At 44.7% G+C, this 71,904-nt stretch overlaps 1 protein-coding gene and 1 long non-coding RNA gene across 4 annotated transcripts; one reads left to right on the top strand and one right to left on the bottom strand.

The window, feature by feature from the left end:
* Positions 1–19,275: 19,275 nt before the first annotated feature.
* LOC109145283 lies at positions 19,276–58,049 on the bottom strand. Of its 2 annotated transcripts, XR_002046579.2 has the most exons (6): positions 57,896–58,049; positions 57,318–57,531; positions 53,129–53,293; positions 22,399–22,651; positions 21,579–21,907; positions 19,276–20,314 (listed from the first exon to the last, which is right to left on the bottom strand). It is a non-coding gene; the product is annotated as an uncharacterized LOC109145283 (long non-coding RNA). The 2 variants fall into 2 exon arrangements; XR_005603665.1 differs by lacking the exons at positions 19,276–20,314; positions 21,579–21,907; positions 22,399–22,651 and adding an exon at positions 51,168–52,370.
* Positions 38,476–64,901, top strand: NGF (nerve growth factor). Of its 2 annotated transcripts, XM_039565446.1 has the most exons (3): positions 38,480–38,880; positions 60,956–61,083; positions 64,039–64,901. In XM_039565446.1, exon 3 carries the CDS (start codon positions 64,050–64,052, stop codon positions 64,764–64,766), a length of 717 nt encoding a protein of 238 aa, XP_039421380.1. In that variant the 5' UTR covers positions 38,480–38,880; positions 60,956–61,083; positions 64,039–64,049; the 3' UTR covers positions 64,767–64,901. The 2 variants fall into 2 exon arrangements, with proteins under 2 accessions (XP_039421381.1, XP_039421380.1); XM_039565447.1 differs by lacking the exon at positions 60,956–61,083 and having other exon boundaries at positions 38,476–38,880.
* The last annotated feature ends 7,003 nt before the right edge of the window (positions 64,902–71,904 follow it).

The raw sequence follows: 71,904 nt of genomic DNA, 5'->3' as shown, positions 1-71,904 counted from the left end.
GGATCTCCTCTGCAGAGATTCTCTTCTTTCCATTTCTAATGGATATCAGCACTAAGGCTGTGCAGGACGAGTGCCAGATGGACATCTCTTTAATTAAATCAAAAGCACAGTCTGAAAAATGTAATTAAATTAAAAATACACACTCCTAGGTGAAAGCCAAGTTACTTCAGCCTTTACCTTGAAGAGACAAGGCACAGTAATTTCTAAGATCTTCTCAGTGTTAGGAGATTCTTGTTTGTCATTACAAAGCAGCTTCTCCTTTTGCTGCTGACACGAAGTTGTGGAGGAAGAAGTGAAGACCTTGGAGGGTTTGTGTCACACTGCACTGACTTTGGAGTTGTCCACTAACTCTCTATAAATATTTCTTCCACCACACTGCCTGTCTCACAGGGTTACTGTGACAGCACTTCTGCCCAGATTTTGTGAGAAATCTGTGCTATAAAAATCACAAGTTAGTGCAGAGAGGAAATACATTAAATAAGCTCTAAATAACACACAGACTAAACAGAAAATAAAAGAGATTTTCTAACAGAGGTGAGTGGCCATCCCAGGGATGTGTCAGACAATGCATTTTGAATTTGCTGTCAGTTGTAGATGAGGCTCTGCATCTCTTCCTTTGTGTTTGATTTGAGCTTGGTGGGGTTTTGATGTTTTACATGGTGTGGGTTTTTAAAATATGTTTCTTGCTTGCACCATCTTGGATGCTTAGGAAATTTACCATAAACATTTTGGTCTTCTTGTAATACAACCCCTTTTCTTCTCCTTAAGAAATAATGAGCATAAGGAAATCATCACCAGTGGGTTGGGCTGAGTGAACTCAGACCCACTGCATCCACACCCTCTCCAAAAAGCTACTCCTGCTCAGAAATCCACCTCTTATTCCATCAGAGGTTCTTCCTTCCCTCTCTGTCCGTGTTTGTCCCTGATGACACAGCTCGGAGCAGTCCAGCCCCGCCGGCCCTCCCCAGCACACAGGGCTCTCCCTTCCCTGCAGGACCACAAATGTGCACTGGTCCATACCGGGAAGGATCAGAAAGGGCAGAAGAAAAGCTGAGGAGGATCAAATGGGCCACCCAGGCTGACCCGAGGCTGCTGCAGCCACTGCTGGGTGGTCTCAGCCTCCCCTTTCCCAAGCACCTTCAGGCTGGGTCATTCTCAGTGGGTGGGCAGGAGAAATCCTGGTCACAAAGAGGAACGTGTTTGCCACAGCCCTTATCCAAGGAAAAACTCACCCCAGGCTCCATCAAGGTTCAGTTTTGAGTGCTTTGTGCTCCCTGACCTAAAGGGGATCCAATAAACTGTAGTGTGTATTGAGTTACTGGAATGTGGCTGCTGAAGGAGGAAGGGCAATATCAGGAGATAGGAAAGGCTCTTCTGGCCTGAAATGCCAATTCCTCAAGTTTTCTTTCAAAATCATTGAGATTTTTACAATTTCAAAGCTTTCTGTGGGTCCCTGTGGGTGAGTAACCACCACAAACCCTTGAGCTGCTACCCAGCCCCATTTCAGGCTCATGTGTTTGTGCTCTCACTCTTACCTGGCTCTGCAGTGTATGGAACCACAGAAACCAGGGAATCCTGGAATGGTTTGGGTTGGAAAGGACCTCAAAGCTCATCCAGTTCCACCCCCTGCCATGGCAGAGACCCTTTCACCATCCCAGGCTGCTCCAAGCCCTGTCCAGCCTGGCCTTGGACACTGCCAGGGATCCAGGGGCAGCCCCAGCTGCTCTGGGCACCCTGTGCCAGGGCCTCACCACCCTCACAGGGAAGGATTCCTTCCCAATATCCCATCTAAACCTCTACTCCTTTAGTTTAAAACCATTCCCCATCATCCCATCACTCTCTGCCCATGAGGATGTATTTCCTCATGGCTTTCTCCAACACCACAGCAATTTCCTGGGAAGTCTGAGTGCGTGGAATGACACCATCAAAACCATGCCCTGAATCAAGATCACAGAGAGATGAACCCTGGACAGTGAGGGAAGACGATTACGAACCTTTCTTAAGGGTTAGAGTTCCAGAGTTGTGTCTTTCAGGAGTTCATCATTTACTCTAGCAAATCCCAAAATGCTAAACATGGGCTGTGAATCCCACATGGAATACTGTGATCACTAAACCACAGGCCCTCAATCAGAGCAGTATCTCAGCCAGAAACTCCTGGCAAAGCCATCAACCCTAAGCAATGACCACTAAAACTGGGTGAAAACCTGAAAATGCTGGGAGCAGTTGCTTTACAACTACTTTGGGGTGATTTTTTTGGGGGGTGACAAGGCAGAATAGTAGATTCTGGCTGCAAAATGGTATTTTCTGGAAGTCTTTTACACTACTAACATGTTTAACATGTTCACAATTCCAAAAACCTCCTCTCCTGAATTAAGGCATTGAATGGTGCTTCCTGTGATGAGCCTCAGGAAAAAGGGGGCCAAAACAGTCTTGAATGCCACGTGAGGTAATATTAAACCAAATCAAAGGTTACTTTAGCATTCAGAATGAGCAGACTGGGTGTCAAAAGCAGGACAGTGACTGTCTGAGAGCTCTTGCTGGTGTTCTGGGGCAGAACTGGGATGCTCCAACATCTCAGGGAGAGAAGATATCCCAGTGAATATTCCCAAATGTGCTATGGAGAGAAAGCTGATAAGAACAACCAGAGGAGGAAAAACCCAACCAACACAACAGCTTTTATGGCCGTGTGGCTGGCACTTTCAAAATGAAGCTGAAATGAAAATATCGGAGCCTTTATCTCTGCAGTCGGTGATATCCCAAATTCAACCCCATAAAGAACGAGTGAGGATTTTTGCTGGGTCACTGGTTTATGATCTGTGCAATGCTGGCTTGGGGGAGTCGGACAGAGCTCCCAAATTGCCACAGACACAAACCCCACATTGTGATAAATGTGAAGATAAAGCCGAGCTGTGACCCAAGAACACATCTGATGAAAGACAAAGAATTCGGGCAGACCCAGTGGTTTTCTGATGGTCCTTTCCCTCCAAACAATTCCTTCATTTTTCACCAAGCAGCACCATCCAGCCTCAACAGCTAAACTCGACAGGCATTTTTGCCTGCTGGGGTTTTGCAGGGGTTACTTTGACTACTGATAAAGCCTGTAGTGTTATGAAATTAAGTCACATTAAATGGATTGAACAGAGAGCATTAATCTGAGCAAATTACTCCCAACCATTAGAAGACCACGGCTGTGGCGAAGTCAGACAATGGTTTCAATTAGAGAATAGAAAATTAATGCCATATATAACCTCCTTTCTCCTAGACCCTACAGCTCAAGGAAGCTTTTTGTTCTACTGTGATACAATTTAGAAAATATTTCCTAGATCTCTGGTAGTGCAGATGATTCTTGTTCCCTGTTCAACTACTGTGAGGGGCTGGGATGATGGGTGAGAACACTTTTCTTCAGGAGAGCCCTGAATTCCAGCTGAGGGGAGAAGGTGTGGGAAGAAAAGAGAAGCGTAGCATTCTTTTATTTGTTTAGAAGTGTCACTGGAAGTTGAACCAAGCTGGTCCCAGTCCTGCTGTGCATTTCCAAGCTCTCTTTTGGCAGAGACTGTGCCATCTGCAGCCACATCTGGGCAGGACAGAGGCATGGAAGAAATGATTCATTCTGCAATTAGGCTGGAGATAATCAGGAAATAGGAGAAGTTTCCACAGGTCTAAAGCTCCTCCTGTGCCCTGTCCTCCCTCTTTTGAGATTTTTCTCCCATATATCAGCCATCTCATAATCTGTTTCTAGCCAACCACTGCCCAAACACTGTTTTTCCATCTATTCCCATGTTCTCATCATTTAGGGATCCTGACACCTGCTGTGCTAAGGATGCCTCTGCTGCCCCCAGTGCTTCCCTCCTCTTTTCATGGAAAAGAATCTTTGTATTCTGCTAGAAACAGTTCCCTCATCTTATAAAAATACATCAGACACACACAAAACCATTGCTGAGACAGCCCTTATTTCTTCTTACAGTGACCCTTCATTTAGTGGATTTATAAGTGAGTTTTCATTTCAATTATTTATCATCAAAAGGTTCTTTTTTTCCCCCAGACTGAAAGTTTAAAAAAAAGCCTCTTATCACTGTGTTTATTATCTCTATGTCTCATATTCACAGGAAATGAAACATCTCAGCACATCAATGTAGACTGGAAACAGTCCCCCATGTTATTTATCTTATTATCAGGAATTGCTTTTGAGACAAATTAAGAGGAAAATCCCATCTGAGGAGCCCCTTGAGTAAATGTTTCTCTCCCTGAGTTTCTCTGAGTCACCAAGGACAGAGCTGAGCAGTTAACTGCACTTTGTATGCAATACAGCAGACTCGAGCATCCAAAAGGACACAGAAAAGTCCTCAAGTCTTCCACAGAATATCAGAATAATCTTTGTAAAGATTATAAATAATCATTGTAAATAACATTTATAGAGCATTCTTGGTGGGACACACATGGAGGAGGAATCTGATGGCTTTATCCAAGTGCTTTCCATATGTCAGCTCCATCCCCAGTCAGCAATATTCCTGTGCTGGCAGCCTGAGGAGAAAACTCAGCATTTTTCGTTCTGATCATCCAAAACTTTGTGCTGAATGTTGAAGACCAAGACAAAGCCTTCATTGAGGGAAGCAGGGAGAGTGCCTCATTCGTGAGGGCAGAGGGAAGGAGGCAGGAAGAGAAGATGACATTTTGCAGACCTGTGGACAGCCCTGAATGGCAGCACGGGAGCGCTTTGGAGCACGGGATCCACGTGGAATTGCCTGCCTGAGTCTGTTCACAGCTGGCTTTGCACTGCCAGGCTGGAGCAGCCCTGATCCCAGTGGCCACTGCACACTGGTGACATCCCCAGAGCACTGCCTGCGCTCGAGGGTCTGTCACACAAACCCACTCCGGCCTCACAGGAGCCATTTGGTTCCAAAGGTTGGCACGGACGGGTTCAGCTCAGTCTGTGCTCAGGAGTTTCTCCTGCAGAGCTCCAGAGCTGTCTGAGAGCAGAGCAGGAGCAGCATTCCCTGCTGGAGCACCGGGATCAACTCATCCCAGGGCTGGAGCCCCTCTGCTCTGGAGCCAGGCTGGGAGAGCTGGGGGTGTTCAGCTTGGAGAGGAGAAGGATCCAGAGAGACCTCAGAGCCCCTTCCAGTGCCTAAAGAGGCTCCGGGAGAGCTGGAGAGGGACTGGGGACAAGGGATAGAGGGACAGGACAAGGGGGAATGGCTTCCCAGTGCCAGAGGGCAGGGCTGGATGGGATATGGGGAAAGAATTGTTCCCTGGGAGGGCGGGCAGGCCCTGGCACAGGGTGCCCAGAGCAGCTGTGGCTGCCCCTGGATCCCTGGCAGTGTCCAAGGCCAGGCTGGACGGGGCTTGGAGCAACCTGGGATAATGGAAGGTGTCCCTGCCCATGGCAGGGGGTGGGATGAGATGACCTTTAAGGTTCCTTCCAACCCAAACCAGTCTGGGATTCCATGATTCCATGATTCTGGAGAGTGGGGAAATGGATCACATCAAAAAGAAAATGGTTCTGTGTCTTGAAAAGCTCTTTGCTTGCAGGACCTGTAAGTGCAGCAAGTGCCAAACATGTTTAGGGAATTCCCTTTTTGTTAAAGTTACCCACAGAATCTGAGGAAAAATGGACAAACAGGGAATGTTGTCTGGAAATTTATGAGGAATGAAAATTTAATACATTTACTAGATTAATTGTTTCCAAATAAGAGCAGCAGTCAGTGCAGCCTTCTCACTGCACGTTGACCAGATGCCACTAAAGTAGCTCCTACACAGAGAACAGATAAATTAATGCTCATTTGGCTCAGTCAAACACAGCAAGTGAATTATTTTCTAAATAAAAATAAACATAGTCAATAAACATAAGCATAGAATGTTGTAATCTAAGGCATGATACAATTTGGAATGTTGTTTTCTGTCATTCTTGAAGTTGTTGGTGTGTTTAAGGTCCCTTCCAGCCCAAACCAGTCTGTGATTCTATTCTGTGATTCTTTGTAATATTTTTAAGTCCATGACTTCTGTGTGCTCAAAACCAGCTGGGACAGGGCCCTCAGAGGGCAGAACCCACCTTAAAAAGTTCCCTGGAGTGTTGTTCTGTCAGACCAAGTCCTCAGACTGGCGATTCCTGAGGAACATCAACTCCACCTTCCCATACATCAGTCCTACTGCTTGATCCAAATTATCCTCTTCCCTCTGCACAGGTTGAGCTGGATGTCCCAGAACACAGAATTTACTCTGTCCTGTGGTTTCAGGAGGCTGATTCCCTGCTGGAAATCAATGGATGACTCAAAGCCAAGACAAAAGGCAGCCTTGTGTGGCAGCCTGGGGAATGCTGTGGGATGCCCTGCTGCCCAATGCACTCACACACAGCACTGCAGCAACTCCAGTTAACTTGAAAGGGTGCAAAGGATATTTTCATCTTTATTTTGCTCTGTAGGAGCAAGTGGCACCGCGTATGTTTAAATAAAGCATTTACTCTCTCAAAAAGGAGTTTGGCATCCACACAGATAAATTAAAGTGGCTGTAACTGAGCAGATGGAATTGTGCATTCCTCTCCTGGGATGCTGCTGTTGCAAACAGCTGGAAAGAAGAATTTAGGTACCCTCAGCTCCAGGAAGCTCCTCTGGTGCTGGGGGCACTTGCATATTTCTGGGGCAGAGGGGCTGCTCTTTGTGTTCTTCCCTCCTCTGAAAATCCCACACACGGTGGGTAGATGAATTTATAGAGCACAAAAATATCTCACTGCTTTGTCTCCTTCCATCTGTGACAAATCCACTTCAGAACACACACTGATAAAATTTTCCTCAGCGAGCTGGTGGCTCCTGTGGTACAGAGCAATGAGTTCAGTCTCTATTTCAAAGACCTTTCTGAATGCAACCTGAGATTTAAAATGTGCTCTGTAAAAGTGCCTGAGAGGGGGTGACTTTTTGTTTCTTTTCCCAAGTCTCAGGCATAAAGACAATACAATCATTTTCTTCTCTCATTGCTTACTGAGATGAACAGTTGGGAGATCTGTGTCCAAAATTATTTCTCTGTGTGAAAAATGTTTCTCACCTGGGAACGAGCTGTTCCTGTTTGCTGCACTGATCAAGCAGACAGTGGTGAGATTTTACCTCACTGAGAACCCTGCACTGGGCTATAAATGTGCTACTAAAGCCTGCAAGAGCAGGACCTCCCCTGTGCAACTGGGTCACGGTGCAAGGAACTTCAGTTCTTATTCCCAACCTGTTTTCAAATACACACATGCACAGGAGTAGGGATCCTCATTGCTAAGCCCTGCAATAAACCTTGCTGAATTTTATAGGAGATACAAGAAATTTCCTCTACAAAGTCCCTATAATAAATAAGCTTCCCTTTGGTTTCAATTTTCAAATCCAATATGTTTGTAGGAGCTGTTTAAATCCCCCCATTATTGTGCCAATAACTCCACGCAGTTTTTTGAGCTGTTGCATAAAAAAAACCAACCAAAAAACCCCCAACAACCCCAAATCTCTTGTCTCTTGCTGTAAATTATGACATTATGCTAAACGGGCACTGATGAGAACCAGGATCACAGGTACTGAATACATTTGGTGCATGAGATTTGGCTCTGACATGTTTATGAAACACTGCAGCTAAACTACTTCATGTAGTTTTTATTTCAGCCAGTGCTAGAAGTACAGAAAGCAATGGGATTTGGGGAACTTGGTGTGTGTTACTGGGAGTGTGCACTGGTAAACTGGTCTGTGTCCTTTGTTAACTGCACCTGTAAACTTGTATTCATTCAGAATTTCCTACAGGGAATGATGACAAAAGGGAAATGTCACTGGCAGAATAAAGCTTGAGCACTGCCATGCAAACACTGCTCTTTGCATTGCAAGTTTCTGTCCAAAGTTGGTGGAAAATACACATTTAAATTGTATCTAGCTCAGAATACAAAGATCAGCATGATGGTTAATCCCAAATTATTGATCAACTTTAAACACACTGGGGGTTTTGAGGAGGTCAGCCTGGCTGCAGCACGCCAGAGCAGCAGACAGCAAACACAAAGCTAAATTGCTTTTTCCACTCAACTGATCCGAACACAGCCCATGGACCCAGCAAGTGCACAGCTTGTTAAAAGTGGGTGTTTGTAAAGCTGTGGCCACCAGCTCAGAGTAAAAGGCACAAGCTGGGTCAGGTGGGAAAGTATTTAGGAGCACAGTGAAAAGACAGCTTAATTAGCCCTGAATTGTGATGAATTTACAGTCTGTTATTCACACAATGAACACAAAATACCACAAGAGCATCAGCACAGCCTCTGGAAAAACTCATCTCTCACGGTGACCTGCTTTGATAGTTATTTTTGGCAAGTTGTATCCAATCCATAGACTGACAATAGTGAATTGACTCATGGATTATAACCAGAAATGGGGTTTGGCTGCAGCCCTGCATAAGCAGGTTTTTGTGTTTAAAGCTTGGTAAAGACTTATTTAATATCAACTTCTTTAACTAAGATTCCTGTAGGATCCACAGTGGATAAGGAGCTTGCCAGGTTTTATTTTCCAGCCTGGCAGTAGCCCCTGGCACAATCTGTCACCGTGTGGGGATCAATACAAACTCCTGCCCCCGGCTGCCGATTCCATTTGCTGGTCCACGCTCCGAGCAAGGGACAAAGCCATGGAGAGGCTGGAGGAGCACCCGTGGGATGGCTGGAAGAGGGGAAATGAACAGAGCAAGAGGAGCAACCTTCCTGCTGAATATAAATCCGTGTTTGTGTCCCTTGATCCGGCCAGAGCTCAGCAGAGGGATGGACACCTTCCTGTGAGGAAAGGCTGGGACAGCTGGGGGTGCTCCCCTGGAGAAGAGAAGGCTCCAGGGAGAACTTAGAGCCCCTTCCGTAGCCTAAAGGGGCTCCAGGAGAGCTGGAGAGGGACTGGGGACAAGGGATGGAGAGACAGGACAAGGGGGAATGGCTTCCCAGTGCCAGAGGGCAGGGGTGGATGGGATATTGGGAAAGAATTGTTCCCTGTGAGGGTGGTGAGGCCCTGGCACAGGGTGCCCAGAGCAGCTGGGGCTGCCCCTGGATCCCTGGCAGTGCCCAAGGCCAGGCTGGATGGGGCTTGGAGCAGCCTGGGACAGTGGAAGGTGTCCCTGCCCTTGGCACTGGAGGAGCTTTAAGGTCCCTTCCCGCCCAAATCATTCTGGGATTCCAGGACATCACAGATGTTAAACACCCCTCTCCTTTGACCACAGTCCCACAAATCCCAGCTCCTCCATGCTCCCTGTTCCCTGCACTCATAGCCAGTGCCCAGCCATGTTCTCCCAAGCCCAGAATTCTCCTCACCACACATTCCTCATAATTCACCCACCACCTTCTCTAGCTACTGATGGAGCTCTTACAGCTGTTCTCCACAGTTCAACCTCCCAGACACACATTCCAGCAGGAAGGCCAACTCCTGTCTCCCACAAAGCCAGTTTTCCAAGCCAAAACCAGCATGGATCTGGGAGGACAGCAGCATTTTAAGAACACTCTTCAAACAAACCCACGTTCCAGAGTCTTTCCTCAGCAGAGGAGCACGAGATCTACTGGCCACAGTCTGTACCCAAGTCCTCATGATGTTAACAAGGTCAAAAATAAAACCCAGGAAACTTAAATACTAAATAGTTTAATATTAAAAAACTCACCCTTGCCATCAATGACCTTTCAAAGTCCCTGCTTGGAATCAGTGCCCCTTCCAGGGCTGTCTAAGTGCAGACCCACCACCCAGAGCAACCTGCTATCCTGACTGTGCCTTAAATGACTTTTCCAGCCCCCTTTCCAAGAGCAGAGCCTCCAGCAGTGCCTGCTCCTTCCAGGTGCAGCTGTGAGAGGCAACCAAAGCCATTCAGCACCTATTGGCAAGGGGTTTTGAGCATATGGCTTAAATATTATCTCATTCGTATAGGCAGGTTAAGTGGAAATGCCAGCATGGTGTAGACATGTAAATACATAAATATATAAATATATATATATAAATATATTTCATGTGTAATAATAATAGATGTTAAATATATATACACACACATATACATACATATGTATACACACACAAACACACACATACACACCCCAGCCTCAAGGGCTTCAAAAACCTGTTAAAAGCCATGACAGACCTTAGAATACACAGTAAAAGTGCTCAGGAAAGGAGCAGTGACAGGATCAGTGCCAAAGCTGGGTCAGGGATGTCCAAAGGGAAGGAGCTGCTGCTGTTCCAAGAGTCCTTTTCCTTTAAGTGCTGGTCCCAGCCTGGCCCGAGTCAGCAGGGCAGAATTCTCTGTGCCTTATATGGCTCGTTCTGAAATGGTTTTTTTTAAATGACTCCACGGATTTTTTTCATCCTATAATCACACAAAAACTTTTTCACATAATTGTCTTCATTAAGTGAAATCATCAGGGCACATGAGAAACATCCTTGGCCCAACGTCACCGTGAAATTCCTCCCATGGAATCCTCACCAAGTGAATTTATCCTTTATTTTAATTGCCAGTTCGTATCCCAGTGGCTTTCAGAAGGCAGAAGGCCTTGCAAAGCACCTCACATTGTCCTGAGCCTGGTACTCGAATAAAGTGGGTCCCAATGACGAGGCTACTGCTTTGGGGCTGCTTTGGGACTTTTTTGGGGCTTTTGGGGGGCTGCTTTGGGACTTTTTGTGGGCTGCTTTGGGGCTGCTTTGGGGCTGGTTTTACACCCCCCTGGAGAAACCCAAACGGGTTAACCCCAGCGCTGTGAGGGGCCCAGGCCCTGCCAGGCTGCACCGAGTCCCCTCCCACCACCTTGTTCAGAGTTCCGAGTGCTGAAAAGAAACTCCCAAGGTCTTCCGCTTGTTTGGCAACCGACAGAGAAATATTTCTGTTTGCACTTAGCAACACCCTCAATCAGAATTTTTAATACAAAATCAGTTTACGGAGCCTTTCCTGTTACTCCACGCTCTTCCCAACAGCTTTACCCTGGCTTCTTGCCTTTTAGAAATCTGCAGGGCTGAGAAATTTTTCAGGGGACTCCACTCAGGGAAAGATGTCCAGAGCTTCCCTTTTGCTCTTTCAGAGTGTCTTGATTGGTTTTTTAAAAATAAATTTGTAGGAAAGTCAGGATAGCACTAAAAATACCTCCCAATTAACATGGGAACATGGAAATAGCAGTATATTAAATTACTGTACTATGTTGGGGTTTTTTTGCTTTATGACAGAAAACAGAGTTGTGCTGTCTGCACACAAAAATAGGAACTTTACTATTTTCTGTCTCAAATATGAGATATACAGTAAATGTTTAATACTGTATATTACATACTAAAATTAGAACATATATAAATTATTGACTCTAAATATTGAATATAAAACATTAAGTACCCCCGTCTAATATATTATGTTGTACTGTTTTATATCATATCATATAATATCATATATCAGATTAGAAATATTTTTAAATGATGAGCTCAATTAATACACTCATTAAAATGAATAATGTAGAAATGGGTGAAGTTTGTACCTTCTCCAAGCAAAGTTGCCCTCTGAGCTGCCATCTGAATTTGCACTTTTTCTCATCTACTTTAGCTTAGAAATAGAGCAAGGAATTTAAGATCTGATCTTGCTACAGTTCAATAGAAAAACATTAAATGTGGACCCCAATCCTGAATATTGTCTGTAACTATCTGAAAACTTCTTGCCTTATTAAAAACCAAAGCAGGGCAAAAGGGAAAACTGGTAAAACAGTTTCAAGGCGGCTGCCTGGAATTTTTCATGGTAATTAGCTCAGTTTATAGACTTCAAAACTATAAAGAAGACTCATTAAATACAGCAGAACGACATTTTCTACATTCACAAAACTACAGATCAGCATTTGTGAGCCCTCAGGAAGGCATTTAGCCCTCATCCTAATTACATATAGTGGTTTAAAAACTAAAAGAAACGGCGAGGTAGATATCTATTGTTGTTTTATCAATGATAGGATCTTTAATTAGACTAAAATGGTGCACACAGGCTTTGAAATACAGGATCCAGTGCTGGTCTCTGTAGTTGTGCCAACAACAAACTCAGTTCCATGTTCTGGTGCTGCACTTGAGTGCCTGTCTCCTCAGATTAAGGATGCGGCCTGAGGCCACAGCCATGATAGAGAACTATAAATAATCCTGGCAATAAACTGACTCTGGAATTCTCCCAGGACCTGGGAGAAGACAGTTCTAGATCTGTAAATGGATTAAACTGCAGGGGTGAGTCTTGTGCTGCACCTTTGGTAGGAACTTCAGCAGAGATCTGAAACCTGGAGCAAAAGTTCACAATCAAAACATGGAATTACAGAATCCCAGAATTACAGAGTCCCAGAATCCCAGACTGGGTTGGGTTGGGAGGGACCTCAAAGCCCATCCCATCCCCCCCCTGCCATGGCAGGGACACCTCCCACTGTCCCAGGCTGCTCCAAGCCCCAATGTCCAACCTGGCCTTGGGCACTTCCAGGGATCCAGGGGCAGCCCCAGCTGCTCTGGGCACCCTGTGCCAGGGCCTCCCCTCCTCACAAAAGTACATTTTCTGGAATGTGGCTCTGTGTTTTCTGTGGGAAATACCAAATACCTGTGAGGAAATATTTTTTTTTTTGCATCTAGAAGTGGAACTGGGGAGCAGGAGCCATCAGACCACAGGTTTCCCTTCTCCTCAAGACAGAAACTCAGCAGCTCTCAGAGAGGAGCTGGGGATCCCTTGGCTCTGTGTGTAGCAGCAACACTTCCCTGAACTGCAGAGTTCAGGGAGGGAAACTGCTGTGCCCTGCTACTGCAGGGCAGGGAACACAAACTGGAAGATATTTACACAATATTTGTCATTTAAAAATAAAAGATGACTGCAGAGGGAGCTCTGAGAGGTCCAACACTGTCAAAAGATTAGAAGCCAAATACATTTTGATTAGAAATTCTGGACTTTGATGAGCCTTGTGAGTCCCTTCCAATTTAGGATTTTCTATGATTCGATGCCTTAACTGTTTCATTTACCACAATCTTGCAGAAATGGCCAACACCAGAGCAGGGGTTTGGTACAGCTGAGGTGATCTTAAATCCTGTGCTCTGATGAAGATATTGATCTATTGAGATATTGATCTATTGAGGAATTGTGTGGGCACACCTTGTCACAGGTGTGGGCAGCTCAGACCCAAGGCTGTGCTTGTACTGATGGTTCTTAGTTTGGCAAAACTGGAGCAAAAGGAGGGGAAAGCCACAATACTTGTTTAGAAATAACAGTTTATAAGAGGGGAAACCATAAACAGTTAAACAACTCAAGGTATTGAAGGGAAATCAAAGCTAAAATCACAGAATCACAGAACATCCTGAGCTGGAAGGGACCCACATGGATGATCCAGTCCAGCTCCTGGTCCTGCACAGGACAACCCCAAAATCCCACCCTGTGCCTGGGAGTGTTTTCCAACATGATGATCTTTCAAAGGATGAGATGGACACAGGTTGTTCACCAAAACCTCAGCAGCATGACATGAAAATTAATTCAATATTGGTATTGGAGTTGAAAGGATGACCTGGCAGGTCTGATTTCTCTCTGCTAATGCACATCTAATTTCTCTCTCTCCTCAGTTTCAGTTGTATTAGGATGACATTCCAAACCTCAGTGCTCTGCATGAATTCCAGAAGCAACTTGTGCCAGTGGGAAGGGAGAATTCAGCATCTGAATGAATTTCAGCCTCGTGTTTTGTCCTGAATGCTTGCTGTTCCCTTTTCAGATCTGGAAAGTTGCACAGTGACATATCTCTGGATTTTTTATGTTGTGATTCTTTTCTCCTAGGATCTATGCCCTGCTGGTTCTGGGAAACTTGTGACCTCTGCATTTTTAATTAGAACTCGTAACTTTTTCCATAGCAACATATTTTGATGCTTCAAATACAGAATCTGTCAAATCAAACAACTCCTGGTCAGATGAAATCCAAATATATGGAAATGCTGAGCAGGAATAGGATTTAGGATATGGCACAGTTAAGAAAAAAATTAAAAGAGACAACAAAAGAGGGATGGAAAACTTTGGTTAATTTATAAGTTTGATTTTAGTAATTAATGAATCAATACAAATTGTTCAATTGTTGTGTCAGTACCCACCTGGTACAAAGGGATGAACTGTTCTCAGGAAATATTTTAGATGTGGAAAAGTCTTACTCCCAGGGATGAGTAGAAGCAGGTGGCGAAAGCAAAAGAAATCCTCTGAAACAAAACCTGAGCTCAGATATTAACAGAATAATGGATGGGTAAAGGCAAATAATTTAGTAAAATACAGCAGTTCTGGATGGACTTTTTCAAACCCATTGATTTATGATACATACCTTGCATGTGCGAAAATAGTATTTCCTCCAGCAACAAAGTTCTGGAATTTTTGTCATTTGGCTTTACTGTTTAAGGGTCACTGTAATTCATTCACTGATTCTCAGTTACAGACATTTTTTGGTATTATTGTTTTTACTCTATTTACTACAATTCGATGCCATTTATTAATTACTTCCTATAATTTGGTATTACTGTTTTTGACATGTCTGTGAGCTTTTTCAACATATTTCTGTCAATAGAGATCTGTGCAGAATAGTGTCACCTTTTCCTTGGATTTACCAAGTAAGGCACTACTAAATTTCCTCTCTAGCATGAAAAGTCTTGGACTAAATTATTATTATTATTATTATTATTTTCTGATTAACCAGACTTTTGCTCACTCTCACTGTCAGTTACTTGGGCTTCCTTCTGCTTTCTGCAAAGATTTTCTTCCAGACTAAGGAATCACCTTATCCTGCTTTGGTTCCTAATCCTACAGCAGTCCCTCACCCTTCTGCAAGGCCATCCCTCTGGGATTCCCTGTCAGGCCAGCAGCCAGGAGATATCCATGGGCTTGTTAAGTTTTTAAACAAATGTTGAAGTGCAGGAACATCTTCGAGAAGCAAAGGCAAACACCAATGTGGGAATGGCTGCTTTGGTTTCTTCCCTCTGGTTAGTGTTAGACACATGATTACTGTGCCTTTGTCTGGTCCATCTGTTTCCACTTTCCATAAAAAACGCTGGAATATGAAGTTAAACTTGGTGTGTTTTAACCTAGCACTGCAAACAAGGGGTTCCTGGGGTTCCTGGGTGTTCCACTCTCAGACACCCTGGGGGTGTGTCTGGGCAGAGTGGCACAAAGCCCCGACATTGCTTCACAGATATCTGATATTTTCCTTCAGAAAACTCAGATTCACATCCCGGAAAATGTCCTTTGTAGTCTGCAAGGCTGTCTAAACAGAGTATGAAAATAGATGACATCACTTACACAATTTAGGTTTTCTCCATGAAAATGAAAAGCTCCATTCGTGTGAACTCCCCAACAATTGTCAGAGGAGGGAACTTTTCAAATGAAATGCTTCATCTCACTAATTTAGAATAACAAAAACCACAACACTGCTCTGCAAGCTTTGATTTCCCAAACCCATGACGTTTTTTAATTTATTTAGAAGCACGATGGAACAGTTTCATAAATCTCCTGCCACATATACCATCCACTTAGACAATCTGACAGCTTGTTTGCTGGAATATATGAGACACAGAAGGAGCATCACTATATTTATGTGTGCCCAGAAAGGACACAATATTATTTTTAAAAACCAAATAGCAAAAATGGAATGTTTTGCAGTTGGAGGAATGAAATTTCCCGCATTTTGCCTTCCAAGTACAGATTGTTCAAGGTTGTGCCTGCAGCAATCAGGTGTGATTTCTGCCCAAGGAGCTTGGTGAGAGCAGCTGGGACTGGCACTGCTTGGACCAGCACAGCACCATTCCCTCACTTTCTGGGACTGCAGTTTTCCCAGCTATTTCCACAGATCCTGGCTGCCTCCTGGGTCCTGAGGATGCCACAACCTCAGACAGTCCTATAAATCTAGAGGGGGAAGCGATCTGTCTCTCGCTGTAAGCAGAGAGCCCACGAGAACGTCTGTGGGGTTTTACCAGCAAAGCTGCTGAAAAAAGAGCCAAGATGGGATCCCTGACCTTTCCCAGCCCTCCTCCACCCGGATCAGCCCACAGCCTGCTCTGGAAAAGCTTCAGCTCACCCAGGGAGCAAAATTAGAAATCTTCTCCAGGGACACTCTTACTCTCTTGCACCAAACCACTCCTCAGTGCAACGGGGGATGGAAAGCAGGGAAGAGTGAGTTCAGAGAGCGTCTGTCCCTCACTGAGGGTTTCCCACAGCACAGTGGGAATGCCCAGACACGCTCAGGCAGTGTTGAGAGGGAGCTGTCGAGGGGTAGGAGCAGAGCCAAGCCCTGGCCTGTGATTCACAGAGCAAGAAAATCATGTTTGAACTGAGTAACAGCAGCAGTTCCCAAGTGTCCAGATCCTCTCATCCCTGGTGCTCATACAAACCTGACTGGCATTCCAGTAATGGAATCGTTTTTCCAAAAATTTTTGGACTTATGGCTGTTACTTAAGGCTTTTGAAGGTTTATGATAACTGTGTACAGTTTCTTAGAAAAAAACCCTGGTTATTATAGTCTTGTTTTTATCCTAAGTCACCACAACAAGGTGAAATCAATAATTGTGGAGTATTGCCCAGTAAATTGAAAATCAGATATTCCAATGAACTAAACCCCAGGTATTTGCAATAAACTAAAAATCAGATATTACAAATAACCAGCTGCAGTACACGAATGTTTTTAAGTTCTGGTCACTAATTGTTGAGTTATGATTAGAGTTTTTAAGAGAAACTTACCAGACAGTTTGTCCAATTTTTGTGACCACCTCCAACTCCTGTCCTGCTCGGGGGACATGTGAGGACTGGGCAGAGCCATAGTGCAGAAGCTGACCCTGCATCAGGCAGAGGGAGAGCAGCTGCTCCCAGGGAGCTCCAGGTGTGTTTTGGATGGGGAAAACACACTCAGCACAAAATTCCTGGAAGGTTTGGCAACTGCTGCCCCACAAACACAGAGGTGCTGGTGTTATTTCAGCAGATTTCCAGCCTCCACACCGTGAGCATCTCTTTTGTGTGCTCCTAAACCTCTTCTGCTGGTGCTGCCACACCCACTGAGGGCTGGTGTTGGCCTTGACAAGCACCAGTCCTGCTGGCTGCTGGGGGCAGTGATGGCAGAACCATGGAATCGTGGAATCATTTCGGTTGGAAAAGCCCTCTAAGATCATGGAGTCCAACCATTAATGCAGCGCTGCCAAGGCCACCACTAAACCCTGTTCCCAAGTGCCACATCCCCACTCTTTCCAAGCACTTCCAGGGGTGATGCCCTGGGCAGCCCAGCCCAGTCCAGTTGGCAACTCTTTCAGTGGAGAATTTTTCCCCAATATCCCCCTGAGCCTCCCCTGGCCCAGCCTGAGGCCGTTCCCTCGCCTCCTGTCCCTGTTCCCTGCCAGCAGAGCCCGACCCCCCCGGCTGCCCCCTCCTGTCAGGGAGTTGTGCAGAGCCACAAGGTCCCCCCTGAGCCTCCTTTTCTCCAGCCTGAGCCCCTTTCCCAGCTCCCTCAGCTGCTCCTCACCAGACTCATGCTCTATTATGTGCACAGAAATCTGAAATTGTAGGATTTTCCTGCAGGAATGTGGGAAGACACAGGACAAAAGCCACAATGCCCAGTGGCTCCCAGCTCACCCCAGGAGGGAACAGCCTGGGCTCAAAGAGTCTGATGAAAGCTCAGCAAGGCCATGCCATGAGTCTGCTCTGGGCTGTGACCCCACACAAGTAATAAGATTTTTCCTGAAATAATTATAAAATGTCTCCAACTGTAAGGGACCCATAAGGATCATCGTGTCCAACTCCCTGTTCCATGCAGGAATCCCTAAAACTAAGCCATAGGACTAACAGCCTCACCCAGAAATACATATATAGAAATAGAAATAGAAATAGAAATAGAAATATATAGAAATATATAAAAATATACATAACATAAAGTGCTTTGCAACATGTATATTATAATATACTGTATTATATACGTAACACGTTACAGAATACGTAAATGCCATCACCAGAAACCTCACAGGATGTGAAAATTACCCTCTCAGCTTTATAAATCCTTGTATTACGGTAACTATCCACTTTTTTTCTGTACCCTTTTACTGGTTTTTGTGCTTACACTGAGATCTAAGGTATGTCAGCTTGGCAACTGCTTTAAGTGCAGTGTTTGTCCAGAACTGGAGTATAAAAGCCATGTACAGTAATTAACCAACATAAAAGCAGGTTTCCCTCCTCCACTCAACTCTCTGTACAGGTGACAAAGAAAGAGTGGAAAGAAAATGTCCACTTCCAGCTGTCTTGCTCAATGTAAAAACTGCAAAACTCAAAGCTTGGCTTCCTTTTCCAAGAAATTCCATATTACACGGTGGCAGGTAAATGTAACAAATATTTAGCACGAGGTGACTTCACACAAGCAGTGAATCAGATCAAACGTTTTAATTAAATATCTTCCCTCCTACAACCATCTAAAGGACATGGAAGTGTGTAAGATTAGGACACACATGTATTAAAGGGCTCCAGAGTATTCTGTCTTCCTCCGGAAAGTTGCATTTTAGGGGTTTCTCAAGTCAGAAGTCAGCACTGGTCCTCCCTGGGTTTCCTTCCCAGGAATGTGTTCATTTCCCCCCGAATCTACAGAAATTTCCCACGTTCACAACATTCTGCAGCAACGGGAAGAGCAGTCATCCATCCTCTTTTCTGAGAGTGGATTTTGTTGCCCCCTGCTTCCCATGCTGTAAAAGCACACAGCATCACCTTTGCCACGGCTCTCAGGACTCAGTTCCATCAAATCCCTCCCATTTCCCACATTATTTTACTCTTTTCCCCCATTATTTTTCTCCTTTTCTCCATTATTTTGCTGCTTTCCAGACTAAAGCATTCTTCTACTTCTGCATTAAAAACACCTGCACCCCCTTCACCGTCCTTCTCACCCTTCTTTAAACCTTTCCCAGTTCCACTCCCCTCCCCCTGGAGCAGTGGAATAACTGCACATGTGTGCCCAGGGAATTTTCATAGTGACAGAATTCTGTCTGCAGGTCACCTCACATCACAGACTAATTAAAAAAAATCTTCCAAAGGTATTTTTCCTGACTCTGAACAGTCAGCTCAGAGCCAATTATTCTTAGTGCAAAATTAGGTTTTTGAGGGGGTTTTTGTTGGTTTTTAAAAAAAAATGTAATCCTGGTGCATCACTTCACATACCTACACTGACCTTTACCTTTCACTCCATTTGACTGAAAATGTAATGTAATAACATCCTCCTGCAGTCCCTCAGGGAGTTTGAAGAGCAAAGCCCACCATGAAGATGGAGTCTCCTTGCTACTTTCCCATTCCTAATCACTTCTGAGTACCACGAGCCTGGGTTCAGACCCCAGGTTCTCCTGGAAATCAACTCTTTAATCCCATCTTTCTTCCTGCTTTCTAAAAGATCCATTTCCTTGCATAAGGACTTTCCTCCCCTGGACCACAACAGCGCAGCAGTGTCAGCACAGAACTTGCCTTTCTGAAATGCATCATTATGATTTTGAGATTGTTTCAGGGTAGAGAATTTTATGGTTTTATTTGGTTCCATTTAAGTGAAACCACTTAAGGAGTGGAAGCATTTTAGGAGGCTCAGATCTGGCTCTGCACAACTCCCTGACAGGAGGGCGCAGCCAGGTGGGGGTCGGGCTCTGCTCCCAGGGAACAGGGACAGGATGAGAGGAAATGGCGAGGGAAGGTTCAGGATGGATGTTGGGGAATATTTCTGCACTGAAAGGGTTGTCGAGCCCTGGCACAGCTGCCCAGGGCAGTGGAGGAATCACCATCCCTGGGGGGATTTAAAAGCCGTGTGGATGTGACGCTTGGGGATGTGGATTAGTGGTGGCCTTGGCAGTGCTGGGTTGCTGAGGATGAGGAATTCCAGGCACGCTGAAGAGGAGGGTAAGAGGGGAGTGCTCTCTCAACCCAGATTTGTTGTAGTTTCAATTTATACAATTCCTTACAGAACTTCTGTTTGACCACTTTAACAAGAGGGACATCACTGCTGTCTGTGGTTTGAGTTTGCAGAACAGCATTAAATATTTATATCCATGCAGGTACAGTTCACCTGTCACCAGAATAAGATCCGTTCATGGAGACATCACACCAAGGACAAGTGAAATTGTATTTGAAGGTCCCCTAAAACAAGAAATAAAACCATACCTTAGCAGTAGATGGCTTTGTTACTACTAGAACAAGCAGTAAATGTCCCTGATAGAGTCAGGGAGACTAAGGAATCATTTTTCCTGAAGGTAACCGGTTTCACAGATGATTCTGTCAGTTGTCCGTAACTGGAAACTAACGGGGTCTGCTCAGAGAAAACCACTTGGATTTCCACACAGCCTGGGACTGTAGCTGATGTTCTGTGGTGGAGGGGAAGAGGAAAGGAAGGGGAAGAGAGGAGAACAACAGGACAGGACTATGAAGAGGAATTGTGGAGCTCCTCCGCCTTAGCTTCTTTAAGATTTTGTCAGGAGAACAATGCATAACAATTATCAACTTCAATTCTATGCTATAATTTCACACATATTTTTATAAAGCAGTTAAATCATTAAACAACTAGATTAATAAAAAATAGTGATACCAAAATTTAACAGTGTTGTCAATAATTTCCAGAACATTTTGTCTCTCAGCTGATGTAAATAATCATAGTTTACTGAATCCTAGAATGTCATCACGTTAAATCTTTCCATACAACTTTAAATCAATGATGGAAACACGGAAGTTTTCCGTGGTTGATCTCAGCTGTGGAATTCTGAACCATGTGTTGGAGATGGAATATACCAAAACACACAGGGAATGAGGCCCTCGGAGCAGGGATTGAGCCCCTTCCATTCAGAGCCCGTGGCTCAGTGTCCCACAGGGCTAAACCTTTCCAAGTCTGCTGCATCTCCAGGGAATTCATTAACTTGGAAATAAAAGAGCAGGATGACAGCTGATGGGAGTGCAGTAGATACACAGAGGTTTTTCCACATCACTGTTTTAAATTTGGGTGACCGAATTTCGCCCTCTGATTTCTGCACTTGGAGTCTGGCTCTGTCTGTAGAAGTCTTTGAATACAAGAGGCCATGTACAAATGTCACCTTTTATCTGGGCTGGATGGGAGGTGATATTTTTGGCAGCATTAAGGTTTTTTTCTATAATTTCTTTATGTCCCAGATTCCTCAGTATTTATTTTATAGTTCTGTGTCCATGTCCTCTGGGAGCCTTGGTCTGAGAACTTTCTGCCGTGGTTTTGGTCGGTATTTGAATGAACATTCAGCTCCCTTCTTGTGTCATGGAGTCACGTTTCCCCCCTCCCAGGACTGAAGTTTGGGTTCCTTTACCCCTCTTTGGAGAACTTATTGTCTGACATTAATTCCCTGAGGCTACAGATGAACCACACATATTTGAAGTCTAAAGTTTGAAATCAAATGGGAAATAAAGGTGAAAAAAGAGACTATCTGATAATAAAAAATATATTGATCATCTGGCAATATTTCAGGGGCCACAATTTGTTCTCATCTCCTAGTGGCAGTCAGTGAATCTCAGTTTTCTTTCCCAAAGAATGACTATAGGGAATTATTTGTAAGTGCTAGATGGTTAAAATGTCATCATACCAAATAATTATTATAATTTCAAACTTACCAGTCTATTAAAAGTTGAACCTGGTGATCTGCTACTCTGCAGTTTAATTTTGCAGAAGGAAAGTCACTGTTCCTCAGGATACTGACTCCTCAGAAATGACTGGACTTGGCTTTTCCTTGCTGAGTTCAAGCTTTAACCTGCAGCGATCAGCCTTTGTTTTTCTACCAGGAAGACGCTGCAGAATTCCCTTCACTCAGCACCTTGTGCCAACAAGCAGCCAAACTTCAGAGTCTCCAGAAAAAGGAAGAAAAGCCCACACTTGGTGTGTCTGGAGGGCTGCAGGCCATAGAACCACGATAAAAAGATGGAAAAGAAATAGATTCCAGGACCTGTGATAATAACCAGGCGTTTACATGTCAGTCTAAACAGTTTTGAAGAGCCACAGGTGAACTCTAGACCACTGACTTCTCCTTTTCCTCAGAGAAAACATCCAAGGAAAACCAGGGAGTGCTGTACATCAGGATTATATCCTTAACTTCATAGAGTCACAGAATATCCTGAGCAGGATATTCCCCCTGGGAAGGGACCCACAAGGATCATCGAGTCCAACTCAGGACACCCCCACATCCCACCCTGGGCATCCCTGGCAGCGCTGTCCAAACGCTCCTGGAGCTCCGGCAGCCTTGGGGCCAGGACCATTCCCTGGGGAGCCTGGGCAGTGCCCAGCAGCCTCTGGGAGAAGAATCCCTTAAATTGCTCTGACTGCATCTGAAATTCCTGCGCGTTTTCCACTGCTGACTGTTCTCACTTCTAAGATTTTCGAGGGACAGTTGAATACCGAGAAACGGGATTGCAATTGTGATGAAAATAAAAGCAGTACCTTCCAAACAGCTCTGGAACAGATGCTGATCTTTGCCTTGAGGTTAACGGGGCTGTGTTCGGCATCTGCTGGTGAGTCACCAGGGCAGAGATTAGAACAGTTGTGTTTGTGTTTAGATTATCTGCTGTAAACGCATCCGGGTGACTGTCCTGGGATTAATTTGATGAAGGCTGACATTTGTGTACTATCACCTCATTGTTATCTGGTCCTCACAGGCTTTGCTGGCAGTTCCATCACTACCTCCCCCATTCAGCTGAGGAAGGGGAATAAGAAAGTGGAAAAGGTCAGATGTCTGAAGTGATCTTCACCATGTGCTAACATTTACATCACAAAAATTAACGGAATCACTGCAACCCCAAGATCGAAGGACAAAAGCTCTCTCTCCTTTGGGGTGCAACCACCTTCTCACCCAGAATTTGTGTCTGATTCTTCTCCCAACTGTGTAAGACAGTAACAGAACAAGGGAGAACAGTTTTAAACTAAAAGAGGAAGATTTAGATCATATATTAGGAAGAAATTGTTCCCTGTGAGGCTGGGGAGGCCCTGGCACAGGGTGCCCAGAGCAGCTGTGGCCGCCCCTGGATCCCTGGAAGTGCCCAAGGCCAGGTTGGATGGGGCTTGGAGCAGCCTGGCACAGTGGAAGGTGTCCCTGCCCATGGCAAGGGTGGGATTGGATGAGCTTTGAGGTCCCTTCCAACCCAAACCATTCTGGGATTCCACGATTCTGTGATTCTATGATAAGATTTATTTCCAACCCCCCAGTTTGTTGCTAAAGTTTGCTGAGACACTGGTTTTTACCTCTCTTGCTGGAACTGTTGCACCACATTCCAAACACCTGCTCTTTCCACAGTGAGAAATGTTCCAGCAGAGAAACATCTGGAGGAACCAATGGTTCCATCCATTGGCAGGGATGCCTCCCACTAGACCAGGTGGGATTTGGGGTGCTGGAGAGCACAGCCTGAGGAATCAATGCACAGCTGGAATTCCTGATATAAACACATTTTCATCTGAAGCTGAAGTTAGAGAAATGCTCCAGCTCAGCACACCTCTATCCAGTACAAAAGAGCCCCAAATGCCAGGAAGCTCTTCTCAGAGAACATGGGGGAAGTCCCGTCTGAGAACTCTCCCAAAGAGGCCTTTGGACTCTGCTGGTGCCACAGGGAGCTGCTCACTTCAGAGTCAGCTTGTGAAACTCAGAATCTGAATTATCTCTCTTTGCTGTTTCTTTCCTATAAAAGTTCCCAGTGGGACCCATTGGCTTTAACCACCAACATGAGCAGCCACTTTCCAGGGGCACTAATTATCACTTCATTCCACTGTTTTACGAGGCAAAACAAAGAATCTGAGGGGGAAAGAAAAGCAGTTTATGAAGTTCACAACAATAAGTTTTAATATAATGCATTATTTTCTCCTCATTTGGTTCTAGAGAGGACAATGTGGTTCCAGGAATGCTTGGGCCAAAAGTTTCAGTGTCACTGAAAGCCTAATCCTTAGAAAACATTGAAAGATGAACTTTGACTGTATAGAACTTTAAACAAAAATAGCATTTTTACTAATGTATTCTTCCCAAGTGCCGGCTTCTTCCTAGCATGTTTCCCATCCCAATACTGTTTTTGCAGCTGGCAAATGACACTGCCAGTGAGTCTTTATGTTCAATGTTATTTAATATATTCCCATCAGAAAGCTATTTTTACTGTACAATTTCAATATCTTCTTGAAGTGTCTTGCATGCAATGTTCATATTTTAATTTACATTTTTTTCCCATAGGATAAGTAAATAGAGATTCAAACAACAATACTGAACCAATTTAGGTTTGTTTGCTGAGAGAAGGGATCTTATAGAATGGAAAATTGCTTTGTTTTACTGAAAATAAAAGGAAAAATGCAACTTTTTCAGGCAGTTATCCTGGAGATAATGGATACACCACCATCCTAATGGGACATTTGCATTTCGTTTCGTAGGTTTGGGGAAATAACATGGTCAATAATCATAAATGGTGGGATGAAATGTTCTCAAAATCCTGTCCCATTCATAGAACAACCACTTTGACAGGTACAACCTTCAGCCTGAGGGAAACACCAGCCTGGCCCAGGGCTCAGGACCATCTTGTTTGGGGTTTGAGGAGCAGATATCACTTACACAGGTTTGCCCAGGAGAGATCTCGTCACACTGAGATACACAGTTCCTTCCTGCTGTACTCTACTGTGTAATAATAATAATTAATGCACATCCTCTGATCCTTCTCTTGGACTGAGAAAATTTTTATTCACACACAACTGGTATAAAAATACTGTGACCTCTTTAACAATCTTCAAGCCAATACTTTTTGCTGAATTGGAAAAATAATCTTATGTGGCTACAGAAATAATGTTTGTGTTTTATCAGTGCTGTTCCCGCCAAAGGCTGGATTATCTGTTTCACATCCATTTAAACACAGGAAGGTTATAACGGGGCAGACAGCAATCTGGGCTTTATTGGCTGGGAAAACTGACCTCATAAATCTGATTTGATACATCTGTCCTTTGGGCTGTCTGCATGTATGCCCATGCATCCAGTTGGCCATGTGCCTGCTCAGTGGTGGATCAGCTTCTGTGGCTACTGCTCAGAGGATTTTCCATCTCCCCCTCCGTGCTACTAAAATAAATACACTGAGGGAAGTGCAGAAAGGAAGATGTGTTTATGGGTGCTTGGAGGTGCTGAAGGGAGACAAGATATTCTAGGAGGAATGCTCAGGAAAACATTCAAACCACCCAGCGCAATGTTGATTCTCCAGTTCTGGCAGCAAACAGGGAGGTCACCCCCACTGGCACAGGGTGCCCAGAGCAGCTGAGGCTGCCCCAGCCCTGGCAGTGTCCAAGACTAGGATGGATGGGGCTTGGAGCAACCTGGGACAGTGAAAAGTGGCCCTGCCCATGGCAGGGGGTGAAACTGGGTGAGCTTTATGGTCCTTCCAACCCAAACCAGTCTGGGATTCTCCCTGATTCTGTGATTCCCTGTGAGGACACAGGAGAGTGGGAATGCTGCCCATCCTTACACAAGGCTGCAGGTCAGCCTGCATCCCAAATATCAACTCCCACATCAACACCAAAAGCTTGTGCCTGCCACCTGAACAACACATTCCAAACTTGCTCTTTCCACAGTGGTGAATGCTCCGGCAGAGACACAGCTGGAGGAACCATGGAATTATTTGGGTTGGAAGGGACCTTAAAGCCCAAAGTTGCATTTGCATCACCCCTCCCACATCAACACCAGAACATTGGTATCTGCCACCGGGACACAGCTCAAAATGCCAAATTTCCAGTGAGACCAAGTTCTGAGCAGGGACTGAGGGATCAGAACCAGTCCTGTGTAACCCCAAACCAGGTGTTCCAACAATCATTCCAGGTGCATGGATGTGCTGAACTGCCTTTCCTGCAGTGAAGTGTTCCAGCGAAATGTTTCCATCACCAGAGACCTGGGGGGAGGTGCTGTGCAGCACGGTGCAGATGCCTTGCAGTGAGTTATCTGAAGGAAACCACCAACAATCCTTTTTCCCTCCTGTGTCCCATCCATTCCATGAGTTAGGACCCTCCATTCAGGCTTACACAGTTTTCCACCAGCAAACCAATCTAATATTTCTAGTGAGTAAAAGAGAAAGAATAAAAAAGAATATATTTTCCCCTTTACCTTTGTCTATTTCAATAAAGGTCCAGGTACCAATCATAGAATTGTTAAGGTTGGAAAAGGTCATAATTGGCAGTTTTTGAAACAGCTCATACGAGGCCAAGAATGTGTTTGCTCCTTTCTGTTCTCTTCCCCTGGTCTCAAGGACCTTGATGTAAAACTTCAGAAGTGCTGCTATTATGTTCTATATAAAAAGTGAAATGTATGATAGAAGTAGGAACAAATTAAAAATTAAATATTGTCATTTTAGAACATTTCCCTCCTGCCTTAGGTTTTCTTTTTTGATATTTCAGGATTGAGAAACGTTTCTGTTCCAAATGTCTGATTTAGTTGCTAGATGCAAGAACAGCAGCAACATATATTAAAAAATATTTTATAATTATAAATATGTGTAAACCCTAAGCAGCCTGGTTTGGAATCTGTACTGATTTCTGCTTGTTCCAGGCTCTGTTGTTTAACTTCATAGTGGGAGAGCAGAGGATTAAACCCCAGATTAGCCTCCATTCTCTGGGTGGATTTGGCAGTCCAGCTGTTTAGAAGGAAAGCGAAGAGGAATAGGCTCAGGCTATTGATCCAATTTTCTGCTCTGTGCTGAGAGGACACAGCAGCCTGGGCAGATTTTAGAACGACTCCACTTCCCAACAGTTCTTCTCATAGTGCAGGATAAGATAAGAAGATCATGGGAACAGCAGCTGATAGACTAATCCACCCATTCATTTCTCCTCCCTGCTTACGCCTTGTGTTTTAATTGAATTTTGTGGTTCAGTGTTGCTTTCAGCCCGTGCTTTCCGAGTCAACCAGAGTATAAAGCAAAGCAATGGGAAAAATCAAATTCTTGAATTTTGTCCAAATGGAATTGGACAAAAATAGACTCAAAGATTCTCATTGCAAATTGGACTCTGGAATGAAGGTTGTGTTGGGGGTTTTTTTGTTGTTCTGGTTTGGGTTTTTCTCCTTTTCACTCAGCTCTTGCTTGCAACAAGGCCAATGTGAAAAGGAGAATGCTGGGAAAGAGACATTTTCTTGTTCCCAGCAAGCAGGTTAAAAAATTAAGGGAGCTGGAGGTTTTGAAGAACTCACTTTTGACACAGAAGTCACAGAAGAAACTTCGCAGACAGGGACAAGTTGCTGTCAGTCACCTCTTACACAAATACTTCCTTTGCCAGCCGTGCTCCAGCTCGGTTTGCTGGCTCTCATCAATGCTCTAAGTGCTAATAATTTAACTGCTGGACATCCAAAAGCATCACAGTGTTGAACATAATTCTAAAAGAAAGGGAGTAATTTAAAAATAGAGATAAACAGATCATTTCCACTGCAGCACTGGGCAGTCTTTCCATGCCCTGCCTTCCCTGTGCTTCAGGCAATGTACAGAGTTTTCCACCACCTTGAGAACAACTCCTGGATCCCTCTTTCTTTCTGCTTTACCTGGGCACTTAAGAACTTAGGAGATAAGATTTACAAACACAGGTGATGATTTGTTTGATCATTTACAGCCAAGATTATGGATGGTAATTTCAATATCTCCTTATTCCCCAGCATCCCAAGCAAACTGCAGGGAATGGATGCCTCTTCCTCATTAGCAGAGCTGTCTCAAAGCCTGGTTCCAGTCCCAAAGGACACTGTGATGTGATCAAGTGGCAGAGGAACTAACAGGCCACGTGTAAACAGAAAATCCAGGATGGAAAGAAGAAAAGCACATGCACAACACAGCTTTTCCCACTGACCACAATGTTGTAAAATGTTCCACTAAAGAGCTGCACTCATAAAATCAGGATTAGACCCAAAGAATAAGGGAGGCACTCTTTGAATATCCTGTAAGTTCTCCTGGACTTCCAGAACTCCTGAGTAGTTGTTCTTTACAGGAAAACATAAAGCATATGTATTACCTGAGATTTCCAAGTGGGACTTCTGCTCTTAATGTAGTAACACTTAGAATTGCCAGGTTAATTCCCAAGCAGAATTACTTTACCCACGTGACAGCTTGCATTTGGAATGACCCAGATTTTGGAAAGGCTTATGGAGTGACAAATGCAACGTAAAATTGTCTTTGCTTTCCTGAAAAGAACAGGAAGGAGAGAACAACCCAAAATACCGACTGTCCCTCTGCATAAGGAAGAACAGTTTTAGGACATAACGTGGTGCTGTGCTTCCAAGGAATCCCACTACAGCAAGGAGAAGTGTGCCAAGACACAGCAGCATGGCAGGAGCTCCTGCAGAGCCAAGCCTTCAGCAGATCATGGACAGTCAGGCAGGAGCCAGGCGTGATGCTCCCCACGAGGAGCTGCATGTCCCCATGGTGTCACCAACAGCAGTGCCAGGCTCCCAGAGCTCAGGGACATGGACACGAGGGAGAGCCTCGAGAAACACTGATCAGCTGGCACCATCCAAACTCCTTTTTATGGCAATGACTGCTCCAGTATTATCTTCTTCATGTTTGGAAAGAGGACATGGCCTATGCCTTGCACTAAGGAAAGAAGGAATAGTATTGATATCCAGGTTAGAAGCAGTAACTGGTTTGGGGATCAGAACCCCAGTTAGTCCTGGTTTGGGGATCAGAACCCCAGTCAGTAACTGGTTTGGTCTAAGTGGAGCTTTTCCTGCCATCCATAACCAGGGCTCAAGGTGAGCTGGCCAAAACCTTCCTCTCTCCCCCTGCTTCCAGAACATTCTGTACTTCCCAGTCCTGAGGCAGTGCTGGAAGGTCATTAACCCATTGATTCCAGGCATGAACCACTGCAAATCCCACAGTGCCAATCCATCCCCTCCATCCATGGGCTTCCATTCCTCAAGAGCACAGAGTGAGTTTGTTTGCTACACGACTGCATTATATAAAGCTGCTGCTGGCAATATCAAAACATATTAAAAGTTTAACTAAGACAATGTGTTTGAGAAGAATTTGCTTTCTTTGGAGCTGGAATGTCCCCATAAAAAGGCATGATCTGTACGAGAGTGAGCTGTCCAATGATCTGCAAACACTGCGTTGTGTCCCGGAGTAAACCCTGCTTTCCTCGAACCCAAATTGGTTTGGATTCCCTCTGTGCATGCAAAGAGCACTTTCAGCTCGTGCTGCAGCTGCATGTTTTCAACCTGCATTTGGGGGGGTGGCTGATTTTCACAGGTGGACTTCCATGTCACAGTATTGCAGGTCTAGTGACAATGCCACAGAGCCTCTTCAGGACACCCTGGGAGGGAGGTGTGAAAGTGTCCCTGAAAAGCAAAGCTGTTCCTGTTTGCAAGGCTTGATCCACTACAGTGGTTTGGCAAAACCCATAAAAATCTATTTTCCTTATCTCAGAATTCTCCCTTTTCCTACAAGCCCATTGAAAACACTATTGTTCCATTGGAAACACTACTATTTATACAGATCTGTGCCGTGGGTTCCTGCTGGTTCCTCGTGCCTCCTCCCCACCTCACCTGGCCTCTCACCACCTCATCTCTGTAGCATCCCACATCTCTGCTCCAACTGTTCCACTAGTTCTCCTTAAAGCTTTGTATTCCCCAGGCTCCCCCACCTCCTTGTGGTCCCACGTCAGCTCACAGGGCAAGGACATCCAGGATACATAAAAGTGAGTTGCTTGAGAGCTTCACTTCACTGCTGATAATTGAGGGATTTTATTCTGCAGACTATTTACCCGGCAATCCAGAGGTGGAAATCATGGTGAAGATGAGACGAAGTCTGCGATATTGAAATAAAAACCTGGCAGATGAGTGTGACAGCCCTACCAGGGATTCACTCCATGCCTAGTTTTCCTCATAGCAAAACTGAAAAGCTTTGTTTTCATTCAGTTTTCAATTCAGAATAATTCTCACAGGGAGAACTTTGCCTTTTCCTGCAGAGCAACTGAACGCACAGGCTCACTCCCACACTGGCTTGGCCAAAACGTAGTTCTGGCCTGGAGTTCTGCCTCCAGCAGAGCCCAGAAGTGTAGAAAACAAGTGTAAGAAACAGGGCAAGTGCAAAGCAATTCACTTGTGGATGTGCCCTCCCAGTTTACTGCCTTTTTTAGTAGTAAAAACAAGTTGTAACATTGGCAGGGAGTCCCAGTGTTTTACACTTTCATTATCTCTATTGTTATACAATACAGAGCTCAGGTCCTGGAAGATGAGTATGATGTTAAATACTTCTAGAGCTTTGCTTTAAATGTGATCATTTGAACTTCTTTTCAACCTTCTCCAAAGCCTCATTAAGATTTATCAATAAAGATAAGCAGATACTGGACAGAGAGATGATGAAGAGCAAGTCCATCCTTTGTGTCTCTGGTGTCAGTGCAGGGTCCGTCCAACTGGGCACTTTTTTTCAGCTCCTTTAAAATGTCCCATCCCCACCAGAATCATAAAATCATGGAACAGTTTGGGTTGGAAGGGACCTTAAGGCTCATCTTGTTCCACACCTTCCACTAGACCAGGATGCTCCAAGCCCTGTCCCACCTGGCCTTGGACACTTCCAGGAATGGGTCAAATTGTCAAATGCGTCTCCCTCCAAGACTGATGTTAAGTCAATATTCCTAATTTCATAGCAAGACTCCCTCCTACACCCCTGCTACCTGCCCAGGTAGTGCTGGGAGGATGAGAGCTGAGTGCAGAAGCCTGGGTCTGACTCACACTGAGTGAGAGAACACTTACAGATGCAAGGACAACTTCCACGCTCTAAGATAACTCTGATATTCTGATCCTTAGTGAGAGAAAGGTGGTTTAATTAGGGATGACCACCCTAAAAAAATGGTCTCCTTCCAAAAGAGACAGAACCAACTTCTCTGAGCCAGGTGAGAGGTGCTGGGTAGGCTGGACTTGTGTCCAGGCTGGGACATGATCCACATGCCTGAAGAGAAACTGCAGCTGGGTCTGACCTCACTGCAGTGAAAGCAGAGAAGCTTTTTCAGTATCTGCAGAATTTAAACCACCAGAAAAACAAGGGATCAGCCTCACAAAGCAATAGCACTGCTCTCTTCCACGAGTAAAATCCAGTGCAGAAAATAGACATTTCACACTAAATTGGTGTGAGTCTGGGGTCCAGGTCTGGGCTGTTTCTCTTGGTCAGGTTAAACAAGCTTGTGTGTCCCCACAAAGGGGAGGCCTGTTCAAGCACATTTTCCTTCTTAATTAAAATAACATTTTGAAATTACAATTGGCCTGTGACAAGAACAAAGGACAGCACAGCAGCTGGAGCCATCAGCTTGTAGGGACTTGCAAACAGGCACCAACGAGCTGGAATACACTCAGTCCTACAGAATAGAACAGGATTTCTTCACATGGAGAAGGGATTCCTTGGGTTTTTTAATGAACTTTTAATGCAACAGATGGCTTGATGCTGTGCACATAAAAATGATAAATAAAAAAATTGGATATCATCACTGCTTGCAAATGTATCAGGAAATATGCGAGGCTCAGAAATCACCTGCACAAACCTCGGGGCACCTCTCTGCACCCACCCACTGAGTCCATGTGCAGCTCCAGGGTCTGGAAGGGCACAGGGGAGTGAGAAAAGGCTCACAGGAGGGCGTGTAAAGAGATTAAAGTGAGCGAGGAAACAGCTGCTTTGTGAGACTGTGGCTCCTCGGGCTGGGGAGAGCAGTGGGGTAGGACACGGGAAGGTTTACAGAGTGATGAAGGTGCTGGATAAGGTGGGGATGGAAGGGCTGAAACTGCTGAAACGTGGGGACACTCACATGAGAGCAGCTCAGAACATGCACAAGTACTTTGAGAGATGGTGGAGAACTTCTGGATATTGCTGCCAGAAAAGGTTTGGAAGCAAACAGTGCCTCAGGCAGACAAGTTCACAGACAACAGGTTCATCCAGATATAAACGGAATTAGGGTAGGGGTGTGCCTTCAACATCCCTTCTGCCAGTAGATCTTATCTCCAGCTGTCACTTCGGGGGACAAAGTGCATTTTTTATTCATTTAAATCTGCTGTAGTCACTAAACACTTTTTTCTGTCCCTAAAGAAATAACAGTAGTAGTAACCATAATAAAAAATAACAAACAATAACAATAACAAAGAAATAACAATAATAATAACAATAACAATAATAATAACAATAATAAAATAATAATAAAATCCAACCAAAACCCCAACCAACCCAGTCCATTTCCCACAGAACACAGACCCACAGAGCTCATGCTTCCAGGCATTGGTATGTAAAGAGTGAATAACAGTCCTGGTTTTAATTACTGCCCTGCAACAGTGCTAGGAACAGAGAGCCATGTTTTACAGCAATTCCTAAGTGTGCTCCTTCTTGGAAACACAGAGAAGGGCTGGCCAGGGAGAATCCTGCAGATGGGATTCTTTTTCAAAGTTGGAATTCAACCAAAGGAAATTAAATCTTGAATGACTGGGGGGCAATCTGGGGCTCTCCCCAAAGGGTGGCCTCTCTCATGTTCACTGATTTATGGTAAAGCACAGGTAGCTGGAAAACTTTTACAGGGCAGAAATGTTTGAAGAAATTGGCTGATTTATGGTAAAGCCTCTCCTGGTAGCAGAGCCTGGCCAAATCCTGGATGAACTTTAAAGCAGCCAGGTAATTCCTGTTATCACAGACTAATTGCTAACTCTGCCAAATTACCTTTTTTACCTCAATTCCACAGCTTGGTGACATTTCGCTAGTTAATACTTCTGTCTCCTTTCCACAAATATTCTCTTAAAAACTTCCAGCAAAACCAGTGTCTGAGAAGGAAGGTTTAAGCAGAGTGTTTACAGAAGAAGACCATGTTCCGACCAAAGAGCAGGAAAAGGTGTTTAATGAAAAGCCTGATTTTACCCTTAAAAGATTATATACCAGCAACTCAAATGCCAAAGTGTTTGTTCCACCCCCTCCACAAGATTTAAGCAACAAAGCAACATTCCCTGAGAGCACCAAGTTCTCTCGTGGGGTCTGTTCTACAGCAGGAGGTCAAGGGGCACCCTGGAATGTTTCGGGGCACTCTGAAAAAAGCAGATAGTTCTGTGGGAGAATCTTTGGCCCAGTGGCCACAGTTGCTGTGGTGTTGTGTACACGAATCTGCTGTGCAGGGCCATGGAACATCCCTGGAGAACAAGCACAACCTGATCCCACAGCTGTGGCCCCAGTGCTGCAGCACATGAGGATTCAGTCCCAAAAGGAGGAAGAATTGTGCTATGATCATATGTCATCTGCCCACTAAACAGGGCAAAAAGGATCAGATTTTAGTGCTCATCCCCTGCAGATAAAAAATCCCTTAAGCGCTGCCAGCTTCCAGAGGTCATGAGCAAAGCATGGTCCTACAGGCAAATTATTGTCATTATGTCAGCATGGGCTGTGCCCCTGTGATGGGGCCAGCCTTGGGCAGAGTGGGATGGAAGAGCACTGGGCTTATTTCATCAATCAGAGCAGGGAGGAGTCACTCTTGGCCAGAGCTGGTGCTCCTCTCTGCTTCCAAATCCTTTGCAGCCAGGAGAGGAGCGATGCTGAAGCCAGGGATTCTCAGGGCATCTGGAATAATGGTCCCACTGTCCAGCAAAGGCACGTGCAGACCTCCCCCAGAACGGTCCCATTTGATGCTGACATTGGGGGAGTGAGTCCTTGAGCTGCTGAGCTTCACTGACAGTGCTGGCACCCCCCCAAAAAGGATCCCCCTGTCAGACTGTGGGTGTTTGAAAGATTAATGCTGGCACAGTGTTGGCAGCACAGAACCAGGCACAAATACCCAACCCCAGCACCAGGGAGGGATGTTCTTTACTGGCTCTTTAAGTGCCTCTGTCAAGGAGATGAATGTGAAAGGTGCACCAGAGCAGGTGTTCTCCTTCTAAAAATCCATCAGAGCAGCTTCTGTCCAAGGAGAGAGACCTCAAACAAAATCCACCATCAGCAAACTCTGACAAAAAATGGTTTCAAAGGAGAATTCAGAATTCAACCCAAGTCTGGCTCAGCCAAGCGCAAAAAGATCAATCCTGGGAAAAAACTTTGCAGCTACTAAGCAGAATTTCTTAAAAATCTTTATGCGCTTACAGAAGAGCATGGAATAAACATCGGAGTGCTGATTCTCAAAATCCATAGTTCCTTTAATATTTTAAATGGCACATAGGCTCTCATTTGATCCTCTCTGCCAATGAATAGCTGATAATTAACCATAGAATCATAGAATAGTTTGGGTTGAAAAGAGCTTTAAATCCCATCCCATTCCACCCCCTGCCATGGGTAGGGACACCTTCCACTGTCCCAGGTTGCTCCAAGCCCCATCCAACCTGGCCTTGGACACTTCCAGGGATCCAGGGGCAGCCACAGCTTCTCTGGGCACCCTGTGCCAGGGCCTCACCACCCTCAGAGAGAAGAATTTCACCCTAGCATCTAATCTAAACCTACTCTCTTTCAGTTTAAAGCCATTAATAAAAATGTATATTAAATAAAGAATATATTGCACGCAAGCCTGTGCATTCCAGAAAACAAGTGTAGTTGTTGTTATCTCTTCAAACAACTGTCTGCCAAATCTGTGCTGAGTCTGAAGCAGAATGTGAAGCTTTTCTCAGAGCTCTGTCTATATGTCACTGCCACTACAATTATATCCTCTCAGTAACAGCACTTGAACCATCACCAGACATTTTGCTTTTAGTCAGCTCAGGCTTTTGAGATGTTTTCATTTAGAGTCAAAAGGTTTCCTTCTCCTGTGTGCTACAGAACCAAGCAAAAGAGAAAGAGAAAGAAAGGATTAGTGCAAATCACTTCAGCAATCCAGCACAGATGAGTGGTTGTCTCCCTGCTCGGTTTGGATTGCAGGCTATTGGAATTGCATCGTGTTCCCATTGATTTTCCGACGCGCCCAAGCCACATTCCCTATGTGGTATCGACTCAGCTGTGAAGCCATGAGGCAGAGACAGTTAAGAAAATATTTACAGGAGACTGAGTCCTACAGTATATCAGTAATGAACTCGTTTGTCTGACCCATTTATTCATGACCCATAAGTGAGCTTCTGCATTTTTCTGGAAACGTCTCCCCCCCACACAACCCCGCAGTGGTGCTGCACAAACTGACAAAGGCAAAACAGGCCCTTAGTTCCTCTATCAACTTTTTTGCTTGCTGTAATGAACACAAGAAGAGAATTTGCATCGTGCTCATTCCTTCCAACCTCTTGATTAACTTCTACTTAGCCAGACATGGGTGAGCTTCCTCCAGCTGAGTCGTAGTTTAATATCTCCTATGGAGCCAGGCTGGGAGACCTGGGCATGCTCACCTGGAGAAGGCTCCAGGGAGAACTCAGAGCCCCTTCCAGTACCTAAAGGGGCTCCAGGAGAGCTGGAGAGGGACTTGGGACAAGGGATGGAGGGACAGGACACAGGGAATGGCTTCCCACTGCCAGAGGGCAGGGAGAGATGGGATATTGGGAAGGAATTGTTCCCTGTGAGGGCGGGCAGGCCCTGGCACAGGGTGCCCAGAGCAGCTGGGGCTGCCCCTGGATCCCTGGCAGTGTCCAAGGCCAGGCTGGATGGGGCTTGGAGCAGCCTGGCACAGTGGAAGGTGTCCCTGCCCACGGCAGGGGTGGCACTGGATGAGTTTTAAGGTCCCTTTCTACCCAAACCAGTCTGGTATTCTGCGATCTCCTTCCATTCACTTTAGCTCTGGGAACAGCTCTCAGACAAGTTTACACAAGTTAATGACGTTCTGCTTCCTGCAAATTTAAAAGTGTAAAAGATAAATACTCTTTTAGGTAAAACAGACACTGTCTTCCACTCTGAGTGTTTAATTTGAGATGCTTAAAACTCTTCCTCACACTCACATCAAAGCACCCCCAGGACAGGCAGGGGAAGAGGGCTACTTGTGATACAATTTTTTTCATGTAAAGACTTAGCATTACAAGGAAGTCTTGAATGTAATGCACACACACATGTAAATAAGCATCTCTGAAGAAAATAAAACTTGTTAAGCTCATCTTATCCCTTTATACTTTTACAGGATCTCTGAAAACTGTTTGATGCTCTGTGGGTCCCTTTCTCAGTGACCTGACACCTCTCTAAAGTGCCAAGATTTTATGAACAGCAGCTGTACTCTCCCATGTTGCTTCCAAACCCACAAAGATTTCAGAAATAAATGAGGATTCATCAAAAGCAACAGTTTTCCTCGAAGGCTGTTTCTTCTAAACAAAAAGAGCCCAGACACTTCTTCCCAGATGCCTTCTCTGAGACTTTCAGCAGCACAAAAGACACTGATTCCAGGAGGAATCTGTAGAATGGTGTAGTGTTTTGGGTTGGAAGGGACTTCAAAGCTCAGCCAGTTCCAACCCCCTGGAAGGGACATCTTCCACTCTCCCAGGGTGCTCCAAGCCCTGTCCAGCCTGGCCTTGGACACTGCCAGGGCTGGGGCAGCCACAGCTCCTCACAGAAGAAGCTCATCCAGGAGATCATGGGAGGCTTTAAATTGTAGTAGAAGCAGAGAAATAACTGGATGCAACCCAGCAGAGAAATAGGATTCATTCATTCTGTGCTCACAAGACTCTTTATCCAGCTGCCTCTCTGATTCCAGAGCACATCTTTTCCTTACTCAGCCTAACATTCTAATCCCTCACCTCGCGCCAGTGACCTGCCAAAGCAAGAGAACCCTCAGCTCGTGGAGGGGTTGAGCAAGGATTTTCTCTTTAAATCTGTGCCTCCAACCAGTGCTGGAGGAGAAGGGTTCACCTCCGAGCCCTACAGTCCCTGGGATCAGACATTCCTCTGTGCACTGCTGCCACACCTTCTCCAAAGCTGAATTGGTGTTTGTTTGGGTGACATGGGAACGTCAGAAAAAGCAGAAAAACTCCTTCTTCTTCCCAGGGATCCCAGCTGTGCTGCTTGCTAACATCAGCCTGCTGGGGTGAGCTCAGGAGGGATGAGAATGTGGGACAAGAGGAGGATTTCTTCAAGACAGAAATTAGTGCTGGTGATACAGATTGAGTACAAACACAATGTTTTGTTGACTACTGTGTCCAAACGAGCTTTTGTGACACAGTTTTAAGAAAAATCAGGCAGCTCTTGCCAAGAAATCAACTTAGAGATGCTCAACACAAGTGTGCGTTAACTTTAAGTAAAGAAAAGAAAAATCCTATCATTTTATAGCTCTCATCTGATGCTGTTTGCTGCAGTCACAATGGGCTCTAAGGCTCTTTCCAATTTTCCAGCACAAAGTCCTAATCTGAGGATATCTTAATGAAGCGAGACAAATGCTCAGCACAAGCACAGCCTGGCAGTTCTGCCACGGACCCTGAGGCTCCGGCCAAATCCCGAGGTCAAGGTTTACAGGCAACATTTGAAGCAACTCTCTCTGTGTAAATGAAGACACACTTGGGCCTGTGGCTGCCATCATGTGCAGAAGAATTTTTCTTGGAGAAAAACAAAGCAATCTGCATAATCCTGGCAAATGGGGAAGGCAATTTCAGCACTCACATCCAGCATCTTGTGCTGCAATTTCCTAAAGCATATTCTGGGCAATTTTAAACACACATCACCTCCAAGAATCAATCGAGCACTGAAGCCACTTTGGCACTGTGGGGAAGGAATTCAGGGTTTTTCTACTGGTGCTAATAAAACACGAGGATATGGGTGCTCCAGGTGCAGAAAGCAGCACACCCCCGTGGCAAATAACTTGCTTATCTCAAAGCTTCTCTGCCTCCTTGCTCTTCGCCTTTACATAGTGCCTTCCACACATCTTTCCCCTTCCCAAAGGATTTAAGGACCAGTCTCTCCAGCTGGCTGCCCTCTCCTGGATGGAATCAAAAAGTGTTTGATTACTTCCACTTAGATAAAACACAGTGATCTGCTTTTAATTTTTTTCCTTGGGTCTGTATAATCACAAAGGTTCCACTGTGCCAGAATGAGAGCTAGGAAATTCTAAGGGGCTGCTTCATAATCCTCAACAGAGCTGCCAACTTTTTTGAGAGTAGAGTTTATAGCCAAATTGCCTTTTATATATATATATATATATATATATATATATATATATATAACGATGTTTTAAATTTTTATATTCCTTTCCTTTATTTATCAGTGCCTAAATCCCACTGTTGTTCCCTTGTAAACTACTTAATCCTTCTCCTCGAACACACTGGAAAACATTTCCATATCTCTTTGTTGCTTAAGGTAAGCACGTTAAACGCAGGATGTTTCAGTTGGAAGGATTATTATATAATCTTTTCCTCTGCCTCAAGTCAGGGTCAAATATTTCTTTGCTACTCTCAACCAGTGTTTGGCTGACCCCAGTTAAAGCCAGCTGATAATGGGGACTGCACAGTTTTTGCGAGAACCCGGTCCACTCCTTCCCCAGTTAACCATTGGTGTTCCTACAGGTTTGTTTACAGGCTCCCGAGATAAGCAAAGGGCTCTGGAGATGATTTTCTAAAGGACCCATTCATCAGGGAGCTGGGAGTTTCATTCTGGGAGCCCTCATCTTTAAATTGAGGGCAAGGATTAGGATGCAGAGTGGAAAGGCTGAGGACAAAACATCCCTTGCAGAGGGTTTCAGTCACTGCCAGCGGCACTGGGAAGCCGGAGGGTTCTCTGGGCGTTCTGCGAGCGCACTCAGACGACCAGCCACGCTTTGAAACTTTCACTGCACATCTGTGCATCCCTGCCTGGGCTCGGCAGCGAGCCAAGCGCCGAATTCCTGCGAGTCCGTGCAGCTCCCACACGTCCACAGCGCTAGGACCCAGAGGGAGCTGGATCGCTGTGAGTCAGAGCGGAGCCCTGAGCGCTGAATGAGGCTGCGGCGGCAGCGGGATGTGAATGGCTCTTCGGGCTGGGCACAGGGGCCGAGGACAGGGGTGCCACAGAGCGCATAGCAGCCCGGACACCCCTCGGGCAGCGCAGAGCCCCCGGCGAGCGGCGCTCCGGCTCTGAGGTGAGTGACCCGCACGGCCGGAGCGCGGCTGCGGCAGCGCCCGGAGCTCGGGGATCCCCGCACGGCCCAGGTGCGGGTGCTGCGCGCTGGTTCTGCTCTCCGGAGCAGGCACGCATGGGATGGCTCTGAAACGCGGAGCGCTCGCTGCCTACAAGCAGCGTTTGCAAGCACGGCGTGGTTTGGTGAAACCGAAAATCGCATCTGCTGAGGCAGGTTTGGCTGCACACACATCTGGAAGGTGTTCGCGGGGCAGCTGTGGATAAGCTTAAAGCTTGAAAAACATCTTTAGCGAGAGCAGCTTAATCTTAGGGAAATGCAAGTGTTCTTACTCTTTTTATCCAGGTATATGGGAACTTAAGTTTTATTTGCATTCTGCAGCAGTTACACCTATATGAAAATTCTTTACTGGCTTTGTTCTGAATATTGAGGCTTCCTTATTTCCTTTTCTTTCCTCCCTGTGATAATTCTACTCTAGAGAAAAAACCCTTTCTTTCTTTACTAATATAAATAAATAGGAATTCTGCTAAATCAAAGCGTGACTGACCCAAGGCAGAATCCTTTTAGCTGCAGACAGAGCAGTACTTCACTAGAGACCATGTATCCTCTGGGATGTCCACTTGGAAAAGCTCACGACCTCCCCGCTGCCTGTGTGTAGTGACAGGATGGAGCTGACAATGTTTATTGATTTATAGCTGGTGATAACACTGTTTTAGCCAAGACACTGCTCACAGATAAAAACGGGGGATTCCAGGCAAGGAGACAGAAGGAATTTGTGTGCTGAGAACAAAAAGTGTTTGTGCTTCGGTTCTTTCTTCACTTTAAATTCTCCTTATAACGCTCAAGAAGTTTTAGAAAAACACCAAAAGTGAGCGTGCTTGTCAGGCTGGTTTTCCAAGTTGTCACAACTTGGAAGTTGCATTGTAACTGTTAGACGGATAATTTATGGGTGTTTTCATGCATTAGAGTATCACAATGAAGTTTTGGGGGCACTTTTTTTGCTAAGCCGAACTAAAATGTGACAATTATCTGCAATAAGACAGAGAGGGAGCTGACTTGTCTGTACATTCCTGCTCTTGGCACTTCTGAGCTGGTTCAGATATTGTGGAAAACAGGCTTTAAAAATCCCCCTGCCAACTGCCATTTCAGGCAGTTTTGTCTGAAATTCAGAGGGTTACAATATTTTCTGCACTTGTCCAAGAGGTTACAGGGATGGAACGAAGAATCAAATATATTGGAGAGTTCTCAAGTATGATAAGAAAGACTCGGCCTTTAAATTTGTTAATAATCATGGATATGAATAATTTTTAAACAAATCTCAGCAAGGTCTGGAGAGGAGCCCCCCGACACATCTGTGCAGTGCCAGTGATTTCACAGCTTGATCAGTCCCAGCCACTCACCCCGGAGGGATCTGTCCCTCCCAACAAGGTGGTAAAGAAAGTAACCATGGCTGTATTTTCTCATCCTCGTAGCTCAGCAGTGCCCCTTTTCTCCATCAAAAGCTGAAACTCTCTTTTTAGATGTCTTCATTTGAGTTCAGTGGAGAGTTACAATGAGCACAAGCATCATTTTAACCCATATGCTAAATAAACAATTATTTCACAGGATAACTGAGCAGTCTATGAAATAACCATAAAATATTAATTTTTAAAATCAGGTTAGAAAAATACCTAAAATATGTATTCAGATTACCATTTTCAAGTGTAAAATATCTTTATTTAATGGGACATCTAGAACAAGGGTCAAATAGAACACATTAAAAACTAGATTGTTTCAATCAATAGAATAAATCCCATAAATTCCCCTACTGCTCCATGGCTTTGGCCATATAAATGTTCCTTTAAGAACAGATTCTATTAACTGGTTTTCTGTTTCCTTACAAAATGCTTTTAGGACTAACAGAATATTGGATACGTACTAATTACTGAATTAAATTAAGGGCCCGTGGAAAAAATATTGGTGATTTTAAGAAGTTAACAGAAACCTGTGATTTTTTCATCTACATTTTACGAACAAAAAAAAGATGAAGGGTTACTAAAATCCATGGTTTCATTCCAAAAGATTCAATGCTCTAACAGCAACGGTCAGCGCTGGATTGGTGGGGTTAGAAATATTTGTCAATCCCAAATGGGAGGCCAATAAAAGCCGGGGAAACTCAACCCCTTCCAGCCCAGCTACAGCAACGGTGACCTCTGCCGGCAGCTGCCCGGGAGCCGCGGCTGCTTGGGCAAAGGATTTGTTAAACCGGAGTATTTACTAAAACTCGTTATACTCCCAGAGAAAGGGCGGCAACACCTCTTCCCACCAAATTTATCTCGTGGAAAGAAAGAAACTTGTCGCAGGGCAGCGGAGCTGGGAAGGGGCTGGAGCTCCAGGAGCAGCTGAGGGAGCTGGGAAAGGGGCTCAGCCTGGAGCAAAGGAGGCTCAGGGGGGACCTTGTGGCTCTGCACAAGTCCCTGACAGGAGGGGGCAGCCGGGGGGGTCGGGCTCTGCTGGCAGGGAACAGGGACAGGAGGAGAGGGAACGGCCTCAGGCTGGGCCAGGGGAGGCTCAGGGTGGATATTATGGAAAATTTCTTTCCTGAAAGGATTGCCAGATATTGGGACAGGCTGCTGAGGGCAGTGCTGGAGTCACCATCCAAAGCGTTCAAAAATGCACAGGTGTGGTCCTGGGGGATGTGGTTCGGTGGTGAACACGGTGGTGCTGTGTTAACATGTGGATTCAGTCATCTTAGAGGTCTTTTCCAACCTTAATGATTCCATGATTGTATGGAAGCAAAAGGCACATGTACCAACGCTCCTACAACTGCGTTCCTGCCCTGGCCAGAAGGAAATTCTCCCTGTGCTGGGTCGGACCTGAGCAGGGTCACAGAGGCCAAAGCATTTAAGAACATTTCTCCAACCAAAGCTCAGGGACAGAGGTCCTGTGGGATGTGTTGTGGCTTTTTCTCTCCCCACAATGCCCTTTGTGCAGCCCCACAGAATTCATTAAATATTTGTGTGCATGTGGATGTGAATTAATACCAAAAATTATGGGGTCAAGCAAAGCAAGATCATTTTTGCTGTTGCCAAGAGATCCCAGGATCAATCACGGTGAGTTATGTGCACTCTTGTCTGCCCAGTGCCACTAATACTAAAGCCATGGCATTTGGGGGAAGGAAAATCCCAGACCCTCAATACGGGTTTCATCCCATCCCCACATCCTGGGTACTGCTTGTAGTTCTGGACACCGGTTACGAGGACAAAAGGATAAAGTAAAACAAGAAAAGGTGCAGGATGATGAAAGCCTGGAACATTTTCTGTATTTAGAGAAACTACAGAGATTATGATTTCTAAGTCTGGTAAAGAGATGGCTGAGCAGGGGTGTGAGGGAGATATTTATAGTCACAGTTTTCCTTAAGATGTTGAAAGGAAATGGCTGTTGTCGAAAATCAAGGAGCAGGAAATAAAACTGGCAGGTGGCAATATCGAGGCAAACAAAACAAGGTGGTTCCTCTCCCTGGGCATAATGGAGCTGTGCAATTCCTTCCCACGGGATATTGCAGGTCACAGGGTTCAGGAAGCAATCGGGCACACTGAAAGCAAAGATGCTGCCTGTGGTTCCATAAATCTGTGATTCCAGAATGACCTCGGAGTGGGAGAGCAGCCCAAGGAGATGATCCCCACGTGGCTGCTCTGTGTGTACCCCGCTCCCCAGCTGCTGCAGGAGGCAGAATTTCTGACCTGGGAGCACTTCTGCTCTAGTTCCTTCTCCTTGGTGCTTCAGCTGTCAAATACTTGACCTACCCCACCTCCAAAAAGATGACTGTAATATTTACTGTGGGTTGCCAGTTCATTGGTGAAAGAATGGCAATTCTGACAAAATCAAAAGGTAAAATAGCATCCCTCATTTTGATTTTTGCTCAAGGATTAGGTGTAGGCCAGTGTTCATGGATGTTACCACTACAGAAAGACATCAGTGATGAGATTTACAGCTCTTCAGGCGAATCAGTGTCTGAACAGATCATGAGATAGTGGAGAAAGGCCATGAATCCTGGGGCATCTTGTGAAATTCACTGAAATGGGGAAATACCATTTTCTCTCATCTCAATGTGGTCTTTATATGGAGCTGACATCTTACTTGAAATTCTTTATTGAAGTCAGGTCTTTTCTAACAGCCCCCACTAAAAATGTTATACACAAATAAATCTCAAGTAAAAAGTAGCAGGGAAATGCCTCATTAATTACACTGACAATAACCTTTCACTTTGAGAACTGCACCACCCTGAGAAATGCAGCAGAGAATGGCAATGCCAGCAGTGAAACCTGGATGCCAAGAACCCGAGTGCATTGGCAGAGAGCTGAGGAGTCACCAAGGACATCCAGAGCTGGCTACAGCAACCCAGAGTCAGAACAACTCCTGGGAGAAACATTTAGATCACACCAGGACAGGACAGCAGGAGAAGATGAGCAAAGTGCTGCTTAGCATTTTGAGCGTGCACACAGCTGAAGGTTGCCCAGTGCATGGAGAAATCAGGCCCTAAATACACACACACGCACAGAGGAACGAGGCCTCTGGCACATTATCTAAATTCAGCTGCAGGATGTAGTTTGAAATGACGTTTGATGGCTTTTCTGCCACATTTCTGCCCATCCTTTGAGTTGCCCCAGGCCACTGTTCACTGAATGAAACACCTCTGACTTTTCCTTATCTTGGAGGCAGCTGTTTATCACCTTTCTTCTTTTTTCCCCTGAGGCTCCTGCATTTCCAACAATGCTTTGAGATTTTATGGCACAGTAGTTGACACCATCGGGTGACCCAAATCAAGATGTATCAGTCACACACTCTCTGTTGCTGGGATGGGTTTTATCTAAGAAAACCAAGGGATTGTTTGGGTGAGAAGGGAACTCATCCCATTTCACCCCTGCCATGGGCAGGGGACACCTTCCACTGTCCCAGGCTGCTCCAAGCCCTGTCCAACCTGGCCTTGGACACTCCCAGGGATGGGGCAGCCACAGCTGCTCTGGGCACCCTGTGCCAGGGCCTCCCCACCCTCACAGGGAGCAATTTCTCCCCAATATCCATCTAACTCTGCCCCCTCTCAGTTTAAAGCCATTCCTCCTTGTCCTATCTCATGGATGCGACTTCCACATTTCACAGTGGTATTTCCTGGAAGAAACTGAGGGATGGTGACAATGCACCAGTGCCTGGCCTGGACTTTCCAACCAAACCCTAACACAATCCCCCCTCAGCATGACAGAAATCAAACCTGCAGTGACCAGACCACTTGAGGTAGTTCAAGACTTCTTTTATTCAGGGTTTTTTTAAAACTGAACATCAACCCAGACCATAAATGGGTTCCAAAAAGTCTGTCCCTCGTTTATCTTCCTGGCTCCAAAATCCAATTTCCTGTCCCTATAGGGTCCATAACAATGTGCTAATAAAAGATCAGATTCTGCTCCCATTGACTTGCTAGGAATCAAAATCCCCACTGCTATTGCCCTGGGTCACAGGGGGCTGGGGGTTCATTAACTGTGACACCGCATTCAGTTGTTAATTGTGCTTGGAATTTCCAAGAGTCAAGCACAAAGACAAAAATCAACCAGAAGGTAAAACAAGATCTTTGACTTTGGTTTGGGCCTTGGTTTACATATTATTGGCAAAATCATAGGATCATGGAATCATTATGGTTGGAAAAGACCTCCAGGGTCATCAAGTCCAGCCTCTGACCGAACACCACGATGCCCACTAAACCATAATGACCATTCATGTCATGCAAATATAAAGCTACTTCCAAGAATAAAATCAAAGAAATGAATGAAATGAATGACTAATGGATAAAATGAACCTGGTTCTTAACTCAGGGCTGGTCATTTATTTTGAGCTGCCGTATTTTTGAGAAATGTTGCTGCCTTAAAGAGGATGCAGCAAAAATTGTCTTCACTCATTTACTTGTTAACTGCCCAGGAAATTTATAAAGATTACACTGATTCTGACAGTTCTGACCTACAATGAGCAAATTAGCCCAGTGTAAATACAGCTGGGCAGCAGATTATGTGTTTGATAACTTTCTATTTGCCAAGTATGGCTTTGCCAGGTGAAAAATTACTATTTTGATTTTTTTCCTGTTCTTAATCACTTTGTATTTTCCCCTGTTGTATAGGTAGAAAGGTGACACAGATTTTTTAGTGGTCTGGTTCACTGCTTTACTTTGACTGTTTTATTTTGTTCCTGACACAACCATATGTGATCCAGGCTCTTAAAAAAAAAAAAAAAAAAGCGTTCTTCAGGAATTTTTGTGATGGGGATTTGCCAGGCACCTCATTGCTACGTAATACTTTGATTATGATACATTTAAGAGCTCTGGCTCACAGAATAAGGGTTTTTCTATTTTGAAACATAGCTTTTATTCTTTTTCTTTGACGACTTTATGTCTGGATGAGTCAGGTATGAGAAAAGACCTGTGCCTGTTCACAAAGAGTTTTGCCCTGTGGTGGATGACACAGCCTGCATTTTCCAAGTGCATCATTTCCTGCCCATTATTCCATGATTCTTTTGGGATACTCTATGTCCCAGCACTGGACCAGCAAGGTGCTGGAGCTGGGGGCATTCCCACAGCCATACAAACTGTATGTGAATTATTTATACCATGATATGCTTATCTTGCTCGTAGAATCTTCTATTTGCCCCTGTCAGAGACAATGAGCCCTTCACCTGGTCGGTATTGAGAGGACATTAAAGGGGTTCTCGCTTAAGGGGAATAAGTTGATTATTCTTGTTTCTGCTCAGCGTTAGCAATTTTGTCCATTTCCCTCAGCAAAACTGATCACAGTAACTGCACTTCTTACCTGGGAGGAGAAAGCACATGAAGAGTGTCAAGAGAAATAAATAAGCACAGAATAAGCCACTGAAGTGAGGTGTGGGTTTACTTTCCAAAAATCTTTTCCATCCCTCTCCTCATTACCGAGGAGCAACCTGGTCCAGTGGAAGGTGTCCCTGCCCATGGCAGGGGTGGAAAGGGATGAGCTTTAAGGTCCCTTCCCACCCAAACCATCCTGGAATTCCGTGATTGGTGTTATCAGTGCTCTGAATATTCAACATCCATGTTTCTGTTCTGCCTGGATCCAAACACTCCCTGCCCCAGTGCCTCCTGCCAAACCTTCCTCTCATCATTTTCTCAGGCACAGGCTGTAAAGAGGAGAGTGCAAAGGGTCACTGCTCAGCCTCACATTCCAGGACACTTTATCTATGCCAAAAGTGTGAGTTTCTGGTTTTGGCAAAGCATCCAGAATCCAAAGCATCAGAGGGAGTTTGATCCACGAGCTCTCCCTGGATGCATGTTCCTGGTGCTGGGAAGGGCTGTTCTAGAGACCATTTCTTTTCTCTGTGTGTTCTGAGAGAGAAAGGCATGTGGCCCTTTCCTTCCCATTTCTTCCCTCCTCTTTGAAAGCAAAGAAATTAGAAAACTATTTCATGACCTGCAGAATTTCTCCCCTTTGTTCAATATTTCAAATTTTTAAAAGAATTTAAGTCATTTGAATTCAGTCTTCAGCACTTGCTTGTGCCATCACTTGAAAGCAAAAGGAAATACTTTCTGTGAAAATAGCACATTTCCAATGCCACAGGAAACGGATGCAAGGTTTAAAGTTCCAATTTAAAGTTCATCTCTCTCCCTTTGAATTTGAGAAAGCTCATTTTCAAGTGACATGTATTTAAACTCTGGCTTTGTGCACAGAAATGAAGTACACACCTAATCATCAAAACTCCCCTCTGGTTTTCATTTTAAACAGGCAAAAAATGATCTTGTAAGGCTTAGACGCTGATTATTGCTTGGAACCTAATATTAATGCAAAGAAACCCCAGAGAAAAGTTGAAAGATGAAAAATTCAATCACAATAGGCCTCTTTCAAAAGATGATTCCTTTAGAAATCTGCTAGACATATGTTATTTTAACAAATAGAATAAAAAACCTTTTTTTTTGGTGTTAGACAATGTAAAATTGTCATGTATTCATCATCCGATGAAAATTGTAGCAAAAATAGGCAAATACCAAAGAAAAATCTATTCCTATTGCCACAATTATGTCAATAATCTGTGGAGTCCCACTTTTCAACAGCATTTAATATTTTCATACTACAAATCACATCTGGCTACAAATGTCATCTTCTGTCTCCTCCCACTCCATCCTCACCCATATTCTCTTCCTTCCAGTTCACAATAAAACTGCTTTTTTGTAACCACAATGATTCTTCCTGACAACTGATTCACCACACAAAAGCATTAACAAATAACACTGTAATAAATACAAGGTGCACATCAAATATCCAGACAAGGCAAATACGTGGTTACATATGGGGTTAAGTGTTATAATGACAGCTAATTTCAAATATATCACATTATTTGTACTAATTAATATTGGCACAACCCCATGGAAATTCAGATTTGGAATGGGAGTTTTCTGAATGTTTTCTGTGGAGCTACAGAAGGTGTGAAGCCCAGCCATGGCACCTGTGCTCATGTCCTGCTGCAGAAGAGTGATGGACTCTGAAGTGAAATACAAACCAGAGTCACGATTATGTGGGAAAAGGATTGTGGAATTTATTATAGAATCATTAAGGTTGGAAAAGACCTCCAAGATCATCAAGCCCAACCTTTGATCGAACACCACCACACCCATTAAATCATTTTGCACCCCCTGTTGTGACTAAAGACCAAACCCACATCTCAGAGCTGGTGGGTCCCACCAGGGGCTTCCCAGTTTAGAAGCTTTGGACTGAGTGTTCCCAGATTCCTTATGAAACCCAAACACTTCCCTTCGCAGGGTTGGACAGAAAGGTTGAAAGGTTTAGGTGGGATATTGGGAAGGAATTCTTCCCCATGAGGGTGGGGAGGGGCTGGAATGGATTTCCCAGAGCAGCTGTGGCTGCCCCATCCCTGGGAATATCCAAGGCCGGGTTGGATGGGGCTTGGAGCAACCTGGGATAGTGGAAGGTGTCAGGGTTGGAGCTGGATGAGCTTTAAGGTCCCTTCCAACCAAACCATCCCAGGATTTCATATTGATTCTTTCTAATACTGGGCCTCACCTGAGGTCCCCCCACCTGCTCTGCACATTCAGCCAGATGAGAAAATGTTCAATCCAGGTGCAGGACTTGCAGCCAGATGTTTGTGTTGTAACTTCAGTCTTGATGTCATTGGTGACTACAGAAGACTGGCTCACCCTGTGTGCTATTGCCCTGGGTCACAGGGGGCTGGGGGTTCATTAACTGTGACACCACATTCAGTTGTTAATTGTGCTTGGAATTTCCGATACTACAAACGGGATGGGATAGCTTCACACAACAAATATCAAATATTCACCAAAGCAAGCAGTCAATAAAATTGTGCAACCATGTGCGTGCAGGGAAAAAGATGATTCATTTACAGATGTGCTGCTGATAAATTTTTCATCGTTGCACACAACCTGGGGCACATCAGGAACCAGACAAATGTTTAAACACCACCGTTATTTTCCACTAGACAAAAGTCTTGCAAAAAGTCTGGCATTTCAGCTCCTCTTTGAAACAATTTCTGCTGGATGTAAGAAACAAAGCCCACAGAAATTATCCTTTTGGGATTAATTCTCTAAACATAATGACTAAAAAGCCTAGTGGCTTTACCCTTAAATACTGCAATTTTTGCTGCTTGTACTAATATCTGCAAGAAGTTGGTATTATTTATCCTTCTAAAACCTTCTAAAATGTTATTTTAACTCCTGGAGGCTGCAAATTTTCTGTCGCAGAGACAAGGCAGCACTGCAGCATTGTTCAGAAGGAAAAATGTAAGAGAGGGCAAGTGTCTTGTTCCAGTCTGTTAATCTGTACATTACACTGTAACCTACTGTAAGCCTAGGAAATGGAAATAAAAGGGAGCACTGGTGAAAATCTTCAAATTTTTGCAAAGAACAAGTTTTCATGAAGCAATTAACTGCCTGACTGGGAATATCCCTGCTTTTTGTTTGATGTCAAACTCATGGGTGGTATTTCGAAACATTTGATTGAGCTCAGTCAATTAGCCTTGATTATGGTTTGGCTTTTCCCTTGGAATAGGCTGATCCATAAGGAATGCCACTCATACCAGCACTGAGGCAGAGCAGGATGACTCAGCTGATTAATCAGCTTTCTTTTTTCTCATTAAGAAGCAAGTCTTTGGCTTCCCCAGCTGCTGAAGTGATCACTGTTGAACTCGTGTTGGAACTCACACAGCTTTGGTCACCCCTGACTCACATTCTGAGAGAAGAAAAGTCACCTGCACCCCTGATCTGTCAGAGAATCCTGGAATTACAGAATCCCAGACTGGTCTGAGCTGGAAGGGACCTTAAAGCTCCTCTCATTCCACCCCCTGCCATGGGCAGGGACACTTTTCACTGGACCAGGCTGCTCCAAGCCTTCCCACAACTCTGTGACTGAGGGACACACACAGCAATGCACCCCGTGGTTTCTGTTCATCATAAAGTCCTTGGGATTTGCAGGAGAAATGTTTCCATTCCTGTTGCTTTCTGAGCAAGATTTGTCCCTAATTTGGAATCAACCATAACCCCCATGTTTATGGGTTCTGATAATTCCTTCCAGACAAGCAGGTACTGAATCCTCACCTGTATTTTGCCAAATAGATCTAATCACTTCCTCAGAACACAGCACAGCATCTGCAGATGAGCCGTTTTTTCCAATCCAAAAATTAGATTAATTTATTAACTAAAGTAATGGAAGAAAAAAATGGCTACTTGTAAAAATCTTAAGTAAACACAGAGCTTTTCCCCCTTTCTTTAATAGGTAAATGGCACAAAACACAACCAGGGTACAGGCACAGTGTGTAATCATGGTCACGATGCCTACAATGTAAATGGACTTAATGACAAAATTAAACAAATCTCAATTAAAGGCACAATGATTCCAGACAGGCAAAACCCATCACTCTCCCAGCTTCCCACTAAGTAGATCTCCAAGCATGGAAAGGTTGCCAGCTATGGGGAACAGTTTAGAAAGTTAATGACAGTAAAAATGGGATTCACTGGAGACTGTAATCCTGACTCTGTAAGCATTGCCAGAGGCCTGACATGAAGGAACAAGTACTATTTCAAGCAGACTGCAAAGCCAAGGCAAAGATTAACATCTGTCAGAATCAGCTACAGATGAGACTCTTATTGATCCTTGAGTGTCACAAGAATTTAGAAGGGCTAAAAAGAACTTTAAAGACAATAATCAAGCATCTGTGGATTTGGTTTGTAAATCTGAAGTACCTTTCCCACATTTCAGCTATTTTTTTTCAAAGAGCTCTGTGTGTGATGTAGCTCAGTGCTACAAGGCAGAAGAGCTATTTCTTCCAACTTAGTCACTGTCAAGCTTAGTGTTGCAGCAAAAGCAGTGACAGAGAGCAGTTCTGGTGCTGTTACCAACCTCCAAGACACTGCTTTTCGTGTTTAGACTATGTTGCTGTGGATTTTGTTTCTGCCTCATCCGTATCTATCCCTACTAACAAGATTAAGGCTTTGCTCACATTCTTCTAATTAAAATGCTGTAATACTGAGAAGAGATTCCACGTCTTCTTTTAGCAGGGTAATCAGTACATCTGTGAGTTCAAGTTACTATTTTTTAACATCAAAGCTTGCACAAACATAGCTCTCTTCCATGCAGGCCATGACTTTTTATCTACACTGGTTTGAATAACGGCTCCATTTTGTAGTGGGGTCAACATCATCTGCAAGGAAAGGCTGGGAGAGCTGGGAATGCTCAGCCTGGAGAAGAGGAGGCTTCAGGGAGACCTGAGAGCCTCTTCCAGTGCCTAAAGGGGCTCCAAGAGAAACTTTGGACAGCCTTGAGTGCCAGGACAAGGAGGAATGGCTTCCCACTGGCAGAGGGCAGGGATGGATGGGATATTGGGAAGGAATTGTTCCCTGTGAGGGTGGGGAGGCCCTGGCACAGGGTGCCCAGAGCAGCTGTGGCTGCTCCATCCCTGGGAGTGTCCAAGGCCAGGTTGGACAGGGCTTGGAGCAACCTGGGATAGTGGGAGGTGTCCCTGCCAACCACAGGCTCCCAACATCTTGTCCTGTCAGGAACACGTGTGCATTTTTCTGCAGCATTTTCTCCTTATTAAACTGGAAGAAGCATGATCTGACTGGAGCATGTCCAGGGAAGGGAACGGAGCTGGGAAGGGTCTGGAGCCCCAGGAGCAGCTGAGGGAGCTGGGAAAGGGGCTCAGGCTGGAGCAAAGGAGGCTCAGGGGGGACCTTGTGGCTCTGCACAAGTCCCTGACAGGAGGGGGCAGCCGGGGGGGGTCGGGCTCTGCTGGCAGGGAACAGGGACAGGAGGAGAGGGAACGGCCTCAGGCTGGGCCAGGGGAAGATTGGATATTAGTGAAAATTCCTTCACTAAAGGCATTGCCACAGGCTGCTGAGGGCACTGGTGGAGTGGAACACCTGGAAATGTTCAAAAAACATGTAGATGTGGTGCTTGGGAACATGGTTTGGTGGTGGACATGACAGTGCTGTGTTAATGATCTTAAAGGTTTTTTCCAACCTTAATGATCCTGTGAACTTCCAGCTGTATTTCATTTACCAGCTGCAACCTTGAAATTTTATTTACAAGTTTTTAGTTCTGTAGCTTCTTCTTGCTATAGCAAGGTACCACTCCACAGCTTTCAGAAGTACCTCCTGCCCTCACTCCTTCCCCTTATTTTCTGTAAGCTTGTGACACTGCACGAAGAGAAGGTTTCGTTTAATCAGCTTCTGCAAGATTGTTTTAGTAAATGTAGGCTGAGGAAACTCATTACAGCAATTTAGTTCTCCCCAGTCCAAGAGTTCCCACATTCAATCTATTGATTGTTCTCACTGTGGAAATGGAAAAAAAGGTTCATATCTAGTATAATAATAAAAAGTAGCAAGGAAAATAATATGCTGGTAAACATGGGAACAGTAATCTTCTAATCCTGGCCTACTTTTATAAGAATTCCCTAATTTCCAAGTCCACATACCAGGGAAGTCAGTGAACCCCACAGAAAGCTGAAGTGTGAATAGTGCAAAGATATCCCATGCCATCAGTGATAGCATTGTGTTTCAATGCAGGGATTCAGAGCTGTTCAGACTCAGAACAGGGCCAAAGAGAATTCTAGAAAATGTGGTAGAAACACTCAAGGGCACACTTTAAAGGAAAGAGAGGCATCTTTCCCATTATAGTTTGTACTGTAGCAAAAAATGCTTTCAGCAACAAGATGATGCCAGAAAATGTGAAGACCTTTTGAATGCTCCTCACAGAAGTGAGTTGCCAAACACAGATTTATCAGAGCTGCTGAGACTGCCAGGTCAGTCCAACTCCCTGTTTCCTGTTCTTAAGCAAAGGTTGCTGATCTTCATTTAAACTTCTTTGAGCTCTGTTCTGTGCTTGAAGGATTCCCACAGTACAAGACAGGATCCGATCTCTCCTTGACAAACTCTCTTCTGTTGAGCTGTCCTTTTGCACAGAGTAGCTGTGTGGCCAGGAGAACTGTTCAAAGACACAGGCAGTTATTCCAGAGACAGCTGCAGGCTCCCAGCAGGGGAGGACGTCCTGCACGCTGCAACATCATTCACTTCTCTGCATATTACACTGACCATCCCTCAAGCTTTGTGTGAGGTGAGGATATTCCAGAGTTGTCAGGCTCCAGAGGTTGAAGATCCAGACAAACAAACCCCTTCCCACATTGAAATTTCACCTTAAATTTCATTTCACCTTAAATGGCTGAGTGAGGAATAAGAACCTCCTATCTTAAAACATCCACAGCAGCTGCCTCCCCTCAAACTCTGACATAATACAAAGATGGAAAACTCCTACTCCCCACTGCTCGCTGGGTCCGCGCCCAGCAGCCCACAATGTACAGCTGAAATATGGCCCCAGTTCAAACTGTCTCTGCTCTTTGGGAGCATGAGCAGATTTGTTGTGCAGCAGCTGCCTGACACACTCAGGATGCTGAGAGTGCTGAAGTTTGGGCTGTGTTTCTCTGGCCTCACAGGTTTGGTGTCAGGGTCGCAGCAGAATCAGAGCTGAGATTCTCAGAGCATAGGAACGAAGTAAATCAATCTCTGTACTACCTCAGTGCAAGGCAACGCAGCTTGGATTAGTTTCTCTGAATATATATTCTGTTGCTAATGTACAGAATCCACTGCATTTTGTTACCACCCCTCTTTAGGGTTGCCAGCAGTTGTCTGGCATGGTGAGTTAATAGAGTAATGAGTTAAAACAATCATACAGCAAGGAGTAAATACCTTCCACAGCAGATGAAAGCCAAGACGCTGAAGAGGTCCCACGTGTGCTGCAGAGAAGATTGTGTGGGGCAGCAGCTCTGAGGCAGCTGGACTCAATGTGTGACAGGAGAAGGCAGGAGCTTTGCAGATAAAGGAGTCAGAAAGCACGTGGAGCAGCACTTGGAGCTGGAGAGGAAACAAAACAGAGGATGTCAACACATAGGCATGAGCAGGGGCAGGAGTGAGAGCCAGAGAACAGATTTTAGGGATGGCTATCTCACTCTCCTGCTGCTTTTTAATTCGTTCACTCCATAAAGAAAGGTGCAGAAAAGGGTTTTGGTAATGAGAGAAGGAGCTGGTACTCGCATGGATTACAAACACTGGCAAAACCACTCTTGTTTTTCTACCACTTGAGGCATGCACACACTAAAATACAATGAACAAATAAGGACAATAAGGCAAATAAAAGCATGTGAAGAAATAGGATCGGTTTCCCAAACATCCTGAACACTTGTGCTTTGCAGTAGTTCACTCTGCTGCCAAGTAATCAAGATGATCTCCCAGGCTGAACTCAGAAAAACATACAGGGGGAAAAATGTAGGTATGGAGCATTTTGCATAGTGTCAACACACTTCCACAGAAACCAGGCTTTAATCCTCAATAAGTGCTGAGTACAAACATACAAAGTATGAAAGCCCAGGGGTAAAAATTCCTGCAGCACCACAGTTTACAAACCAGCTCTGTCTCTTCATGGAAAGCACCGTTGCTTCTGGAGTGCTGGAACTCCAAGGCGAAACCCCATTTGCTTGTTTCCTTTCTCTGGTCGTGTTCAGATGAACCACAGCATTAGAAGGAATATTGTAAAGGTCTAAGCAATAGTAAGAACCTTGTGTTTTTCTTGGTAAACTACCCTAGATGTCAGGAGACTCCTATTTCTCCTGCAAGAACTACTTGTGCTTGCAGAGAACATTACAAGATGACACTGCAATCTGATAACTCAGTGTTTCTGTGGTTTATTTTGTTTTATTTGGTGGTGTTTCCAGATGTTCTGTGGACATCTCTACCCTGTTTCTTAGGAGGTTTTACCCTCTCATTACAAAACTACACCACATCTAAAAGGTTCCTGCTGTGCAGGGAAACAAAACCCTTTTTTCCACCTCTTTGGTAACTAAATTTTTAAACCACCAGCAAGTAGCAAAAAAACTTCAAAGCTGAAAGTTTTTCTTGCACTGAACTAAAGAATTTACTTAGTTTAGATTTAACACACGAATATTATTACTTAATATATATTTTTATTATTATAATATATTACTCTATTACTATTTATTTAGACCTGCTTAGTTTAAAACCCACCATATTTCACATCTCTGTAGTGGAGTGCTTAGGAATTCTAAAGAAATTGTTTTGAACTCAATTTAAATGGGAAAGGCAGGTGGAGTACAAGGGTTTGAGCATTACCACATCTTCACAATCTGCAGAAAAAACTCAGGCTTTGCAAGGAGCAGATAGACAAATATCTGCCCAAATCCAGTTGTCCAGAAATTATGAAAATGTATTTCTCAAATGTCCAGGATATTCAAAGAATACAGAAGTCAAACAGCTTATGAGAAACAGCCCAACGACTTCGTTCGTTTGTACATATAATTCACCTTGGGGTATGCTGGTTTAAGGGAAAATACTAACATTTTTCTGTAGTTCAGAGTATTATGCCCGTGCCTTGTGAGTTACAATAAGGAGGGCACAGAATGACTGTGACTGCTGTGGGGTCAATACCCATTTCCTACTGCAATAAAAATATGGAATTCAATTTCTAAAGGTGTCATTTGAGGGGTTTTTGTCATGATTTTCCTATTGTAATGTAAAGTAAATCATAAGAGAGGGAATTCAATCCCTAAGAAGGCAACTGAATTCTGTAGGTCTCATGAAGGTAAAATAGATTTAGAAGTAGTAAAGAATATCCTAGAAATTAAAAAAATAATAAAAGGAGGTGGGCAATGGAGAAGAGGAACATTGCTACTGCTTGGCAAGAATCCTGTGTTATTCTTTGGGTTCTTCACATGCTACAGAAGTAAATTCTACTGACCATGAGTGAGAGGGGAGGATCATTTTATTAAGTGTTTGTAAAAGCACTCGACAATTCTGGATGGAAAAATCCTACACAGGCAAAGCAATATTCCATTCCAGTATTGACTGCTTCTTCCCTATCTCAGCACTGTCTGAGTGAACACAAGAGCAACTCCATGTCATAAGATTTTATTTTGTAGATTTTTGTCTATATCCTTAAGGGTTTTTTAAATAGAAAAAAAATCCAACACATCAGTTTGAACTGCTCCAGCTACAGAATTTATCAGGTGCAGCCAGAGCCTCAGTTCAGTAGAACAGAGGTTTTAAAGTTCTCAACTCTCTCCTTTGCTGCATCCTTCTGTACTCTGACTTGCCAAGCACAGACACCCTTCAGCTTCCCTTTGGAATTTCTCAGAATTCCTGCCCCATTAAAATATCATTGAGTCATTTAAAATAGTTATAAACACACTGGAAGATTTGTAGAAGATAAAATTCCTTTTGGATGTAAATAATTAATAGAACGGGAAAGTCTGAAAAGTCATGGCCATAATTTATGGCTGCTCCTTGTCCTTACATAATGTTCTTTTCCAAATTCATGATCCAGAGAAACACTGAAGATGATGGAGTCTACCTTTGGGAATCTGATCATGACATCCCAGCTCATTTTTGTTTTCTACCTCATTTCTGGAGTCACTACATTGATGCCTTACACTACAACTCGTGCAATTGCTAAAAATCACCTTTGTTCAAATTTATTTGTGCAGTTGTAGAAAAGTGAAAAAGGAGAATATAAATGAAAATTATGAGCCTGAATAAAAACTAAATGCTAGCATTGCTGCTGGGATTCAGCTGGTTCTTATTAATCAGGGCTTGGAAAAGAATCAGGATTTATATTCCCTTCTGAATAGCTGGAATAAGATCACTAGTTGGAAAGGTTTACTGGCCCTAAAGATATTGTATTTTTCTGCCTTAACTACTCTTGGCTGTAAGAGGGGATGTAACATCACAGTCTGACTGCCCTCATACTTTCTGTTCCCAGCTGAATTCCAGTTCTTTTTGGTAGTGTCGTGAAGTCTGAAATTCCAGTTCTTTCATTACTGGTAATTTTGTATTGGAAACCTCAGAGCCAAATATAGCAAGCCAAATATTCCCAAATATAAATCCATTTGGGAAAGGTGTAGAGGGGAGAAGGGCAGGCCATGCTCCAGCCTCAGGAAGGCCTTTGGACTCACTGTTTTAAGCAGCAATAGGGAATGAGTCCTGCTGTGTTTGGATAGGAATTGTAGGGAGCAGCAATCTCATGCTGGCTGCCAGCTGGGCAGGATGGAGGCATCCAACTTTATATGGATGGATTTATCCCATTTATCCTGCAGTAGTTTTCCTGTCAGTTAGTGCCTGAGATCTTTAGTCACTCCTTGGTGCCTATGAATTAGGATATATGAAACCCTGGGGTCCTATAAAATATATATCCAGCTCCAAGGCTATATGGAAAGTTCCAAAGTAATCATCACCTGTCAATCATTGATTTTAGGATTTGCTTTCTGGATGATAATATAGGGATGATATACAACCCTGGTACGCTCAGATAACTTGCTCCTAGCCAGGATTTTTATTTCTAGCTTATTTAATTTACCAGCTTTATGCCATTGCGGTCGTTGACTTCAGGAGAATCAGATTCACACGCTCCTCCAAAGGCTGTTTTCTGTCATTTGTTTTCAGAGATTTGTCACTAGTTTTGTAAGTGATGTGCTTTCCTTCACTTTATTTCAAGAGATTTTTATCTTGACAGAGACAATTTTTTTATCTTTTATTTAATAACTGTCAGTTTGGTTTTGTTATCTGAAGCAGGATGAAGCTTTGTGCTCTGTCAGGGCGGCTCTGTGCATGTTCAACACTCACTAACAGCCCATCTGTCACAGCAAGAGCTGCATCCTGTCACAAGCCTTTACTGGCATGGCCATCTTGACCTAAGATCATGTTTTTTTCCCAAAGGAATCACATTTTAGATGGCTGTTGATGCCTCTGAATTCCCATGAGCACGTTCTACAAGTGAGAGTCAGTATCATGGTGCCAAACGTTGTAAAGCGAATTTGAGATGCAGAACAAATGATTATATTCATAGAAATTTTGATTTTGTTTTACTCACTCAGGAGTTTTAAACTGAGCCTTCTGAAGGTGAGCTCTGCCTGTCCCATGCCATGAAACCCCCGGCTGTGGCTCCAGGCTGGATCTCTCCCAGCAGGTGGCCTCACTCAGCACCAAATGCTCTGAGGGGTGTCAGTGAAGGTGATGGGAAATGCACTCCTTTCCCTGTCTTTGGACTTCTCTACAGAGACACCAGCAAGTAAAATCTTGATGTACTGGTTCAGGATGAAAGAAAGGATAAAATTAGGCCCTTACAAATAAGCCATTTCCATTGCTTATACCCTAGTAAACATAAAATAAACCTTAAGAAGTGTTTTCCAAAGCCTCACTGGCTTTGGATTTGGTGAATCCCCACCCTGCAGAATCATAGAATGGTTTGGGTTGGAAGGGACCTCAAGGAGCATCTGACTGCACCCCCTGCCATGGTCAGGGAATGTTCCTCTCTCCCAGGTTACTCCAAGCCCATCCAACCTGGCCTTGAACACTTCCAGGGGTGGGTCCAGACTCATGGTGCTATTCCCCCTTAAGTACCCCAAATTACCAGAGGCTTAATGGGCTATGAGGCATCCCTATTATTACCTTTACCCGGGCTAAGGATGAGTCAGAGCTCTGGAGGCAGATCCTGGGTGCACATCCTGTGATGATGAGGAGGATCACGGTGACACGATGCTCTGTGCTGCAGGGCAGCATTTTTCTCAGTCTATTGCTCTCCCTAGAAATCCTCAAAGGAACATTTCAGTGCTAGAGGCATTTGGGGAAAAAAAAAAAAAAAGGAAGTGAATGAGACACAGGTAGCTTCCAGCTGGCTCTCCAGCACCCATAAACCTCTTATTTAAGGGCTGAGTCACTGCAGATATAATGGAGGAATGAAATGTTGAGTCCATTAGAAATTCCCATTTTCTTGCTCATCAGCTAAGATCAAGGGAAAGCTGTGCCTCTGACACTGCTCTTAGTCATAATGGCTTCAGGATTCCCTTCAAGGCCTCCCTCCCAGGGCCTCCCTTCTCCCTGAATTGCTACTGCTAAATTTTAATTCATGTAACTCGTATACCTGTGAAAATGTTTCCGTGAGAGATGTGCCAGAGGCACCTTCTCTTTACCAGCAACTTCAGCTGCAACTGCCTCCCTCATTTCTCTCTCACTACCAGAAGCAATGAGACAAAACTAATTCACTACTTGTTGCTTATTTTGGTGACCTCCATGATCCCATTTGCTGCACTGACAGCCAAGCAGTTCTGTTTATTTTTTGCACATCCCTAAAATACGCCAACAACTTCAAGAATGACAGAAAACAACATTCCAAATTGTATCATGCCTTAGATTACAACATTCTATGCTTATGTTTATTGACTATGTTTATTTTTATTTAGAACATAATTCACTTGCTGTGTTTGACTGAGCCAAATGAGCATTAATTTATCTGTTCTCTGTGTAGGAGCTACTTTAGTGGCATCTGGTCAACGTGCAGTGAGAAGGGTGCACTGACTGCTGTTTGTATTTGGAAGCAATTAATCTAGTAAATTTATTAAATTTTCATTCCTCATAAATTTCCAGACAACATTCCCTGTTTGTCCATTTTTCCTCAGATTCTGTGGGTAACTTTAACAAAAAGGGAATTCCCTAAACTTGTTTTGTTTGGCACTTGCTGCACTTACAGGTCCTGCAAGCAAAGAGCTTTTCAAGACACAGAACCATTTTCTTTTTGATGTGATCCATTTCCCCACTCTCCAGAATCATGGAATCATGGAATCCCAGACTGGTTTGGGTGGGAAGGAACCTTAAAGGTCATCTCATCCCACCCCTGCCATGGGCAGGGACACCTTCCATTATCCCAGGTTGCTCCCAGCCCCATCCAACCTGGACTCAGACACAGCCAGGGATGGGGCAGTCACAGCTTCTCTGGGCACCCTGTGCCCAAACCAGTCTGGGATTCTTTAATTCTACTCTACATGTGCTGAGACTAAGAAATAAGATTGAAGTGAGATTTTTTCACCCCTCGTGTCTGTCATCCTGGGTGCATGTAAATCCTGAAGAAACACTCACTTCAGCAGGATATTTTATGAATGTCTGGGAGTGGTAGAACAGAGGAATAGTCTATGGATGCTGAATAACACCGCATCATTTACTGGATTCCACCACAGCCAGGAATCCGGGAAAAAGACAGTAAAAGAACTTTTAAAAAAAAGTCCTGCTGAAAATAAATGCTTTTGTGGTTAAAAACCAGCCAGTTGGAACTGAAACAGTGTTTTCTTAGGGTGGCAGAACAGTTGGAAAAGTTGTTGGATTATTTTTGGCAGTGGCCAGCACATTATAGCTCTATCATTACTGGTACTCAACTCTCCAGAGTTCACTGAAAGGGTTATTACTTCACTAGCACATTCCTGCAAAAATACAGCATACTCCATCTGTAGCATGAATCTTTGGATTCTGGAACTCTGTGTGACCTTTCTGACACACTGATACGAGTGTAACCAGCTCAGCTCCTAAATACTGCAACACCCAGGGGGAACCTGAGCCACAGCCCCAGACAAAGCCAGGGTGGCCAAACCACTGCACAAGTGTTGCACAATGAGCACGTAACAGGGTGACTCCTGTGCCCTACACTGATGAAAACAGGCTGGGAAGGTTTCAGCTGGGGGTTTAAACATCAATTAACTTGTATTTGTGTGTTGGTAAGAGCCAAACCCAGTGGCTGCCTTTGCTGGCAGCCGGCGCTCCCGAGGACAGACGCTGTGCAGGTGGAAAGTGAGTCCAGTTCATGCTTTGGCATTAGCAGCTTGTTCTCCTTAGCAAATGCACTTCAGCCTGAATGCAGCAGGGTTTTTGCAGCACAGGAGTACCTTATACAACCCCTATTTACCTTATGAAATGGAACAGATAAGCTATTGAATAATAAGATTAATAAAATATTATTGCTATTCCTTTCAGTGCCATGAATTTACAATCAGAAAATGTGTTTTGATGAGAAAGTGTCAGTGTGCTGGATTCAATTGGTGAGGAAAATAATGGTTTTCCCTTAACTGAGGTCTATACAACCATTCACAATGTAGTGATTAAGACTGGAGTCATTGCTGCCCTTACAGTAGCAACACAACAAACATCTAAGTATGTGCTTTTATGTGCCTGCAAGTTTTGTATCTTCAATTCTTCTCAAATATCAGCCACAGTCAGATAATTGTCTGCCAATATGCGGCAATATGTGATTTTCCTCCTGAATTTAATTGTAACCAGATTTGCTTCCCAGAACAGATGTTGGGGCTGTGAGCCCTGGTTTGTCCCTGGCTGCTGTGCAGTGCCAGGTATTGCTGCCCCACAGGGAAAAACTCCTGGGTTTGCCTGTCAGACTGATTAAAAGTTTTAACTTCAGTTAACCAAAGTTAAAACTTTTAATCGGTCTGACATTTGCTGAGCCTGGAAGGTGTCTGAGAGGGGTGGGAAGCAGTGTATTGATAACCACAGTTACAAATGTGCTGCTCTGCAAAGTTTGGAACTGCTTTAGACAAGCTTGATGCTGTGACAGGGAAAAGGCACAGCTCAGAAAGCCAAGGGGGTTCGTCCCTGTGCTGCTGCCAAGAGGGGAATGGTACTGAAAACACTGATTTGCTGGCTAATTATTGAAACAAACCCTTCTGCCCCTAGTGACCCACGGCACACACAGCTGGCAGGTGCAGCAGGGCCCCATGGCAAGGTGCAGCCCAGCCCGGCTCAGCTCTGGATGAAATAAGGACCTTGCTGGGGGAGCAGTTCTTTGTGCAGTCCACTCAGAGGTAAGCCAGCACTCACTGCCCACAGCAGCCTGAAGCCACCCATGGCCAGGCTCACACAGCAGCCACACCAGAGGAAGGGCTTAAATGACACTTGACCAACACAGAAGTGGGATTAGTACAGGCGTTGTAATTTTGGCATTAAAACGCCTGTGATAACCTTTGTGGCCGGGGTTCCCATCAGACATCCACAGACCACCAGCACTGGAACTGGCAGCTGCACATCCCCTGCGAGTTCAGGTGGCTGCATGAGGCATCCACTGTGAACATCTCCAGAAAGCACCATGAGAGGATCTAATAACTGTGTGACAAAGTTTAGACAGAGAATCATAGAATCCCAACCTGGTTTGGGTTGGAAGGGACCTCAAAGCTCCCCATGGGCAGGGACACCCCAGACTCCCCAAAATAGCCTGTAAAATACCTCTGTGTGCCAGCAAAAGAATTCACAACCCTCACAGCCCAAGGCACACCTATTCTTTAATATTAACTTCTCCTGCCTGTGTTGTCATCAAGTCTCATTCATTTTTTTAATGTGTCACTTTCTATTCTCCACTAACTCAATAATGGATAAAAAGATTCCATTTTGAATCTTTACAAAAGTTACCACGTATCCCAAATATGTTCTGTCTGTGTTTGGGCCACACTCCACAGAATGATTTGCCTCAAGGAGAGGAAATAAAAGGCAATTCAAGAAAAAAGGCAAGCAGGCAAGGTCTTTCTGCTTTTGTGTTAATGGCCTTAAAGCAAAAATCTCAGCACGTGCAACACAAGAAACGCGGAGAAGGGAGGTAAATGTAGCTGCATTTTAGAACAGCAAATTTTGTATAGCACAAAACCAGAACCAGCTCTTTGCTGACATTGCAGCACCTCTTTCCTATAGAAGGAAATAATAAAAAAGGGGTTTATGCATAAACACAATGCATTGAGGCTGCTATTGGCATGGCTAAATTGTGCCTGGATTTTGTTCTGCAAACCTTTTCCATTAACATTTCTGTTGGGAAAGCTAACTCTTGAGAGATGTAATGAAGCATCTGACTTTAATTTGGTTGTAGAACAAGGGGTTACTCTCTGGAGGGTGCACAGCCAAGCTCTGAGCTACACCCAGCTCTGTTTCCTTATACAGAGGATGACGAGTGCTCCAGCACGAGCAGCACGTGGGAAAGCAGCAACCCTCAGCCTTGCTTTAAGCAAATTAAAGTGGCTTTGGAACAGTAAGGATTTGCTCCGTGACAAACATTTGACTCTCGTCGTCATCATTTTGTCCCCAATGCCTCCAGCCCAACAGTTGCACAGACAAGTGCTCACGTGGCTTTTGGCCTTTCTCTTCCTTCCTCCCCTCCATGCAGGCTCTGCTTCTCCGCCCTCCTCAGTCACTACCTTCACTTGGCATCTCCCGCTGGTTTCCTAAATGTTTGCTCAGCCCTGCACAAGCCCTGCTGTTTATGTAATTTCAGCTCCTGTCCGAGATAAGACACACAAGATCCTATGGGACATCTTAGGGTTGTTCTGCATTTTCCACAGGATTATGCTCTGGCAGAGCACCCTGGTTGAGTCCTTTAGAGCTGCTTGGGATTCTAATCTGAAAAATCTCCACAGAGAGGGGGAACTGCAACCATAATTGACCCACACCCAGAAAAAACATTAAGACATGCTGGGAAATCACAGTGGAACTGCAGAGCCCAATTCCTCTGGTACAAAACCCTGTTTGTCCAGTGGCTTTGGGGCTCCCTGCCTGCTGGCCGACCACGGCAGAGCTCGGGGCCAGCTGAGACATGTCAGGAAAACAAGGCAAAGAGACGGGGAGGAGCCTCACCCGGGCTTTTCTGTTTATACCCTGTCTCTGCTTATTAAGTCTTTACAGAGGAAACACAATGTCTGCCCTTCACTGCAATTCCAGAGTGTTTCTGAATGTCTCTCGTTCCGAACATGTGGCTGAATTAGTCAGCACATGGTAGTTGCCCAACGAGGTATTACTGCTGCTGCTCTGCCAGCATGAAATGGGTCTTAGCAAGGGTTTAGACAGTTGGCTTGCACTTTTCCACGCCCAAACAGATGTGCATATCCTCTGGATCGAAGGAGGACCAGCACTGGCACTGCATCTGCTCTGCAGGGACTTTTGGGGAGTTCTTGCTTGTGGCATTCTGAAAAAAACAGGTGTTTCCCTGTCCAGAATTCCCAGTACTTTGGCCACAACGGCTTTAGCTTTGCTGTATCTAAGATGCCAATGCAGAGGTAGCTTGGCACCCACAGTGCTCCCGTATCTGCCCTTGAATCTGGAAAAATCCCATCTGCCCTTGTGACACAGATACCTGAGCTCTTTGAGGGGGGAGCCTGGGCTTTATCTGCCCTAAATCAGTGATGTGGTGTGTCCTGAAAGGGCAGGTGGGAGAGCTGGCAGCTGCTGGAGGCTGCTGAGCCAGCCAGCAGTGAGGCCTGGCCACATGGCAGGTGAGTGGCTGCTGAGGGTGTGACAATGGCACGAAGTACTGGCTTGGTGGCCCCCACCATAGCCCCAAGGACACCTCTGCACACAAGTTTAGGGAATGGACAACTGTTTTAGCCAAGGGGCTGCTTCTACTTTCACTCCTCTGCAGCCAAGAGACCAGCCCTGGCCAAAAAGGTTGCTGCAAAACTCACTAGAGATCTGACTCCTGGGAACATGCTGTCGCCATATGGTCTCCACATTAATAACACCAAACAAGTGCTTCATAAACAGTGCTCTAACAACAAATACCAGAGGAATTAATAATAATCTAGCTATTATTTTCTAATGTTCTCGCTTTATTAAGAACATTGATGCTGTCTGAATGAGCTCTTCCGGAAGAACAACATCTGGCACCCACATGAATACCTGATGAAATCCGTATGATTCCGGGTATCTGATAAATTTATGGCCAGAACGGCAGCGGTTTGTGCCCGCCCAGCTCGCAGTAACAGTGCCTTTCTCTCTCGTTCTAGGTCATAACGTAATGCCCATGCTGTTCTACACTCTGATTGTAGCTTTTTTGATCGGCACACAGGCAGCTCCCAAGTCAGAGGACAATGCTCCACTGGAGTATCCTGCAGAACACTCCCTGCTCAATACCCAGAGCGACCGACACCACATTGCCCAGGCAGCTCCGCAGACATCCCACAGCCACACCACGTGGAGCCTCAGTAGGAGAGAAGCTGTAAACATCACCGTGGACCCCAAAATTTTTAGGAAGCGGCGTTTCCGGTCTCCCCGCGTGCTGTTCAGCACGCAGCCCCCGCCGGTGGCCGGGCAGGGGCAGAATTTGGGATTTCTCAGTGGCACGGGGGCTCTCAACAGGACTGCCAGGAGCAGGAGGAGCACGCACCCCGTGCTGCACCGCGGGGAGTTCTCGGTGTGCGACAGCGTCAGCATGTGGGTCGGGGACAAAACCACGGCCACTGACATCAAGGGCAAGGAGGTGACAGTGCTGGACGAGGTCAACATCAACAACAACGTCTTTAAGCAGTACTTTTTCGAGACCAAGTGCAGGGACCCCAAGCCGGTGTCGGGCGGGTGCCGCGGCATCGATGCCAAGCACTGGAACTCGTACTGCACCACCACCCACACCTTCGTCAAGGCCCTGACCATGGAGGGCAAGCAGGCGGCCTGGAGGTTCATCCGCATCGACACCGCCTGCGTCTGCGTGCTCAGCAGGAAGGCAGCGAGGCCCTGAGCCCGCGCCCGCACCCTCCGACCCCCCTACCTCAGTCTGTAAATTATTTTAAGTTATAAAGGACTGCATGGTATATTTATAGTTTATACAGTACAGAAAGAACCTCATTATTTATTAAACTCTTTTGGAAACCTTTGGTGTTTTTTAAGTTATTTACTGGCAGAGCTCTTTAACTCACCTTTAATTCATCTCTACAACTCTGAAGTGTTCACAGGGCCGTTGAACAAGCTTTCAGCAAAAAGAAAACATTTTCCACACAGTTTTCACACATAGTCCTCTCTTCTACAAGAAAATTTCACTTAGAAAACCTGCCAGTTTATTGTAGGTTTATTTTCAATTGAAATTTTTTTGTCCAGATACCAAGAGACCGAAACGGAATTTTGCTTCCAGTGTTACTAATTATCCATAAAGGTATTAATCATATATAATTAATCATCGTAGTCGGGGTAGAAACACTAGTTCTTCATTGTTGCCAGATCAATTTCCAAGTAAGACCTTTAGTGTATATTTTTAAATTGCCAAAGTATTTTAATTGCAAAAATAATCCATTCTGAATTATTTTGGAACATTTGTCTGCACAAGAAGAGAATCTCAAAGCGTGTATTTTTGCGTTAAAATGATATTTTACAGCTCATTACTTCAGAGCTATATTAGAGTGATGGGATTTCAAATGCCAATATACTTATATAAATTTTAAAAGTTCACATGCCTTATAATCCAAATTTGATAATTTTCTCAAGCCAGTATTCTGGTAATGGGGACCTGCCATAGGAGCAAGTCTTTTCATGCACGACAGAATAAAATCAAAAAATAAATATTAAACAAATCACTGAGGCTGTGTTTTAGCAAGGACCCAAAATAACCCTGTGCTCAAGATTTCTGTGTGTTGGGGACATTGACCTCCAGAAATACCCGGCGGAGCCCCAGGCCTGTGCTGGGCGTTTCACTGCACACTCCAAAAGCTGCAGATCCCCTCATTGTTTCCCTTGGAAGAGCAGCTGTTCTCCATTGCAGAAACTGTTTCAAAACAAATACCATCAAGGTTTTTCAGCATGGTCCCTTCCAAATCCTAGAGGGCACAGCCACCCTCGCCTTCCCTCCTGCACGGTTCTTGCTTTAATGCAAAAAGCAGAGCTGACTTTTGCTTCCTCCACGTAAGCAGCCCAGCAGGGCAGCAAATCTCTGGAGAAAACGTGCTGGGGTAAAACAGTGCCAGAGGAATTAACCCAAGCCAGGCAAGAGGTGCCTCCTGGTGGGACAGTGCCAGTCTGCGTGACATGGAAGGCACAGACACCACTCTGACCATCACTGCTCTGCCAGTTTTCACCCCCCTCTGATAAGTTTCTATGGTGTGGGGCAGCAGCGTCCCAGTGCAAAAGTTTGGCTCTATCCAGAGCAACATATTTGCAATATTTTTATGAAAAATCACTTATCTGAAAGTTCGAGGAGGAGGCGGGCTCCTGACTGTCCTGATCCTCCAAATAACAACTTGCTCTGGAGCAGGGGTAGGCAAGGAAGGCTGAGGGTGCTTTGAGTGCAATCCCAGAGGGACCAGATGCCCTGACACAGCAGCAGAACACAGAAGCAGGGGCAGCCACCTCCCTGTCACCCTCACAGGAGGGATGGAGGGACATCAGTGACACACAGTGCTCTGAGGCAAAGGAAAACTTGGAACTGGAGCAGGCTTCCACCTGTGCTCCTCAGTGGCCTTAAAGCCATGGAGCACAGTACCAAATTGCAGTAGAACTGCTTTCCATACCTGACACAATGGGACTAAAGAAAAATGGAGCTGCCGCTCATTCAGGACTCCCAGATTTATGGAGACTAACATTACCACTGACATAAGAGAATTGCAATTGAAAGTGTCTTCTGGATGCCTTTGGTAATTCCAAACATGTGTAAGGCATTTCTTCAAAAGCCCTGAAAGGGATGCCTTTCTTCCTTGGGAAAGCTGGAGAGGGACTTGTGACAAGGACACTTCGTAATACTGGGGGAATGGCTTTAAACTGAAGAAGGGTAAATTTAGATGGGATGTTGGGAAGGAATTCCTCCCTGTGAGGGTGGTGAGGCCCTGGCACAGGGTGCCCAGAGAAGCTGTGGCTGCCCCATCCCTGGCAGTGTCTAAGGCCAGACTGGATGGGGCTTGGAGCAACCTGGGACAGTGGAAGATATCCCTGCCCATGGCAGGGGTTGGAACAAAATGATCCTAAAGGTTCCTTCCAGCCCAAACCATTCTGGGATTCCATGATAATGAAAGCAATCTTGGGAGCTGCCATCCCTTCCACAGACCAATGGCAATTACAGATCACACCAGGAGGCCACACAGCAGGGCAGAGGGGGAAATCTGCTTGTTGATGTCACTTTAAGGAAAGAAGAAAACAATTGCAGGACTTAACTGCTCAGCAAGAACCTCCTGGGTTCTGAGCGAGATCTCAGGTGATCAAACCTAGCCCACAACTGCAAGAGAAGGGGTGAGGGATGGAAGGGCCAGGTGACATCACAGCTCAACTCACAGTGCTGAAATGCTGCCAAAGGCACCAAAATCAGCCTCATTTGCTTTATTTCTGCTGAATCCAAAGAGTGACAGGACCATCCATACTCGGATAAGTTCCATTCACTTGTAACAGCTGCACTAGAATCTGTATGATGAGTCAAGACTGTAGTTCAGCACGGAGGATGGACCTGATGCCCTGCTCAGCTTTTTGTGTAAGGTGACAATAACTGAAACACCTGGGAGGAAGGATCTCTACAGACCAACTTTGTTCAACATTAACTGCTCACTCACAGCTCTCTGCATTTTCCAAGAGTTCCTCTGGTGCCCTCAGCTTTTCCACTGCTTTAGAAACAAGTGCTACTCACTGTGTGCTGAATTCTCTGCCAACTGCTTAAGAAGTCTACCAGTTTTAATTATGTAGATAAGCATAATAACCAACTGCTTCCCTAAAGATGGAGCATCTTCCTCTCTTCTTAAAGCCCTACTTCTAAGTATAAGGATTGAAAACATTTATGGCTAAGAAAAATTAAAGTTACTTCATCTAAAATAAGATCAACTAAAGGGACTGCTATGAAGGAGTTTTTTGGGAAGAATTGCATAGTCACTATTACAAGAACCTGAAATTCTCTTTAGAATCTGAGGAAAGAAAAGCAAGATCCTTATATTTAAAAAGCAAATCAGATCAATTTGGTTTCACCTTTAGCCTAATGCCACATGCCTGATACCCACAATTTCACTCCTGCTCAGCGGGTCTGACTAAGGAGTGAAGGTTAAATTTTGCCTGGAGGAAAACAGATCAATCTCTAGAGAGAGGGATCATAATCAGTTTCCATCACCCAGCATGGGACTCATCCTCTCGTCACTGCTGTTATTAGTTTGGTGGGGCTTTTTTTTGAGGGGGGGTGCAGGAGGGTGGCAACAACACGTCTGAAACCCCACAGGTTACTCAGTCATTCCTGCTGCTGACTGGATGCCAAGAGCCTGGAATGCCAGAAAGCCCATTCCAATGCCTACACCTGCAACCAGGCTGCACTTCATTGCGCCTGGGTGATTATTTTCACTTCAGCTCCAATACAGACAGGAAATGTTGACACTGACAGACAAGAGATGGTTTACATAACAGTCGTGCTTTCTCACAGTTTCCTTTCACCCCTTACATGACACTGCTGCTCCACTCTCTCTAATCGCTTGTTCAAACACTCGATTAAAGAGCAGCCACACCCTTGCCAGCTCTTCCTTAGTAAGCAGCAACATTCAGGAGAGCAATTACAACCACTCCGGGAATTTACTTGCAGGGTTTGGAATCACTGTGTGTGTGTTTTCACTTTTCTCGGTAAATTTTCCTGAGGAATTCTCTGCTCTGGAGAAGTCGGTATCTCTGTGCGTACAAATGTTCTGATACAGCATCTCCAGCCTGATGTAAATCACTGGGCCTGACGTGCAATCCTGAATCCCTTGGTCAGTAAAACCATCAAGGATTTTACATTGACACTTCAGTATCACCCCTCAACCAAGCTGCTTTAGGAAGTGAAAATGAATTAACAAAATCTAAGGAACACTGAATGTAGCCCAAAGCAGAACAAAATATGGAATAACCACTATACAGCAGTTTAATAAATAGAGAAAACAGTCCAGCAGAATACCTGGCACAGGGCTGAAACTAAGAAAATACGAGACAGAATTATCCAGCTTCTAATCTGGTCAGGTGACAGCATCCATTGGTTTTAGACAGCAGAAGGGAATCCTGACAGGATCAATATCTTGTTAGAAAATTTGATGGTTTTGGTTTGGTTGGTGTTAAAGAGGATCTGAGGATCTCCTCTTTCCTGTATGCCCAGTTTTACAGCAGAACCCAGGCACTGGCCTCAAATTACCAGATAATATATTTAGTCCTTATCCTCACAGTGATAACTGCTCCTGCAATGTGTCTTTACTTCAACAATGTACTTAGCACATCCTCAGTGCTCTTTGTGTTTTCCTTCTTGTCCTTCCAGATTTCAAACACCAAATACTTCCTGGTGGAATCAGAAATTCATAGCTTTTGGAGGGTTTCCCTAAACTCTCCGAGACACGAAGAGGAACAATGAAGCTGCCAAGTTTTGCTGTGCATCTTTGCTGTCTGAATGATGGGGACACTACAATCTGACAATTAAAGTGGCTAGGATGGAGTAGGAGGTTATTCTGTTGTGTTTCCGGCAAGCTGTTCAGGAGGACAATTTTTTCTTGCTTTACACCAAAAGAGAAAAAAAACAACAATCCAAACCTACTCATGTCTAAGTCAGTGAAATGGATTTCTGCTTTAAATGCAAATGGCTTTTTCTTTTGAAGCATTGCTTAGGCACACATGGCTTTTAAATAGAATATTGCCAGCCAGTTCCAGCACAAACCCCACCAGACCTACTCTGCTCTGCTCCAGTGCCTGTGTGAAGGCTCCTTCTGCCTGGAAAAGGCAAGCCTGTACTGAGCGCACTGACTCATGGATTGCCTCTTTTTTTATCACCTCTATTTCCATAATCCAGCACACACAGTGGTCCCTGTCAGGCATTTAGCAAGATCTTGCCCTCTGGGTTGTGATCCGACTCGTGATGGGTGCAGGAGTGACTCACCCAGCTGGAAAGCTCTGCAATAACCTCAGCCCAGGTGATACCTTCAGCCTCAGATGAACACGGTGCAGATGCTCGTGGCACCTCTGTGGAAAACACATCTGCTGTTGTTACTGATCAGATGTGTCCTCTGGGGATTTTGTTCCGTTTCCCTTTTTCCTCTTGAATCATTTGATTTGGTTACATTCCAGTTCTACTGCACACAGTCCAAGTCTGAGAACAAGTTAAGCTGTGGCAGGAAGGAAGGAGTGTGCACAACCCCAATTCCCTGGTGACAGGTCTATTAAGCAATAAATAACAAGCCTTTTATTACAGGTTCTAATTAGAACAGGACTTGTCAGATTTAGGACCTAAACTGAGTACTCATTCCAAAATTCATTTTGATCTGTTGCAGTAACATTCAAGCTCTATTCATTTTCTTTTTAGATTGATGATGCACTGGAAGAAAAGGGAAGGGAAAAGTGTTCATGTCACCAGCTGCAAAGGATTGCTTTGGTTCTAGGCTCCTTACAGAGACTGGAACCCAAATGTCTAAAAACATGTGCATTCCAAACCTTTAGACACCATGAGTTGACATTTTAAGTGGGGTGGAACATGATGGACATGGGAAGGAGCTGCTCAAAAGGGAAATAACAAGAGTGTGTTCAGTTTGCTAGACAATGTCCACTGTATCAAACCTATAAAAGTAAAACCAAGTTTTTATTTTGTTTTCTCACATGAAGTCCAGACTATTTTTCAGAAAGTCATGGAAAACATTTCCCTATTAAGGTAGTAAAAAACCAAGCAGACAGATTTTGCACAAAACTTTAAAAAGCTTTTACATCACTGACAACAATTATAAGAAATTTTTAGCCACAAATATTGTTTAGCGAAGAGTAAAACTGGAGGCTTTGTTAAAAATATTCTGAATCACAACAGCTGTAATGAGCTAAAATGAAGATGTGAAGGTGACCAGAATGGAAAATTGTGTGAAAAGTCCCTTGTCCTCCATTAACTTCCTAAGACTATAAATCAGAATAGACAGGGAGAGCAAAAAAGAGATTTTGGAACCATATCCATAAATTTAGATGATTAGTAGCACAGGAAGAGCAGTATCTAATGGGAAAGTGCTGTTCTAAACTGGGACTGTTTACTGGGGAATGATGGAAGCCCAGTTCTCTTGTTCTAGGAAGTCAAGAGTTCTTGAAGTTCCCTTTCAAAGTGCACTCCCAAAGCAGATCCCTGAAGCCAAAGACAACAAACTTGGCCAGAGTTATTGTTAGGCTGAAGCAAACAACTCCTCAGCTGTGTGACTGCAGCAAGTTGTGAGCCCAGACAAATCAGAGCAATCAGGCACCAACACCATCTCCAACAGGCAGCTCCTGCAGCGTTATTTGCCAGCTACAGGGTCCGAATTGCTTCACACAGCTCTGTCACTGAACTGCAGAAAACCTTTTTGCCACAAGGCCATGAGCTGATGCAGAAAAGCCGAGTCTAACTCATAGCATCTTCTTGCTCCACCCTGGCCACATCAGCACAAGTGACCTACACAGAATGCAGCTCGTTATGCATTGAAAGGACTGATACAATTAGTGACTAATTGTTGACATAGGAAAGAGAAAAAACCCCCAAACATTTGGTTTGCTTGCTCTTGACAACCTGCTGTTGGAGTTCTTATGCTTCCTCCTTGCTGCTGCAGTAAGAGAGAGCTCAGAGCCAGAAGAACTGCGGCAATAAAATTTCTGGGAGAAGTTAAATGCTTCCTGCTGTGTCCTGAGTGGAACCAGCTACTCTGATTGTAATTTCCACAGCCAGCACAGGGACGAGAGTGGAACTGTGAAAATTAAGGCCACACATTCCAGAAGCAGCAGATCCTGTATAAGCTCAGCACTGCTGACAAATGCTCCATTTTCATACAATCATGGAATCATGCAATGATTTGGGTTGGAAAGGACATTAAAACCCATCCCATTCCACCCCTGCCATGGGCAGGGACACCTTCCACTATCCCAGGTTGCTCCAAGTCCCGTCCAACCTGGCCTTGGACACTCCCAGGGATCTG

Source organism: Corvus cornix, chromosome 26 (assembly GCF_000738735.6).
Source record: "Corvus cornix cornix isolate S_Up_H32 chromosome 26, ASM73873v5, whole genome shotgun sequence".
In the NCBI taxonomy this organism is placed as follows: Eukaryota; Metazoa; Chordata; class Aves; order Passeriformes; family Corvidae; genus Corvus; species Corvus cornix.
Note: the sequence above shows the minus strand (reverse complement) of the source record. Positions and strands in the feature narration are given on the sequence as shown.

Excerpts from the sequence above, each read along its gene's own strand:
- NGF (XM_039565447.1), top strand. The coding sequence starts at position 64,050 with ATGCCCATGCTGTTCTACACTCTGATTGTAGCTTTTTTGATCGGCACA.